We start from the raw sequence: 63,776 nt of genomic DNA on the forward strand, positions 1-63,776 counted from the left end.
TATCTACAATATATTGCAATAATAATAATAATAAAACTCATGGAACTTTAAGGTAGTGATCCATAGTTGGCCATGTATTTATTTATTAATTTATTTATTTGTAATAATAATAATGCTAGCCGTTGGTTGTAAAGAAACCACACAGAAAAAATATATTTTGTAGTTTTATTCTGACGGCTGTGTTTAAAAATGACAAAAACAGCAGTCGATGGGGCCATATATATGAAAAAAAAATTATAATTATAATAATAAAAGAACGTAAATGAAATACAAAAACTATAAAAATTAAATATGGTACAATGAAATACGGTAGAGGCTAATGTCAACAGAAAACACAAGCAGGGCATTAGCCTGCCCCTATGCTTCAGCATACATCACCTTAATTTATGCTTATATCATTCACAGCATTTTATGCATTTCTAACCAGGCTTTAAGGCCATGTATAAAAGTTTAAAACAGTATAATTGTCATTAAGTTTTTTTTTTTTTACATATATAATACGTTTTACACTTATTCACTACACACTCTGGGCTATAAATCATTAAATAAGATATGATTAATTCTGAATTTACATACCCAGTTCCTGCACATGTGCACCAGATTTGGTCAAACTCCACGCATGCAATCCATATGACTCCTTCAAAAATCATTCATAAACACTCAGTTTGAACGTATAAACTCTTGTGAACATTTAATGCAATTTAACAACATTTTGTGTTTACCCAAATTCTCAACCGATGAACAAAACCGGGAGCTCTCTTGCCCAACGCATGTTCTCACTATCTAATATGCTGGGTTTCCATCCAAAATTGTTCAAATGTTTTTTCTAAAAGTTCGACTAAAGAAAATATGAATTGATACATGTTTCCATCCACTATGTAATGGGCATTATCATGAGGGAGCTGCCTCATCATGACTGAGCACCTGAATGACCTCTCCCTACTTTGGGGACAATTTTATTTGCAAATATAAATGCTATTAGAAAACCCCATTTTATTGACTTGACTACTGAATTGAATTTGAATAAACTATAATATATTTTTCCCTCATGATGCATCCTCTTGTTGTATTATTTATGTTGTTATTGTTAACTGTAGACCTAAATCAAGTATGCCTTAAAGAATTGTCCTTTGAATTTACTGATTATCGAAGACCATTTTACTTAAATTTTACACTTGGCAGAAAATATATTGTTAACACTTCCTGCATTAAATACATGAAAATAATTAATTACGCAGATTCTTACGATTTTAAAATCTATTTTATTGTCACGCTATATGTATTTATCATGATAGAAACAACTGCAACACAATGAACAGTAAGCTTTAAAGAGAAAAATTAACATAGCTTGTCTTCTATGCAAAGCCTAGTAGCAGTCACGTGACAAATGAATGAAAGACTCATAAGATCTGAAGACTGAGTCAGGAGGTGAACTAATCAAATCTGATTCCTGTAGAGTCTATGCGGCTGTCACATGAATAATGAATGAAAGACTCATCAGATCTGAATACTGAGTGGGGAGGTGAACTAATCAATTCTGTTTCCTGTACAGATCCTTTGTACTACTTCAGCCTGCTATGCCTCTCCAGACCACTAATTGGCACTAGCATTCTGAGTCCCATTGGTGGTAGAACAGTGTACATCACATGAGGTTCTATCCCCGTCACAGGTGACACATCACAGCAAGACTGAACCATGGAAGTGGACCCAGCAGAGGATTCGGCGCCTACCTCTAACATGGACTGGATATTTGCCACCCTCTCAGGTCAAGACACCACCATCCATATCAGAGGACCAAACTGCAATTCCATCGCCTCCATTGGGACCTCCTCTTGAGCGGAGACTATCTGCACCTGAGAGGTATGAAAGGAGTCCGGGGAGGTGTAGAGGCTTTTACAACCCAACAATTTCCCCACAGAAGGCAGCAGGGTGGACTACATTATTACCCTCCTCACTGGTAAGGCTCTAGACTGGACTACAGCCTTGTGGGAGCAGCAGTCCCTACTTATGGCAAATAGTGGCCTGTATATCACTGAGATGAAGAGGGTCATGCATCACCCTTGCTACAAAGAGTGGTTGGGACCAACAAGCCCTGAGAGCTACTTTACTTCATGCCCTGTCTCCAGAGCTTAAGGATGAATTAATCTTCTAAAACGCAGCTTCCGATCTCGAGTCCTTAATTGATATGGCCATAAAAGTGGACAACTGCATCCAAGAGCATCAACAGAAACGTTGTAGGGAAGTCAGGTCGTTTTATGTTCCTACCAATGTTCTTGTGTCAACCTCTCCTTTAATCCTGAAGAACCCAAGCAGTTGAGAAGGATCAGACTCTCACAGGCTGAAGGAGACCAGCGCATGAGAGAGAGGTGCTGCTTATATTGTGGCAAGCCAGGTCACTTCAGGTCCGACTGATCCGAGCTGACGGGAAAAGTCAACTCTCATCCAACAAGAGGGGGGTTGGCACGAGAGTAATCACCCTCCCCTGTCCGGTGGCTTATGAGGTACTAATTGATACTATTGGTTTGGGGAGATCAACACCATACACTCCTGGCCTTAATTTACTCTGGGGCTGCTGGGAACTTCATGGACCTTGAGTTGGCCGAGCCTGAGAATTTCACATTCTCCAGAATCCACTAACCATCACTGCTCTGGATTGGAGACCCCTAGGATCTGGCCAGGTAAGCAAATGCAACACACCCATCCTCTTCCAAGTTGGTTGTCATAAAGAAAGAATACAGTTATTTTTTATCCATTCCCCAGAGCTCCTTTAGTCCTAGGCTTTCCTTGGCATACTCTTCACAACCCACACATAGACTGGTCAGCTCTAGTTGTTACTGGTTGGGGTTCTAACTGTTGTTTTATGATCTTTCTCTCTCTGTCATTTTCACAAGCTACTGTCAACAACACCTGAACATTGGCCAACAGAGTCTCAAGCCCTGACCACAGAGATACTGGCCATCCCCAAGCTCCAGCCCACAGCTTTCAAGACCCCAACAGTTCCTCCTGAGTTATCTCAATTTCCCCCAGAGTATGCAGATCTTTGTGAAGTATTCAGCAAGACTCGAGCAGCCTCTTTGCCACCCCATAGAACTTACAATTGTACGATAGATATGCTTCCTGGAACCTGTCCTCCCTGGGGAAGACTTTACTCCCTCTCTGCCTCAGAAAGAAATGCCATGGAGGAGCACATCAAGGAAGCTCTTAAAGGTGGGCTCATTCATCCATCAACTTAACCAGTGGGGTCTGGTTTCTTCTTTGTGGGGAAGATAGACAGTTGCCTGCGACCGTGCATTGACTACCAGGGTTTGAACAGCATCACTATCAAGATCCACTGCCCACTGCGCATAATGAACACTGCCTTGGAAATCCTTCAGGTAGAAAAACTTTTCACCAAGTTAGATCACAAGAATCGGTGGTGAGGAGGGCCCAATGATAACAACCCGACCCAGGTAACGGCCCTCCAGGTCACCTCTTCATACCTAACTTTGCCTGTTAATGTGAGTTACAGTTGGTCCACACATCTCTTCCCTCAGGACACCCCAGGACCACTAGGACTCTGAAACTCATCTAGAGAAGATTTTGATGGCCCAATATGCAAAAGGACGTCCAGGATTTAGTTGTTGCATGTACGCTGTGTGCCCAAAACAAGGAACCCAGAACCCATCCTCAAGGTCTGCTACACATACTACCCATCCCAACCTGCCCCTGGTCTCACATGTCATTGGACTTCGTCACTGGATTATCAAGATCGCAAGGTAACACAGTTATTCTGGTGGTGGTAAAAACATTTTCTAAAGCATGTCATCTCATTCCACTACCCAAGCTCATGTGAATAATGAACGAAAGCCTCGTCAGATCTGAAGACGGTGTGGGGAGGTGAACTAATCAAATTTGTTTCCTGTAGAGTCTATGTGGCTGTCACGTGACTAATGGCTTGAAAAAAAGATTAGTTTGTTTTGCTGAACATGATTCAAAGACTCACGTCAGTAAAATGATCTGATCTTCCCATCACTACGTTCTAACCTACACACATGTGTAACATAGCGGGTATCGCAAAACTCTTAAAGGGGCCACATCCAATTTATGACCAGAGTTAAAATACATTAAATTTATCCACTTGGCTTCATAATAATAATAGTAATAATAATAATAATTGATATTAATAATACAACTCTCATGGAACTTTAAGGTGTTTGTTTTTGTAGAGAGTGAAGTGTAAAAGTATCAATCATGTATATGAATAAAAAATTATTACTTATGTTTTTGAACCTATAATTTGATATTTAGTATTAGTAGTATTTTCATTATTACTTAATATCAATTATACAACTCTCTTGGAACTTCAATGTATTTGTTAAAAATGTAAAAAAAAAAAAAATTATAATAATAATAATAATAAAAAAAAGCAATAATCATGTTCTATTAATGTTACAATTATTATTTTATTAAGAATGTTTTTTATCTATAATTTGATATATAAATATTAATAATAAAAACTCTCATGGAACGTTTTTGTAAGGTAATTGTTTTTAATTTGTTATTGAGAGGGAAATGTAAAAGTAAACATTTAAACTTTTTACTAGAGCCACATTAATGATTTAAATGATCATATTTAATTATGAATCCATAAAGTGGATTACAATAGCATTAAGCATTTACACCTGAAATCAGGTTACAGTCACATGTTTGATTTACAAATAGTCATGGAATCATATTCAAATTACAGGTACTTGATTACAACCAAAATCTTTATATTGTTATTGACATTATTCAAATAGGACAGAAAAACAAAACAGTTAATAAAAATACTAAAAATATATGTGAAATTTCCTTTTATTACAGTTAACTCCAATAGTCCAATAGTGTGGAGTGGTGGAAGCGTAGTGGCTAAAGCACAGGGCTATTAATCAGAAGGTCATTGGTTCGAACCCCACAGCCACCACCATTGTGCCCTTGAGCAAGGCACTTAACTCCAGGTTGCTCCAGGGGGATTGTCCCTGTAATAATTGCACTGTAATTCGCTTTGGATAAAAGCGTCTGCCAAATGCATTAATTATTAATTAATTAATTAATTATTAGTCCTGTGGCGTTATAAGAGTATAAATATTCAATGTAGTCCCTTAATTAATATGAGGTCATTCAAACTGCATTTCATTTCAGCCACCCAGCTGCAGTTAGTTTGGAAAACTGTTAAAATGGCAGAATAGACTTGCTATCATTCAGACAAGAAAAAGCACTCATTTTGGCATACGTTGTCAGACAGACACTAAACATTCAATTGTGGCTCTTTAAGCATACACTTTCACTAACAGCACAGAATGAAAAGTAGAAATGAAGATAACTTAATTAGTTCACTGATCAAATCAACAGTGTTAGACCGATTGTGTCTGTAGGCTGCGATTTTGTGTTACGTAGTGGATAACAGATGACAAAAATGGAAAGTTGGCTTGGCCATGCCAGCTAAGCCCATACATCACATCAGTAGCTAAATATTAATCACACATAAACATGAAAACACACACACATTAATCACACCACTACATTAACCAGTATTCTCATACATCATAACATGCTGACACATGAAGCTCAAGTCTTGCATTCACAGCCTGTGATGTGTCTGTATTTGAAGTGTGTGGGGTTGTTTTTTCTGCAAGTCAGTGTGATTTCTCTCATCTCATAACTTCTCTCCTTACAGCTCTTGTAATCTTGTTCTAGCTGAAGTGTCCCATGAAACTGAACCAACCTGCAACACAACACAACCTGAAAGCTCTCAGCACTGGGGCTACACAAACAGACAATAAGTGTTTGTGCACTTACACAAAATATATGGCATCATATAGACTTTAAAATGATGATTAGAGCTATTATTGTAATATTGGATACATAATAATAATAATAATAATAATAATAATAGTTGTTATTATTATCAGCAGTATTAATAGTAGTCATATATTTTTAGTATTCTTTATTTTTATACTGTTTAATATTATGCATTTTATCTTTCCTTTTAAACTGTTACTTAAAACTAAAGGTTTGTAACATCAGAGATAAGCCACAAAACCAGTATTCCAATATTCTGATATTATTCTTCTTATTATTGCACATTTGGATATACTACTACTAGTACTACTACTACTACTAATAATAATAATAATAATTACTATTATTAATATTATTATTATTATTATATAAATATAGCTACAAGCAGCGATACCGGGGTCAAGCCAACTATCGGCACCATGAGAGCAAAAAATTAACTATAAATAGCTTGTTTTTAGAATTTTTGTCCAGTATGTGGCGCTGTTCTGAAACTGCTCAGCTAGTATCTGGGCATGATGGTTAACAAGCAGGAAAGCGTTCAAGAGTTATAAGTCAAAAAATCAGTTTTTGCCATCTCCTGACCAGTAAGGGCAGTGCGCCAAAATGATGCAGTAACGTCAGGGTCTAATGGCGATGACACGTACCAAGATTCATCCCCCAAGCCTCAAGTTCAATTTTGCATATTCTTCGTCAAATTCTTTGAAGTGCAATTCAAAAATGGTATGGTTTATCAAAATTCTGAGAATGTATTTTTGTCGTGAGGGCCTCCTAGATGATGCATGCCAATTTTCATGCAAATCGGACAAACCGTCTAGGAGGAGATCGAAAAAGTAGATTTAGCATTTTTAGAAATAGCATTGTAACTTTTTACCACATGGTGGCGCTGTTTTTGAGTCCCCTCAGAGCATGGTGCCAAAGACACATAGCGAGTTTCGTAACGATATGCCAAGTCATTCATAAAATACAGCATTTTATGACTAAATTCAAAATGGTCGATGTCCAAAATTGCAGACATAGGAAAATGTGGTATCGTTTGACTCAGTATGTAGCACTTGATCTACAGAGACAATATTCGGTATTTTCGGCAAAAGTTTTCAAGAGTTATAAGCCAAAAACAAATCTCCTGGCCAGTAGGGGGCAGTGCAACAAAATGCTGCGTGTAACCTCAAGGTCTAATGGTGATGACAGGTACCAACTTTTGTCCCAATCCCTCAAAGCGTAACGGAGATACAACCTCAAGTTCAATTTTGCGCGTTCTTAGTCAAATTAGTTGAAGCGCCATTCAAAAACGGTATGGTTTCTCAAAATTCTGTGAATTACTTTTTGTCGTGTGTGCCTCTAGATGATATAAGCCAATTTTTGTGCACATCGGACAAATGGCCTAGGACGAGGGTGCAATCTGACCGACATCATAGGGTACAGTCTTGAGCCAAGGAATCTGAGAAAAAAAATATTTTGTTTCTAGGACTCACGTTCCAAAAGTTATTAACATAAATGTGTGAGCAAATTTTGGCAGTTGGTGGCGCTAGAGGGTTTGAGGTAGAGGTGCCAAATTTGCTGTGGTAACCTATCAGACTGTCTGACTGACTGTGCCAAATTTCATAACTTTTCCACAAGCAGTTTTATGGGCTGCCATAGACTCAACAACGAAAGAAGAACAATAATAAGAAAAATATTTATGAAAACAATAGGGGGCTTTCGTCACTTCGGGGCTTGACCTCTAATAATAATAATAATTATTATTATTCTGTTTAATATTGTCCATTTTATCTTTCCTTTTAAAATGTTAGTTAGAGCTAAAGGCTTGAAGCATCAGAGAAAATAAACCCAAATTTTATCCAATATTACTATATTAGTATTAGTGGTAGTAGTCACAGTAGTAGCAGGGCTCGAAGAGGACGGATGGAAGGGGATGCCACTCCCTTGTTGCAAGAAATACCAAAAAGCATCTCCCTTATAAAACCACCATCCCCCTTTGCCATCCCCTTTAGATAAATTGTGTCATGTATTACTTAGAAATAATCATGCAAGTAAAATATTTAATATTTCATTTTAATGCGTTTGATAAATAACAGACTTTAATTCAGGGCGATTAGACGGTCAGAATTTGATTTCGGCATGTGCCAGATTTCTATAGGTGAACTCCCCCAATCAGATCTGGAGTTGTACAGTTTGGATATATGCTGCCAGGGTGACGCTGTTAGTTACACAATGTGGCAACCTTGAGCGCGTGAGCTCTCTCTCCACTGTGAAAAATGACAGCAGTTTTCTGAAAACACTGGCTGGTGTGTCGGAGTATGCGATGGGTTGACTTGTCCTTCGTAGTGTTCACATGAAACTTACGCCACAAGTTTTCAAATGTTTCAAAAGTAGTAGATTGGAGTAGAACAAATGTGTGTCTACAGTGGGTGAACGATCTAGAAAAAAAAACCTTTTCATGATCATAATGTGGATTCTTTTTACAAGATTCATCATGAAATACAATTACAGAGCGTAACAGGTGCATATTATGTTCTTTTGTCCTACGGGTCAATGAAGTGACGCTCATATTTGTCCAGATCTATTAAATTAATAATACATAAACAATGCAATTCTTACAAACCATTTACTTGAATACACCTCATCTATCATGAACATTTTTCAATTGCTGAGTTTGTTATTTCTTTAAAAAATAAGCAGTGAAACAATTGTGTTTTAAAATATAATTAAAAACGCTTTTGTCCACCAAATCAAAGTCATTGAGTGTAACCAACATGTAGGTAGTTATTTTGTTGTTTATGTTGACCATAAAACACAGCGGACACCTTTAGACCCTCAAGACTGAGCGTGAAGTTTTAAGAAACATCTGATATTTATTTTGACATTTTTATGAAAAGGTACATTTTGTAAAGGTACATAATATTTATATATTTTAAAAACAATCATAATAAAAAAAACATTATAGAAAAATGTGTTTGAAAACTTTGGAATTGAATGATTAAGTTGTTTATACTCTCATATATTTAAGGTGCAAAGAAAGTATTATAAAACATGTTACTTAATGGTTACCCACATGACAATTTTAAAGTTAGATTATTTTTTATATATTATTTTTGTAGAAAATTCTAGTTTTGTACAAAAAATGTGTTCATAATATATGGACACAAAGATACGTAAAGTGTTTTAAGCAACATTTTTAAAAGATTTCTCATTATAACACCTTGTACAACCTTATTTGTGAATGATCTCCACGCACACACACACACACACACACACACAAATCTTTGACTACACCACACCACTTGAATTGTTTTACAAATCGACCACTGAGTAGTAGTAGTAGTAGTATCCATTTTTTGTTTTACTCTTTATTTTTATTCTATGAAATACTAAAAATGTTTTGGGAATTGAACTGTACACATATTTGTCATGCTGATAAACCACATTAAATGTAACTTACAAAATCAAACAAAAACTGTAAACTGAAAATGTAAGAAAACAATCACAAATAATAAAGAGTGAAACATGTAATACTACTTAACTAGCAGCAATATTGTTCTGATAATACCCTCTAGTGGCCAAACAGTGGTTTTCTAAGGAGCTAATTGATATTTGGCACATGTGGGGCCCTATTTCTGTTTAAGTGCATATCAGCTTTGGCTTTCAGCAGACTGTTAACAGACCCAAAATCAACATCCTGTAACAGTTTACAAGGGTCGAGCAGTGAAATATGTGCAAAAAACAAGATCAAATTAGGCTTGCTAGAGGAACTTTTGTAATTAATGTAAAATAATTAAGAGTTTTAGTATAAATGGGCAGTAAGTCTGATAATATGTACAACTTGCCTGTGTTGTGTCTCACACTGGCCTTCACAGCTGGGCAGCTCAACTTCCTGTGTGCAGTTTTCAACCGTGACATTCATCCTGGTCATTCTGGTAGTACAAGCAACATTACCTATGATACACAGCGGAATAATGACAGTCAGCAACAAAACAACATCAACTTATGGCCCAAGTAAAAGCCTGCCACCTGCAATTTTTCACACAGCAATTTAAAAGCTTACCTTACTCGCATACATTCAAAATAATGGTCTAATTTTACAGGAACACCCCTAAATAATACTAATAAATAAAATACAATTATAATAATAATAATAATAATTCAGAAATAACATTGTATATGTCAAAATGTTTTGATTACATACGTGTTTTATCCCGTCTTTGAAAGTCTGTGATTGAGCCTCTGTTTGCTCTATATTCCTCAACTCATTACAAAGTGTTAGCTGATTCCACTAGATGGCAGCAAGTACTAGGGAAAAGGAATTTTCCTCTTTCACCTTCCTTTACAATACGCAGATCTTAAATGCAGGTGGCGCTCTAACGCAGCTGAGTACTCGCCATGCGATCGTCCATAGACTTTCGGTCTATTTTATGATGTCATGCACCTTTCCCAATGTTTCGTTGAATATCTCGTCCTCTGAGTGGACTAAAAGCTCAATCTAGGTGTCATTGGAAAGGTGATGTATAATATTTAATTATCAACAGTATCTTTTATACAAGTGCATATTTTGTTCTGGAAATCTAAGATACTGGATAATGTAATCAAGTAAGCTAGCAGACAAGTATAGAATGTCTCATTTTGAAGAAAGGTAAGGTTCACACAGTGGTAAAGGTAAGAGCTGATATAGAGTTTGTGGCTACATGAGATATTTGTCTTTGTTGTCTAACAGAGATCATAACGCATATAGTTATTCTTTTGATAATCATTTGAACTGTGGTGTTATAGCAATAAAATGAGCTTTCATTTGAAATGCATTGACTATTTTGTCAATAAACCTACACGTATAGCAGCAATGATTCTTGTCCCATACGCGTGAATCCTGCACACACAAAAGACATGATATGTTGGGTTGATATGTTGAGTTGCATTACAAAACTATGGCTGTACATTGATGTTGTTGATAAGACTTGATGTGTTCTTGTGCATGCCCACCTCAGCGCAGGTCTGCAACGGACATATTCTTCTCTCCAACTCAGTTCCTGTCTCAGTGCAGCTGAAAGACTCACATGGGCGTGAGGGGTCTGTCCACCTGTCACCCACCTGAACCCACCGGAGAGATCATTAAATCACATTCTATTTAGATATTTAATAATGTATTTAAATGTCAGAAATACAGGACGTGACCATAACTTCACCATGATAACCACAGTTCTCACCGCAATACCACACTACGTTTTTGTTACTATAGTTGCTACAGTTTTGTTACAGTATTGTGACTACATTCAAATCATAATAAATGAATTGGGATCACTTCAAATTGGTACATAACTCATATTCACAATTGTTTGTTACCACAACATCCCTTAGATGAGTCCTCTAAAACTACACACAACAAATAAGATTCCCATTGTGAGTATAAATGCTAACTAGATCCTTTACCTTGTAAGTTGTTCCATTGTACTCACAGGTCTTCATGACTGTAACAGAGCAAAAGAGACATTCAAAATCTGTTTTTGCAGCACTATGGCTTCCAAACTTAGATTAAAGCCAGAAGAAATGTAAATAATACTTATACACTTGTTCCTTTCACTATAGCAGTCTTTGTGGGGTTTTAGACAGAGACGGAGAGATTTTACACATTACCGCAGACTTTACTGTTACAGCAGTCAGACATCAGTAAGGAGTAGGGGCTGCACACTGGAGTGGGATTTGGAGGTTTGGGTGTGCACACTTCAGTTTTGGTTTGATTGTTACATGTGCATGTGTGACAGTTTGATTCCCATACTGACCCCACCTGACACACAGAGAGAAACAGTATTTGCAATAAACATCTTTTTACAGTCTTGTCATCCTAATATGTGATTTGAGTATGCTGAAGTAATCTCTTACCAACATGGGCTCGCCCAGTGGCCCTTTACAAACTGAAAAATGGGAAATTCAAGTTAAAATTGACAAATGATATAATATTTATGTAACTGACATAACATTCTCTTGGGAAGTTGATTGCATAATGTGCATTGTTACTACCTGGTAAATAAAAAAAAAATAATAATAATTCTCATACACATATTTCCAAATATTTTGGCTATTAAACGAATAAGCCAATTTAATAGAACAATGAACATTAATCAGAGATATGTAGTGGTTAATGTTCTGTAAAATGATGTATTATTAATAAAGTTTGAAGCTATTTAAGGCATCCAGATATTAATTTTGTTAATATTATTATTAACTACATTGAAACATTTGATTTGGTCATCTGTATCTATTGGTTTACTAATATAGTGACTATTTTGCAGATGCACTGTAAAGTGAATAAAAGTGTGCAGGAATTTTATGAACGTGGAAATTGCGGGAATTATTACAATTGTGCGCAATAGTCACAATCCCGCTCTGCAAACTGCTTAATTAATGCAATGAAAAGCTCCGTCAATGGCATTTTTTTCATATTCTTGTCATATTCTTTAAGGCGGGTCAAATCATATGTCATCGCGGGCCCTAGTTTGGGCATCTCTGGTCTAGAATATGCACTTTTGTTTATACATTTGAACCTAAAGTCTTGAATTAATAATAGTATCATAAAGTAAATAAAAAATATTTTTTTTTACATTTAGTAAATATAAATATTACTAAATGAAAGAGGCCAAAACAATAATTTTATCATAGTATGCTCCAAACTTGGTTTTAAATGGATTTTAAACAATGGTTTTGTATTATTTGCTTGAATTTGACAAGTGTGTAAATGAAATCACTCACAAGGACATTCATGTAGACAGATTTGCTTGTGTTCCTCGGCAAGGACTTGTCCGTCTGGGCAAAAGCAGCCTGATCTCAGATCATCCACAGGTTTTGCAGGCACACGCATGCTGTGGAGACAGTAAAATGATGCCATGAGCTCATAGAGATTTAAGTACAACATAAGGCCTACTGGCAAAACATGCACTTCTAGTCCCTAGTACTTAAAAAAAATCTAAACAAAAACTTTTTAAGAGTTAAATGGAAAAAATCAACACAAAGACAAGCTGAACAAAATAAAAGGTGGCACGGTGAATGCTGAAAAGAAAATAGGCTTGTTTCCTTGAAACTTGAACTTTAATTGATAGGTGAAATATGATGCAAGGCCTGCACTGTGAGAAACGCTTAAATCCCTTAAAGTGAAAACTTTCTCACCCGCCTTGACACACGTCATTTGGAGTCTGTCGACACTCATCGTAGATCATTCCTTTAGGACATTTGACCTCTGTTACAAAAACATAGCAACATTAGAAAAGAGCAACACAAAGTCTGCTAACTGCAGGCAAATACATATGGTCCTTGAAGATTAAGTTACAAAGTCCAATCCAGGTAGATGATAAAAAAGTTTCATAAAGTTATAGAAACACACTGCATCCCAGTTCACACACTAATTGTCCTACATTTAAGCTAATTATGCTAGATGCTAATGCTAACACACAAATAGTATCTGATAAGGGATAGTCTGACTCTCTAGTATCTCTATGTTTAGTGGTTGGTGTAGGGATGGACTTAAGGGTAGGGACCAATGAGGTTAGGGTTAGGGGTGGGCTTCAGGGATAAGGGCAGGTAGCGGGGAGTCAGAATCCGGCATAGATTCACAGTCGGAGTGCTATTCTGGACCGTTCTGCCCCAATTTAATCCCTGAGTGTAGCTACACTGCCAGTTACCGACAAAAAGTAGCTACTATAGTAACTATATTGGGGCTATTTTAGAGGGCTTCATATGACTCTGCATCAAATTTGCTCTGACTGGCTATAACTGTGCCATATTCACACAGCAGTATCACATTTATGGATAATGTGCATATGAAATTGTAAATCTTATTGCAACTCGTCTAGAGTGAGTGAGTGAAACTGGATGCAGCTTCACAACAATAAACATAAATGAACATATATTAGTCCTTGTAAGATTGAGATAACGTTCTCTTACCACAGAGGCCATTGGTGAATGGTCTCCAGTGCACACAGATGCCAATCCTCTTGCACTCGGATGCCGCGTACTCCAGAGAGGAACAGGAACTATTGGTTAAGCATTGGTCAAACCTGCAGTTGTTCTCCACAGATGTGAGGTTGATCGTTTTGCCGCACTCCGCGAACACTCTGACAAAACAGAAAAAAAACTGATTTCACTCACAATTATTACAGACACAATACATGCAACAGACAGCTTGAGATGCATTTTTTGTAATCGATAAGAAGACATGCACATAAACTATTATGGAAACACATTTATCAAATAAACACATCAATAAGTCATGTGACTGTATAATTCGCTCATAACTGGAATAACCAGTGGACCAAGATCATTGCATAGCATCTCAAATGTTGCTCTGGTCAACCTTAATTGCTGGACAAAAAGCCTGTGATCAAAATGATTGGGTAATTTTATCCCCCAGAACAGTCTGACATCTGTGCATAATCTGCTGCCGATTGCATAAAAACATGAGGTTTGTGAAAGTATTTGTCTGCACACTCTAAGATGTATTTATTAGATAGAACAAATCAGCCACAGTGGCTTTATCAGTGGCTACAGCTTCCATTTTTTGGGTGAGGGAGGGAGGATTTCTTCCTCTTGAATACATGGGATGGAAACGCTGCTTCATTAGCAAATAAAGTTTTTGTGATGTTCGGATATTGTGCATAGATTAAATTCCTAACTTGGATGGAAATGTGACTAGTGTGATGGGAAATGTTACTCTAGTAATAGGGGTGGGCAGCATGATCAAAATCTTATATCTCAATGTATATCACAATGTATAATCATTCATTATCGGATCATTTCTGTTTTTTTATAGAGCCTGATTGATGCAAACCACAGATAGGATTACTCATAACAAATTAATGATTGTCACACATGAGTTAAAAACAAAAGACTCAAAACAGTCAAATTTATATGATTAAATGGAGAGTTCAGACTCTAAATTCTGGGATCTTTAAGTTTTAAGCCATTGTAAAATCGCCGACATTTGCACATTTTGAACGGTATTGTTGAATTCTATATAAATGAGCCAACTTGCGAAATTGCTTTGCAACCATAAACACTTGGTATATTTACATGCATTTTAAAAGTTCCATTTCAGTCGGACTAAAACAATAATTTGCTTTAAAATGTCATGTAAACGCTCTAACAGACTGGGTAATGCGATTGTAGCTAGACTTCGTCCAGCGAATATATACACTTCAATCTTGGACCATAACTGGCCTTGTAATTGTACGCATGGTACGCATTATTGTGGTTTAGTTATCGTGGAAGGGCTATACTGCAATTTTAGTCTTAATCAGTAGATACCATGCTGATGTCTTTTTTCCCCCCGATCTAAACTGGTAATGAGTACTTTCTATGAGAAGTTACATTTCATGTTTAGACTAAAAAATGTCACCTCCAAAATGGTGGAATTACTCAGCTGACACTGGACCTCAAATATTCGACTATGCATTGTGTCATGTATATTGGACAGACAGATTAAGACTGTCTCTTGACTACGTAAAACCCAGCTATAGCTCAATTATAGCTGCATAGGTAAACGTACTGATTGTAAACTCTGCTTCACATGGCATCTAACAAACATCCCATAATAGCCACGTGGATATGTCTGCCATCGTTTAAGTGGTCTTAGTAGCCTTGAAACAAACCAACATCTACTACATGAATCACAAAGTTACAATTGTTGATTAAAAATAAAATTATATAACTGTGTACTTAGTAGGCTGTCACTACTGAGCTCTTTTTTCAATTTCCGTTTCCATGGTAAGAGCGACTTCTCTGATTGGTGAATCTCTTTTCAGGACTATGGGTTGTGCAATTCTCTAAACAGATTTCTACAAATAAGGTTGATTTAATTATAAATAAAGTTGAATTCAAACTGAATTGTGGCTTCAGAAGCATATATGTATTATCGCTCATTGTAGATCTGTCTTTGAAGGTTTATACATCATTGCTATATAAGAAAATGAATAGAATTTTTACTTCCAGAACCCAACTGTTGCGCTCTATGTACATACGTGGATTGAAAAACATTCATCAGTTGCTTACTCGTGCTGAAGGAGATCGCATATTGGTGCATAGCAGGGAGGTGGAGTTGTAGGTGTTGGGTTGACACAACTAACTTCTTTAGGAGGAGATTTACAGTAGGGCTTCAAAGGATCATCTACGACCCAGCCATACGCAGTCTTATCACAGCAGTTATCCATTTCAACGACACCATTTTTGCGTATGCACGACTGCCCACCGCAAACACCTGTGAAGCAAGTCAAGTCAAGCAAGAGAGACTAAGTTGACATTATCTCTTAATTCAATACGTAAAATTTGTAGTACTAGATTACCATTATCAGTTACATTATGAAAATCTGATGATTTCTTCAAGCAATAAATGAGAAATAATTATAAATGGCATACCACACTGTCCTTGGGTGTTGTTGAGAAAGTGTTCTCTTGCCAAGTTGACTACCAGTGTGTTGAACGGTGTAAGAGAAACATAGGAACGGATAGGTTTTATGTAGACATACACCTGGCCACCATTGCTTTCAAACCTGAAGACCTGATCATCATAAGGTGGCTTGATAATTTCCTGGTTCAAAGTAGACTGGAAATGAAGATAGAGGCAGCTTAGAATGCGGACATCACTGTTTCAGAAATTTCCAGATAAAAGATTATTCATTAGAATTGATTATTAATCTCCCAATTACTAGCCACTAGCTACTAGCCTATAATCTGCAGACTTAGCGTGTGGTATATCTTGTACAAAAATGATGACATTGGATTGGATTGAATTACTTCTATGACTACATCCACATTAATCCAGATACATTTAAAAGTACAGCATTTTTGCTCCCAAGTGGATACGTTTGAAAACACATCTCTTTCTCTAGGTTTTGGCATTCCGTCAACACTGAGATGGCGTTTTCTGTACAGTGAATACAAAAACGCTACACTTGTATGCTCTCCCATATATTATTGTAGTCTATTATTTTGATTTGGTTAATTTTACCAAAAATGTAAAGATTTACCAAAAACATAGCAACTCATACAAACAAAATCAACCATGGTTGGTCGCTTCACATGCCAGTCTGATGGTCTCTTTGGTCAAAGTGGGTGGTTCTTGGCCGGAATAAGATGCAATTTGGCTAGTAGATTACAGGGACAATATATGACTCAATTTCAGCTGTGTGACACTATGGAGAACACCATGACCATTTCTGTCTTCCTGTAATAGCCTATCGTTTGTGTTCATTTTAAGGTCTTTTATAATGAGCCTACCTCCACCATGGATTCCTCTGTATCCTCTTCAACAACTGTCATAAGTGTGACAGTGTCATTGCTGAACTGTAATGTGATGCCTTTAGTGCAGGAAGCATCAAAATCAGGCTCACAGTAGTAGTTGTCTACAGTAATGCTAAAATGGTGAATCAGTACTCTCTCCTCCACTAGAGTGTAGGTGCAGTTGTCCAGAAAGTCAAAAGCAACACCCTGGAAGGAGATGTAGTGAGGGTCACCATAAAGCTGACACTGGCCTGAGGGAAACAGGAAAAAATATTTGTGATTTCTGAAAACATAAAAACGAAAAGCCAACCAGTAGTGAACAATTATAGGAACTGTCCAGGTTCAATATAAGTTAAGCTAAATCGTTTTTTTTAATGTGCAGCTTGCAGCTTGGAAAGTGACAGTATCAAAGTGGCTTCCTCAAAACTTAACAACACTTAAAATCTTAATCACACATTAAAATCATAAAAAACTTTTAACTTACAGTCACACTGCCAACTTTTACAGCAAGTCGTCTCATTTTTAACCAGACTCTTCTTGTCTCCAGGGCAGTCAGTCCTGTCCTTGAGTTCTGGGCAGGTAAAAGATTTGACCTCAATGACTCCAGCCCTACAGGCTTTATCAGCACAATCTTCTGTCCAAGTAGCTCCACACGGCCAGCTTTTGTTTCTCATCACATCTCTGCACTCACACACTGATTAAAACAGATGTGAAAATTAATCAAAACATGTAGTACATGGAAACCAATATTGTTTGAGTTCAACGTAGTCCACTTGGAACTTAATGTCTAAGTCAATTAGCTTCTCATAGTACCTTTGGACAGGGTTGGTAAGTAACAGAATACATGTAACAGAAATGCATATTTAAAATACAAAATAAATTGTATTCCACTACATTCACAATTTAAATAACTGGTAATTAGAATACAGTTACATTCAAAATGTATTTTTAGTACTGAAGAGATTGCTTTGCATTTTATTGTCATTTGTTTCATTTAATATTTAGTCCTTTCGGATGGAAAACATTTATACATATAAATGATGTGATCCAAAGTGCATTTGAACAGCGGTGAAACACTTTCTTATGATGTGTTACATTCATACGAGCAGACAGAGAAGTACGTTTGGAGTAAGTTTGGAGCAGAAGAAATAGAAATAAACCTTGTGTAAATTTTTTGCTTTACGCTAAGCTAAAATGCTATTTCTAGCCATTTTACATGCACATGTTACCAGACACGATCATATTATTTAATCAGGAAAATTCACGTTAGATCATAATTTGTTTTTTTCTAGTAAGATCTTTGATATTAGGGCAAAAATGTTATTCTTAATAATATTTTTTGTATTGTTTTCCAGTACAAATATCTACAAATCCTTAAAACAAGATCAATTTGATTAATCTTGTTTTAGAAACAACACTGCATAAGATATTTAGGATTTTTAGAGAATGTATTTTTAACATGTATTTTGTCTTACTGTACTGACAGATCATCAGTACAAACAATGGTGCACAAGTATAAACACCATGGGACCACTCAGCCATCATACCGCTCACGAAGGAGACACATTCTGTCTCCTAGAGATGAAAGTAGTTTTGTGGGAAAAGTGAAAATCAATCCCAGAACAACAGCAAAGGACCTTGTGAAGATGCTGGAGGATACAGGTAGACAAGTATCTATATCCACAGTAAAATGAGTCCTATATAGACATAATCTGAAAGGCTGCTCAGCAAGGAAGAGCTGCCATTGCCACTGCTTCAAAACCGCCATAGAAAAGCCAGACTACAATTTGCAAGTGTACATGAGGACAAATATATTATTTAGAGATAATTTAGATACTTTTTAGAGAAATATCCTGTGGTCTAATGAAACAAAAATTGAACTGTTTGGCCATAATGACCATTGTTATGTTTGGAGGAAAAAGGGTGTGGCTTGCAAGCCGAAGAACACCATCCAAACCATGAAGCATGGGGGTGGCAGCATCATTTTGTGGGGGTGCTTTGCTGCAGGAGGGGCCGGTGCACTTCACTAAATAGTAATAGGAAGGACAATTATGTGGAAATATTGAAAGTTAAAACTTGGTCGTAAATGGGTCTTCCAAATGGACAATGACCCCAAGCATACCTCCAAAGTTGTGGCAAAATGGCTTAAGGACAACAAAGTCAAGGTATTGGAGTGACCATCACAAAGCCCTGACCTCAATCTGACCTCTGGGCAGAACTGAAAAAGTGTGTGCGAGTAAGGAGGCCGACAAACCTGACTGAGTTACACCAGTTCTGTCTGGAGGAATGGGCCAAAATTCCAACAACTTATTGTGAGAAGCTCGTGGAAGACTACCTAAAACATTTGACTCAAGTTAAACAATTTAAGGCAATGTACCAAATACTAACAAAGTGTATGTAAACTTCTGACCCTCTGGGAATGTGATGAAAGAAAATAAAACCTCAAATAAATCTCTACTATTATTTTGACATTTCACTTTCTTAAAATAAAGTAGTGATCTTAACTGAACAATGACCCAATTTTCTCTACGATTAAATGTCAGGAATTGTGAAAAACTGAGTTAAACGTATTTGGCTAAGGTGTATGTAAACGTCTGACTTCAACTGTATGTGCTGCTCATGCATGCTGTGTGAAACAGGCTTAAGTCTGCATTCACATCCTGTCAGAATTACTGTAATTACAAGATGACAATTCAGAGATTTTACACAATGCTGTTCATGTACTTGGACTGAGTAATTATTTGTTACTACTACCTTGAGTAATTATTTGTACAGCATGTTTAACTTAATGTGCATTTCTCTCTATAAATGAACAAAATATTCAGTCTCCTTGCTGGCTTTTCCGACACATTCAGAATCATTACCTCTTTTGCCAGTGTCACTGTGGCTCGCTTTGTGTGTGCGCTTGTAAATTTTTATTTTAAAGACTTATTATTATGGTTTAGTATTTCTCTGTAATGTAGAACAGTGTTAGCAATGTTACTTATAACATTCTTTCTCAGACCTGGAACTCAAACCATTTTCTGATGCCACCCAAAATATATATATATTTAAGTAATTAAATTAATATCATAAATGAGTGACTAGTCGACTAATGGCTTAATCTAACGACTACTAGTCAACTAGGAAAATCTTTTGGTTGGGGGCAGTCCTAATAAAATGGCATATGAAACAGAAATATGTACTACCTTTAACTAGATAGGCCACTGCTATATTGATTGTATTAAGGTGTCACAATGGTAAAGTCAAATTTTTCACTTGTGAGTTTACACTGATCGGATGGCACCAATCCGAAACTGATGTTTTTACCCAAATCAGGTATCGGTCCAATGAGCCCGATCCAAATCCGATATCTGTGTTGGTCATTGACATTACCGTAAAGCTCAAAGAATGACTGTATACTGTAAATAACCTTCAAATCACCATTAAAGACCATATAACTAGAGCATTTTATTCAGGCTCTTACAGTCATCCAAAAACTTTGTGAATTGCAAAAGGCTGTGTTTAATATTAAATATACAGTCAGCATGGACAGCTAAGTAGTCTCTGGCACCACGCTTTACTGAACGAGTGCCACTCTGCCAGGACACACACATAAACACACGCAGAAGTTTGTGATGATATCTCAGATATCAATTAGATGATCAATAGTTCAGTCCACCTATAACATGCATTGAGAATGGCACCGGTACAAGCATTTTTTCAGATGTTGAATGAGAAGCGTATTACACTTCTGTGAATTAATCTACAAACAAACACTCAAGCACAGACTTCCTGGAGCGCTCAGCACCAGACTTTCAAAATAAAAACCTTAAAAAACTACAACTGAAATGTATTACCAATGTAAAGTAAAATTATTAATAATAATAATAATTTCTTATTAATATTTCTATTAATATTATTATTATTATTATTAGAAATTACTATAAAAACAAATTGGGTTCCAAAAATGACTGTGTGATTGAAAAGTGGATTGATATACTAATAAAACTAAAATTAAATAAATAAATAACAGAGAGATAAATCTGAAACTATTTACAAGTCCAAATACAAGTTAAAATGTGTAAAGAGAACTGACTTCTTTTTTACTGAAGACTTTCACTTGTTAGTTTGCTGCTGCATCCTTCAGACTAGTTAACAATAAAGTTTTGCGCATGCTCTTACGTAATCGTTTTTTGTTTTCCTATTTTAAAAGAAATAATGTATTGTTAGAGGTTTTTGTTTATTTACACAAAGAATACTTCCAGTCAGTTCCACACAGTGAATTATAGATGTTAATAAAAACAACAACACTGGTATCAGATCGGGATTGATATTGGACGATCCTGATAGTTCAGGTATAAAACAATTTTATCGTTCCATCCCTACTTATAATTGTAAGTTCTGCGAATACTGGAACGCTTTTTACATGTCGGAGACTCATAATTATGATAATTATGATATGAAATTAACACCATTATTATCTGAACGTAGTTCACTTGGAACTTAGAACTTGGAACTTGGTTCAAATGTGAATTTAGTAGTAGATTTCTATGGTGGTGTTTGTTTAGTACTATTATTATTTTAGAAGTGTATTTTTGACTAAGTAGTACTAGAGTTGTGTGTTCAGTGGGAGGCATTGTGGAAATCATCACAGATGTCACTGAAGGGGGTCGTATTGGTTTGGGGTATTGGTTTTGTTGTGGCATTGGTGATGAAAATAAATCAATTAATAACATGTTATAGATTAACTCCCATGTGCATGTAAATGTGATCCCCTTTCTCATGTAAAGTGGATTTTATCACTACCAATAGCTCACGCCTAATTTGATATAAAACAATCGAGCTAATAAAAGGAAATACTCAATGTAGTAGACAATAAACCATGTTATTTTATATAGAGAGCCGTAGCTCTGTTATGCAGCAGAAATTCTGTTAGTGTGAAAGCCCAACACTGTTAGTAATACTGAATAGTACTGGTACCTGGAGTTGTGTGTTCAGAATTTGTGGAACTGACCACTGATGTCACTGAAGGGCTCATTGTTGTGTGATTTACAGTCGTAGTGTTCACAATTTGGTGTCCTGTAGTAGCACTGGAGATAGTTGGGCCAGTTATTATAATGAATCCTATTGGGGAAAAAACAACAAGTTTTTGACATTCCTTTTTTATGAGAAAAAAATAAATAATAATAATAATTATAATAATAATAATAATAATAATAAAATCTTATGTAGAGAAGCTCTAATCTTAAGATTTTTAAATATATTAAATAGTTTAAATTCTATTTCAATGTTATTTGGAAATCAGTACACAACATATTTAGGTTAATACCTGTAATATGTTACATACCTGTTGTGGATACTGTGGTTGTAGGTATGTTAGTTTTTGGCAGTGTTGTGGTTGTGCGTTCCATTGTAGTTGTATCTGATTGTGTTGTGCTCCCAGAAGTGGGTGATTGTGTTGTGGTTGTGCGTTTCGTTGTAGTTGTATATGATTGTGTTGTGCTCTGGGAAGTTGGTGATTGTGGTGTGGTTGTGGGTTCCAGTGTAGTTGGTTGTGTTGTGGTTGTAGGTTCCATTGTAGTTTTTTTTGTTGTGGTTGCGCGTTCTGTTATAGTTGTATATGACTGTGTTGTGCTCTGGGAAGTTGGTGGTTCTGTTATGGTTGTGGGTTCCAGTGTAGTTGGTTGTGTTGTGGTTGTAGGCTCCATTGTAGTTGTTTTTGTTGTGGGTTCTGCTGTAGTTGTATCTGTGTGTGTTGTGCTCTCGAAAGTTGACAGATGTGTTGTAGTTGTGGATTTTGTTGTTGTTGTTGTATCTGTGTATGTGGTGCTCCCAGAAGTTGATGATTGTGCTGTGGTTGAGGGTTCTTTTGTAGATGCATCTGATTGTGTTGTGCTCTGGGAAGTTGGTGATTGTGTTGTGGTTGTGCTTTCCATTGTAGATGCATCTGATTGTGTTGTGCTCAGGGAAGTTGGTGGTTCTGTTGTGGTTGTGGGTTCCAATGTGGTTAGTTGGGTTGTGGATGTAGGCTCCATTGTAGTTGTTTTTGTTGTGGGTTCTGCTGTAGTTGTATCAGTGTGTGTTGTGCTCTCGGAAGTTAGCAGATGTGTTGTAATTGTGGATTTTGTCATTGTTGTATCCGTGTGTGTTGTGCTCCCAGAAGTTGGTGATTGTGTTGTGGTTGTGCTTTCCATTGTAGATGCATCTGATTGTGTTGTGCTCGGGGAAGTTGGTGGTTCTGTTGTGGCTGTGGGTTCCAATGTAGTTAGTTGGGTTGTGGTTGTAGGCTCCATTGTAGTTGTTGTAGTTGTGGATTTTGTTGTTGTTTTTGTATCTGTGTGTGTTGTGCTCCCAGAAGTTGATGATTGTGTTGTGGTTGAGGGTTCTTTTGTAGTTGTGTATGATTGTCTTGTGCTCCCAGAAGTTGGTGATTGTGTTGTGGTTGTGCTTTCCATTGTAGATGCATCTGATTGTGTTGTGCTCGGGGAAGTTGGTGGTTCTGTTGTGGTTGTGGGTTCCAATGTGGTTAGTTGGGTTGTGGTTGTAGGCTCCATTGTAGTTGTTTTTGTTGTGGGTTCTGCTGTAGTTGTATCTGTGTGTGTTGTGCTCTCGGAAGTTGGCAGATGTGTTGTAGTTGTGGATTTTGTTGTTGTTGTATCCATGTGTGTTGTGCTCCCAGAAGTTGGTGATTGTGTTGTGGTTGTGCTTTCCATTGTAGATGCATCTGATTGTGTTGTGCTCGGGGAAGTTGGTGGTTCAGTTGTGGTTGTGGGTTCCAATGTGGTTAGTTGGGTTGTGGTTGTAGGCTCCATTGTAGTTGTTTTTGTTGTGGGTTCTGCTGTAGTTGTATCTGTGTGTGTTGTGCTCTCAGAAGTTGGCAGATGTGTTGTAGTTGTGGATTTTGTTGTTGTTGTATCCATGTGTGTTGTGCTCGGGGAAGTTGGTGGTTCTGTTGTGGTTGTGGGTTCCAATGTGGTTAGTTGGGTTGTGGTTTTAGGCTCCATTGTAGTTGTTTTTGTTGTGGGTTCTGCTGTAGTTTTATCTGTGTGTGTTGTGCTCTGGGAAGTTGGTGGTTCTGTTGTGGTTGTGGGTTCCAATGTGGTTAGTTGGGTTGTGGTTTTAGGCTCCATTGTAGTTGTTTTTGTTGTGGGTTCTGCTGTAGTTTTATCTGTGTGTGTTGTGCTCTGGGAAGTTGGTGGTTCTGTTGTGGTTGTGGGTTCCAATGTGGTTAGTTGGGTTGTGGTTGTAGGCTCCATTGTAGTTGTTTTTGTTGTGGGTTCTGCTGTAGTTGTATCTGTGTGTGTTGTGCTCTGGGAAGTTGGTGGTTCTGTTGTGGTTGTGGGTTTCAGTGTAGTTGGTGGTGTTGGGGTAGTAGGCTCCACTGAAGTTGTTTTTGTTGTACTTCCAGAAGTTGTTGTTTGTGCTGTAGATGTGGGTTTCATTGTAGTTGGTTGGGTTGTGTTTGTAGGCTCCGTTATAGTTGTAAATGTGGAGGTAGATGTAGTTGTAGTTGATGAAATACAGACAATGTTTCCATTAAGGCATTTACTAAGGGAAAATAACATAAATTATAATCAATGGTTTGTGTATATTTAAATTATTTACACATGTTATTTAGAATGTTTTTTTCAGCATTACATAAAGTCCATACAATGACTTACCAGCACCGATGTGGAGTACAAAATTCATCAAGAGGTGTCAATATTCTGTTCATGAAGTGACAAGTGCAGTTGTCCAAGGTGGAGCATTTAGCTGTGTTCTCATCATAGTATGGTACCTCTGCAGGGCATCTTGGATAACAGCCTGAACAAAAAGTTAATGTACTGCTTAACACCACAATACTCAAATTAAATATCAAAGGCCCTGTACCAAATGCACCCTCAGCCCTCTGTTTGTTGGGTAATAGTCTGCTGTGAAGTCCATTTCGGTTTTAGCTAAAGGGTAGGTTGATGTCGCAGAGCGGCCACAAAAATTTAAAATGGGGCATCCTGGAGTTTTGTAGACTGAAGGCCACAAGATCACAAGTTCACATCAAGTGTGCTATTTGAGACAGGGCCTAAGTCTTAAAAAAACTAATTTAAGGAATCTAATAACCATTGTGACACAGAGATCAAGAAAAGGGAACAAAAGAGAGGTTGATTACCTTCAAGCTTTGCTGTAAAGAGGTTATTAGTGCCGCAGGTCTTAACCTGGCCACAGGGATCGTAATGCCAGCTGCACTGGCCCTTTTCATTGTAATAGTCACAATATACCGCTGTGGACATGAACAAACACTATTAATGCAGCAATGGCTCAAGTATGCCTGTACCAGGAATGGCTCATTTTGAGAAGATTTTCCAGTATACAATACAAACATTACAATAGAATACAATACATACGACACAAATCTGGGGTTCTCCAGTTGATGCAGGTATCCTTTGCATTGCAAGCCTCTGCATAAGCTGCGACAGCAGTACAGAAGCCGAGAAACTTTCCCTCAAACTCACAAGAACAAGACTCCAAAACACAGGCCTGGTAATAAGGCTCTGGATCCACCTATGAATCATAAAAATTACACAGTATGTTGCTTAAAGAAGCTTGTCATTAACACAATTGCTCCATAAAAATGCAAACGGCACAAGGATTTTCCAAAATGCTTTCACTTGTTTGCAAGATATAGTAAAGTGTATTTGCTTTTAAATGCTTAAAAAACTAATCTTTCAAAGATTCCAAGCCATGAAAATAATAAATTCCTTGCAATCTTTGGCAAATCCCAGTAAGTAGTCCTTCTTGTTGCATGCTTATTGCAGCAGCCTGGTAACTTACAACACAACTATTTATTACATGAGGAATTAGAAACTAAAGATGTTCAACTAATCAAAAAGGCTGCAAATCTTCTAAACAGTAAGTTAATTATTTATCACTCTGGTCACCATGCCAATGTTTCATTCAGTTCCTTTCTGGGGCTTCCTCTTATTTAAACAATACCAATGTTATTCCAAAGTCATTTTTTAACTAGTTGTGCCCTCCCATTTAATTAAAACATCCCCTCAGTTATATCCTTCTGGCTCCAGCCCTGTGATTAATGCAAATACTTATATATTTTCTCACTCAAAAAATCAGTTACGAGCATGTGTCATACATCAACAAACCTTAAACTTCAAAACCTGGAAACAGTCCAGTGAACTAGAGCACAGAGGTTAGAAATGGTTGATATAGAAACTGCATTGTGTGGAAGTCAATGAACCAAGAACAACTGCAAGCAACCAAACGTCAGAAGCTACAGTGCACCATTAAGTTTGTTAAACGGAAGAACTGGAAGGTACCTTCAGGTGGCAATCTTGGAAGGTGTCCGATCTCAGGATCATGCAGCGTCGCTGGGCCCAGGCTGCACAGTAGGAGTGGCGTTCACAGGGAAATATTTCTTCCGTCACATCCGAGCATGGCGGAGCTGCTGTCTTCCAACTGTTCCCAAAGTCCCGCACACTGAAAACTTCTGAGGAGCTGCTAGTCAGAAGGTCGTTTGTCACCTTTCCATCAAAGTTCCCACAAAGACCCAACACTCTACCCTGAGGTCCAACAGTTGAGAGAAAATATCAGCATGTTATTTCCACTCACATTATCATATACTGTAAAGCATAATGAGATTTACCCAAATTGGATATGTTTACATTTACATTTATGCATTTGGCAGACGCTTTTATCCAAAGCGACTTACAGTGTACCTATTACAGGGACAATCCCCCCGGAACAACCTGGAGTTAAGTGCCTTGCTCAAGGACACAATGGTGGTGGCTGTGGGGTTCGAACCAGCGACCTTCTGATTAACAGATATGTGCTTTAGCCCACTATGCCACCACCACATATGTTTCTGAATCAAAAACTTGTTTTGGTCTTGTAACAAGATTCCTCTCCAAAATGATAGCCCTAACCCAGCCCAACCATAACCCACACCCTGACCCTGATCTTAACCATCCTACCCCAAATATCTGAGGGAAATTATGTCTTAATAAGAATTCTAACCCTAAACCTAACTTTAAGCATTTTAAAGAGCATTTCTACCACAACAACTAATTCAAAGACACTTTTTTTTTGGCCAGATATATTTTTGAAATTACGTCACACACCTTTTTTCAATTTAGCTAGAAGAACAGTATATTTGCTCCTTTAGTCAGACTTCTACACGATTCCAAAATATTTACTGAAAATTTTTGACATGCCAAGTATACCATCACACTTAAGATTGTAAATGAAAGCAAGAAATGATATGTTACTCCTTACTCTCCATTGAGAATCCAGCTGGATGGTGACTCTTGTGTGTTTGTCCCAGATTACAGTGAAGCCCAGTCCTGGTACTGAGATGATGATGTAGAGGCCCACAGTGTTGATGAAGTACAGAGGCTCTGCCTGTAACACCTTGGTAATCCCTGCCAGAGGTCTCTCACTCACCTTCATATCGCTTAAGATCAGAATCACCTCATCCTATTAAACATTGAGCAGCCATTTGGGTTATTCCATAACAAATCAACCACATTTCTGAAACTTCCCTGGCTGAACATTTTGACATTGTTAAAACTTTTTTTCATAAGAATGATGATGAAACTCAAAACATTAAATACATGGATCACTATTCGAGAATGGGGTCAAAATGACCATATTCATCAATGATTTTGAGCAAAACAAGAGGTGAAAATAAACTAAAGGCAGCATAATTTTTTTAAAGTCCATCTTTTTACAACATCCAAAAACAGCAATTATAAAGAGGTGATCAGGTACCAGTAGCTCCACTGATATGGCGCGAGAACATGTCAAAGTCTCGTCACAGCAAGGAACACTCTCAGTTTTGATTGCAAATTGGCCATGTCCACCAGAAGCTGCATCCTTATACAAAGAGAAAAGGTAGAGGTTGATAAAAAAATTAAGTATGGCTTATTGTTTGCAACTGAAGGATCATTCTGTTAAGTTTTTAAGATGATTTCTCATGTAGCAACCACTCACCTTCACTAGGGTGTACTGGCAGTGCCCATCAAATCGGTACCATTTGGAATCAAAAGTGCGGTACTGCCCATTTCCAAACACCTCACAGGCTCCAGAACATGCTTCATCGATACAAGACCACTCACCGCCTCTACATGTGCTGTGAGACACGAAATCAGACGGACATTAAATCAGACAGTCGTGATTGCATGGTCTTCTATATAGGTGTGATAGCCTTTGAACAGATGTGAAAACACTGAAATGACTTTAGCCTTCCTGTCAATTTAATTGGTCAGGATATCTCAAGGGATAAAATTGTCTCTTTATAATCCAAAAATCTTAACGCTCAAATTTTACAGTATATACGCTTGTGACCATTTATGCAATATCACACAAGCAGAAGGGACATCCTTGATATCAAATCAGGTGCGTTGCATCTTCAGTTGCCAAGTTTGAATGTGCACAGAGCTACGACGTAGAGGAAGATTACATTTGGGCCTTTACTCATACAAAGCAAAATATCTCCTTTTGGGTTCAACAGAAGCAAGAAAATCACACAGATCTGGAACACCATGAGGGCAGAGTGAATTACAACTTTAAATATGCAGTATTGGATAAGTTACTCAAAAAAGTAATTCATTGCAGATTACTAATTACATCTCTATATTTGAATCAGATTTCTTAACTGATTACTTAACTGAAAAAATTAATCACATTATTAATTCATTTGCTTTTAAGACAATTTTCACAGACAAGCGTTCTTCTGCTCAACAAATTAAAAAACCCAATGAATGTACCAATTAATGTCTGAGAATTTCAGTTACAAGAATTACAAGAATTTAAAAGAATGCATTAAACTGTTTTGACTAAAAAGTAACTATATTACAGTAACTAATTACTTTGTAATCAGATTACACCCAACTCTGAAAATATGTGAGCTAAAGTGAGGATTCTAGAGGACAGGACTCTTACCATATTTGACAGTTTGTCTCCACACTCTGTCCAGTTAAATACACCGTCCCACTGAATTGACAAGTGCAGTTATCGTGAGTCACACAACCACCATTATGATCCTCAAAAAGGCCTTCTGGACAATAACAGCCACTGATACAGTTGTTGTCTTCCCTCTGTGGATAAATAGCAGCATTTTCACTCAAAGACTCTTGGCAAGGTCCTATAATGCTTATTTCCACATATTAGAAAAATGCTTACGAGTGGCTTGGTCAAGCTGTCGCATGTCCTATAAGCTGTGTTTACAGGTATTTGTGAGCAATCCATACAAATCTTTCCCACTGGACAATCTAAAAGAAGCAGAGTAGAATGCACTGTAAATGTTGGATATTGAATCTTGGAATTGGCAAATATCAAATTGTAAAATTACTACTTGATCAGATGATAACACAAGCCCAAAAATGAGTACTGAACGTAATTTGCATGGAGCAATTCCTTAGCTTGCAGGATGGTTCTGAGTGCTAGTATAGATGGATATTTAATATATTATATTTAGGGCTGTCAATCGATAAAAATTTTGATGCATAATCAAGTAAATTCAGGGCCCGCCGCTGGCCAAATTGATGCCCTACGCAGAGTTCCAGGTGGACAGGGGGGTGGGGGGATGGGGGGGTATGTGTTCAAGTTATATGAGCGTGAAGGGATCGTCTGTTTTCTGCAACTGCTTTCAGGTTCTTGAATAATCTATAACGTGTGAGTAAGGGCAGCCGGTGGACTTTCTGGTGCCCCCCTAGGGAGTTGGTGCACTACGCAGACTGCGTAGCATAAGAGCGGCAGTACTGAGTAAATTACATGATAAACCGAATAATTAATCAAATAATTGTAATTAATCACAGGTATCAATATTTGTCGAGAAAGGCCCCCCACATAAATATTATTCTCTACATAATGATTAAATAATTATAAATCATTTGATTTAAATAACTATAAATATAGTTTATAATGAATATAATAAATCAGATCATTAAAATGCATTGCATTATTGTGGCACATGAGTAAAGCTTGACTCAATATAAAAAGTGGCTTTTGAAGACTTGGCCTTTCTTGTTTATTTTCATTTCATTAAACATATGACCTTATGTTTGTAGTTGAATTTGTCAATCTGTCTGAGGTAGACTTTTTATAAGGGCTTTTCTAAGAATGCGTCAATGTACACGTGTCAGACGGACGCTTTTGGGGTTTTGAGACCCCTGGAATCAGAGTTGTGCTCCATCCAGCTGTGAACACGTCCTCATCTTGTGCTGTCTGCTGTTAGTAAGTGTGGTTTGTTGCCAGTACAGCTGGATTTATGCTTACTGCCCCCTGCTGACTGGGACTCGTAAAACATGAAGGTGATACTGCACAGTACAAGCTTGAATTGTTTCATAGTATGTGATTTAATTTACCACAAACATCGACACATCGAAGTTGTCCATTTTCACACATGCTGGAAGAAAAGGAAATGTATATTTATGCATTGCTTATTGACAGTATTCACATTAACTTAAGGCTCTTATTTCTACATTCAGTATATATACAGTACTTACAATGCATTCAAGGGAAACCCATAACCTTGATATTACTAGCACCATACTAGCACCATACCAGCTGAGAAACCCTTTATGAATGATGCTCATGAAGGACATTCATGGAACATAGGCTCAGCTGTACACAACTGAACACTTTCTCTCACATTTATGATCCTTACCATTGGCGTCTACCGATGACCACTGGACCTGGAGGTACGACAGCTGTCACCTGGGTGGTGACAGCTGCAAAGTATATATACAGTACTTACAATGCATTCAAGGGAAACCCATAACCTTGATATTACTAGCACCATACTAGCACCATACCAGCTGAGAAACCCTTTATGAATGATGCTCATGAAGGACATTCATGGAACATAGGCTCAGCTGTACACAACTGAACACTTTCTCTCACATTTATGATCCTTACCATTGGCGTCTACCGATGACCACTGGACCTGGAGGTACGACACCACCTGGGTGGTGACAGCTGCAAAGTGCATGAGGGCTACAGATGTCTTGGTTGTTCAGGTAAGTGCCTGATATACAGCTACACCCCTCCACGGGGTCATCCACCACCTCACAGGTGGGATCAGGGCCCGAGATGGAACGGCAGGTGTGGTTGCACGCCAAATTAGTGTAGCCAAACTGCAGGTTTCCTTGGCATGAAGGAACTGAAAATCAAAATGATAGCGTGTTAGATGTTTGTGTCCTGAAATGTTTGGGCGGTCTTAGAAGTATTACCAAAAACATTAAAACAATCGTTTTAAACTATGTTTCGTTTCAGTTACAAGTTATTTAGTGAGCGCACAATGGACAGCAACTACCAAGTGCTGTCGCTCCCACACTATTACTGATTTACATTTAGCAAAAACCTTAAGTCTTAAGATCCTATGTAATCTAAGTGTGGGTTTTGTGGCTTTTAGTACATTTCTATTTGCTTTGAATACATCTTTATGCTATTGTACTCTTAAATGTTAGCTCTTTTAACATTAAGCCCATATACACAAGTCTTTCTTATTCGAGAAAGTGGACCAAAATAATTGATGACTCATCTTACACAGATTTGTGTCCAATCAAATGCTCTCTAGAATGAGAATGAAACCAACTAGCATGTAGCTACCATCGTTTCCTTAGCTGGTCTCTCAGGCTGGTTATTAATATTTACATTGTCGCCCGAAAATTACCTACAGAAATCTATAAAAGCATCTAAGTGGACCAAATATCACTGTATAATTTGAACAATGTATAAATGTTTGTCAACAGCACAACTTCTGTCACTTACGGCAGTTTGTCGTCCTTCTCCAGTCATCAATAGTGATCCCCTGAGCTAAACACGCTTTGGCGTAGTTGCCAAAAGAGATGCACAAGCACTCATTTAATGCAGTCGAGCACCGACATGTTCTTTGTACACAAGCCTGAGAAGAATCAAACATGGGTTAATAATCAGAACACAACATATGAATTTCAAAAGCATCAAATGTGTGTAGACAAATGTGTATATCCATGCCTCGACAAACGGCGAAACAGGTACGAAGTCGTGACACACAGCAAACACTCCATTCTGATCTCTCAGTTTGTCACAGTTGTCCTCAGCAAATATCTCTACAAACACAGTTGTTATCGTCATTAGACAAAAATCGGACCTCTTAAAGGAATGGTCCTACAAAAGTGTGATATCTTTTCAAACATATATGACTTTCTGTCTACATAATGAACACAAAATGATACGTTTTGTGAGAAGTTTACCAGCATAGACTTTTTACTACATATTATTTTGTGTTCCACAGAAGAAAAAGAGTAAAATGGGTTTGGAATGAAATAAGGGTAAATGATGACCACATTTTCAGTTTTGGACAATATACCTTTAAATTAATGTATCATTGGAAGAATCACATTTATGCAAATACAAGTGAATAGTAACCCATGGCAAAACTGTTCGGCTACATGATAGTTACCATTGTCAGTGCTGATGCATGTTGGTGTTGTGGAACAGCTGTCCATTGACCAGGACTGGGCAAAAAGCTGAACTGAACTCTCTACGATACCACTGAAGGTGGTGAAGTCATCACTGGTATCATTATTAAAGGTTCCGCAAAGTCCTATAATTAAGACAATTGCATTAATAACAACTTTCAAAATGAACCTCTTACACATTTAGATTGTGTAAGTGTCTTTAAGATTGCTTGTGTTGGGTATGTATGGAGGTGAATCGCAAGAAGCCTTTTAAGATTTTAACAACATGTCTAAATCATATTTTATCGGGGGGAAAAAGTCCTAAAAATAGGCATCATTTTTTATTTTGCATGTTTTCATGATATTCACTCATATTGTGTTTGTTTGTACCTTTGGTTGTTTGGTCTGGTGGCAAAGTCAAATAAATTTGAATTTCTGGAGAAACCTGAACTTGCATTTTAAGTCCAAATGAAGTCTGAACTTGAATGAACATCGAAGACTGCCAAAAGACTGTGGTGGACTCTGTAACAAAATACCAATAATACGTATAAAGGTAAAAAAAAAAAAACATTGTAACACTATTATGAATATTAGTTTATCAAGAACCTACCAGTCTGTGACAGATCACTGATATCTATATTGTTCAGCTGTACACTGTTTGCAGAGAAGGTATATCTTTCCTGGAATAAAGATGGTATTAGTAATGCTATAGAAAACATTCAAGGGGTGCACAAATATACCACAAGTGAATAATAGCAACGATTAACCTGGTTTATATTAAGATATGCCTTTTCGATTGCAACAGCTTGCCTGGAAAACTGAATGTTCAATGTCCAGCTAAGCCCCTGTGTGACATGACAGAATATTAGATATTTTCATATATATATATACTGTAAATAAAAAGCGCATTATGTCACATTTGAAATAAAATCATTGCATCAAATCCATTAAATTTACCCTTGAAGCCACATAGGTGCATCTTTCAGGTAGAGAATACTGCTTGCCATCAAATGTAGTGATGAACTGGCCCTCTATAATACACTTGGGTGGACATGTGTTTGCAGAGCATGACCACTTGCCTCTGATGCAAGTACTAGAGAGAAAAGACAACAAAAAGTTCTCAAGCACTTTTCAAATCTTTTTATTTTTATTTTTATGTAAAACTCAATTACAGTCTAAAACCAAAATCATTTTTCTAACCAATAATTTTTGTCTTCAAACCGGGGCAGTGAGGCAGGGCATTCATTTATAAATTTGCAATTAGATATTTAGAATAAATACACCTTCACTAGTCATTTAAAATGATAAAGTTATCTAACTAGAACTAGAACAATTAGAACAATTCTAGAACTAGAACAATTAGAACAATTCTAGAACTAGAACAATTAGGGCTGACAAAGATTTTGGTTCTCACCAGGTCTGGCACTTTGTTCTGCGTTCCTGCCCTGGTAAATATGTTATCCTTGCATGCACACATGGACAGTCCTCCACATGTATGGAACGGTAACCATCAATATGATCATTCAGGACCTTCCCTGAGAATATTAAAGATAATATTAGAAATTAAATGATATTCACAATGCCATAAGAGATACTACATAGCATAAAATACCTGCATAGCATAATGCTCTTTGCTTTTGAGAAAGACAAAAAACTCTAAATAAGTGTTTAAATGTTGAAGTATCATGAATAATATTGTACTACTACTAATTCCATAGTTACGCTTCTAGTTCAAAGCAAATCACATTTTTCAAAGAGTCATTTCAAATCTTGTTAATTTTTAGAGCCAACATTAAATATTTTTTTTTTTCATGAAAATGTGAAAGACTTTATGTAAAAATAAAACTTATGATTTTTATAATTTTCTCAAGGGTAGGGTGTACTGGTTGTTTGTTTATTAGCGCAAGTGAAAAGAGCTCACCCCCAAGTCTCTATGATATTGTGATCTTTAGGTATGTCTTGGGAAGCTTCTTTAAATACCTTTTTTTTTTTTTCACATTTTACTGTCCAACAAACGAAAAGTCTAATCCTTTAGAAAATAAATATCACACTTCTCCTCAACAAATCTCAAAATCTGATTATTAATTATGTCTGACACGAATGATTATGGACAAGCTACACGCCAAAATGTAATACTTAGGTTAAGGGATCAATCCCTAATCAAAAGTATTAACAAAACAAGGCAAAACAAAAACACAAAACAAAAGGCAAGGCAAATAAAAATGCACAAAAACAAACACAAAATAAAGCTAAACAAATAAAGCCAAATCCAAACACAAAACAAAGCAAAACAAAAAAGGCAAAACATGAAACAAAACAAAATACAAAACAAAAAAGGCAAAACATGAAACAAAACAAAATACAAAACAAAAAAGGCAAAACCAAACACAAAACAAAGAAAAACAAAAACACAAAATACTAAACACAAAACAAACAAAACACAAACAAATCAAGGCAAAATAAAATAAAATGAAACAAAAACACAAACAAGGCAAAACCAATCAAGGCTAAACAAAAACAAAACAAAGCAAAACAAACAAACAGACAATCAAAACATCTGGAAAAACACATTTCCCTTTAAATCTTTGTTTTCAGTTTAATGAATGACCAACCCTGAGCAGGCAGGCAGGTGCTGGTTATTTCTGGGATAGGCTGTGGGTTGGTGCAGGTCGGGGGGAATGCATGTCCCAACTCTGTGTATTGCAGGTCTCCAGGACATTTAGGTTCGGCTGCAAACAACAAATAATAACGTTGTTTATTGGTTAAAAAACAATAATAACGTTTTTCATTATTAATTTGAAATAATGGCACTTACAGCAGCTGCTTGTTGAACGCCACACTGTCCACAGTGGACTGGAGCTGCCGCATCTCATTGAGAGCTCTTTAAAAAAGGAGCAGTTTGCTTCTTGATGCCTGATGCCATGCATGTTTTTATAACACAATTTCTTGTACTTTGTATGTTTACTACCGAGACATTCTTTGGCATGGGACATGACATTGCTGCAAATCTAAAAAAAACAAAAAAAACATCCGCAGACATCCTCAAACATTAGCAGATACATATACAACAGTTGAATGTCTGTTCATAAATATGTCTTTATTTGAATCGTGGTGTTGAGCAGTTTTAATGCAGTTACCCATTTCAGGTACCCATGAAAAGGTTTCTAATTATTTTTATGTTTAAATGTGCTCACAATTATTTACTTGAGTACAAAACTGGTTATAAGGCATATGCCTATGGAAAGTAACGAATAATATACAATCCACCGGTCATTTGTGCAAAACCCTAACAGGCTGTAAAGGGTAAAAATGAGAGTAGAATCTCAGTTGCCATCTCGAAATTACAGTAATCCCAACACGATATGAACGCAGCATTAAAATGCATCATGATGAGTTATGGATGTCAGTATTTAATGCTTTATATATGCAGGATGAAATGTTACTCCAGAGAAAATTATATTTGTTCAGGTGTGCGAAAACTGACTTTGTTTGAATCTTCTACAGAGTCTTGAGTCAGACAATGCCCATCAGCGGGAACGTTGTCGAATATCAACTGCTGCATGGTTTCTAAAAACAAAAGATGAATAACAACACTTTTGAACAAAATGACACAACTATGCCAGATAAGTATGTCATAAAGCTCAATGTTAAAATATCACAATGGTTTGTTTGTTGAATTCTGTCATCGATTACATCATTTACTTTTTGAGTAAACTATACCTTTAATACTAACCTGAGCTATTTTGGTGCCCACAAAGTCCACTCATACCTTCCACTAAATCCTGATCCAGTTGCACCTATGAGAGGCATGCAAGGATTACATAAAAATTATAGTGCAGCCAATGTTGGCTTTGGCAATAAACTAACAACCACATACTAAAGTTGGTTAAATCAACAAATCAAAAGTGTAACACAGGCGACATCTGGTGTATGGTGACACAAAAGTGCTTTCTAAAGGTCTCTTTAGGATTGTTCCGTTTGTTCAATGGCAACTCACCCGGAGCAAACTGACACCATCAGAAACACTGTACCAGGTGACAGACAATGGCAATAATTTGCTTCTGAGCTTGGTATAGATTCCATAATGAAACACATGTTGATAGGTGTGGTCGTAAGGAAGTGAAATTCTGTAAAAAAAAAAAAGATTTTTCCAATCAGTTAATCATAACAGCTTTATCAGAAATATTTCTTAAGCCACACTTGAAGTTTAGTTAATATTTTCTTAAATGTCTTTACTGAGAAAGGTTTCTTGCAGGAAATAGGTGGTTTGCTAACACAGTTTTTTTTATATATATATAGTCTGGTAAAATCCCAATTGTGAAACAATGATTTTTTTGTCAAACGTGCCCACAGGGCAGGTCATGGAGAGATTTGCTAAGTGAAACCTGGAAAAGTATAGCTAACATTTCCTCCTTAGAATGCATAAGAAGCGTTCCTTCAAACATTTTTGTATTCCCTCACTATAAGTTGAGTACAGTGGCGAATCTAGGGGGTGGCCAGGGGTGGACCGAAGCCTAGCCACCCCATTGGCCACCCCACTCGCAATTGCTATTTTAGTCATTTTTTTGGTAATTTTTTGGCACAATTTAGTTCTTTCGAGGTGAAATCATCTCTGTACAAATGTACAAACTTAACATGTGCTCACACCAAGGTCGCTAAACCCCTTCTGTTCCCCGAGAATGCGGCGGGGTGTTCCGTCCGCCAGGGGCTGGAGGACTGCCTCGGATCCACCCTCTATCGGCTGTCGTCCGATAGAGGGTGGAGGAGTGGCTGAGGAACAAGCTGCGGCGTATCGGAGAACTGGCGAGTAAGAGGTTAATTTCTCTCTCTCTCCTCTCTCTCTCTCACTGTCGCTCTGCGTTGGCCTTTTCCCTCTCTTTTAAATTTTACAGTTTTTTGGGGGGTACTACACTGTTACAGGAAGTACCCCCCATTTTAATTATTTCTGTTTCCCTCACCTTGTCCCCTCCCTCATCCAGGTAGATGGGGATGACCTGCCGGCAGACTAGGCTTAAAGCACGCCCTCCCCCAGGGAAAGGGGGGGGGGGGGGGATGTACGTCAGGCCGGGGGCTCCGCAGCCTAAGAGAACGAGGGAGGCTGACTGCAGGGGATCGTGCGGGAGAGAGAGATCGTTTACGGACATGTCCGTCATGTGTGTGTGTTTGTGTCTTTTAAGTTTACTATTAAAATATGATTTACATCGTCAAGCCGGTTCTCGCCTCCTCCTTTCCTTTGAATACCTTCACACATGATAATAATCCAAGAAAAATAAAACTATGATCATTAAAAACCAATTTTTTTACTATAGTAATAACATAGTTAATTTCCAGAAGGCATACTGTAGATAAAGTTATTGCGAGGGAACCCAAAATAATTGTGAGGATTGCAAAACGTATGAATGTGAATGTGAATGTGAACTATGCACAGAAACACAAACGTTTTGTGAGTGAACGCAAAACTATTTTAGAAAAATATATTCCCTCCCTGCCTTACTTCAGTGATACTTATGATTAGAAATGTATTCTTTATGACACTACTTTTTTTTGTCAATGGAAACACATTTGACTGATTGTATGCGTGTGGGTCAGGTTTTGTCAAAATTTGGGTACCAAAGGTATTCACAAGGATATTAAAACTTGTAGTCAGTCTTGATGAAATAATTAAGCTGTAGAAAGGTTCCCGTTTGGGTTAGGTTTAGGGGACAGACAATATCATGAGCTCAGTAGATGTAGAAGAAACAACAGAAGTGCTCAGCACGGAAACTCATACCTATTGCCTTCCACAGTCAGTGTGTTGTTGTGAATGAAGGTGATGACTTTATTCACAATGATCTCCACTCTATCCATTAGGCCATTCGGTGCACGCTGAATGATGATGTGACAGTCCACTCCCGCATGTGTGAAGTGTGTGAGCGTTACAGGACAAGTGGACTTCAGATGGAACGCAGTGTTGTTGAACGTCTCAAAGATGCCACTGCCATACGTCTTACAAACATCTGAACAAAACAAAGTGACAGACTATTGTAGAGTTTTGGTCAATGGTTCGTCACAAGACCAAACAACAACAGCAACAACAACAACCAACAAGACAAAATCTCATTGCTCAACAATATACAAATACTGTATTTAATTGGAAAGTAGATCAAATACAAGACTTTCTTACTTTGAGCGGTAAACACAGAGTGGATAAAGCCTGCAAATAAAAGTGAGAAACAATTTCAAATTCATTCAAACTTTTGCACTAACATACTGTACACCTGCAAAATAACTCTTTTCAAAATCTATTTCAAAAATAATTTTCTACTCTGTATATTTTTCTCTGTATATTCTTTAAAACAAGTTAAAATAACTTGAGATGCAAAGTTGTGTAAGATAATAACTCATGTTTATAGAGAATACATCTTAATGAGATGCTATGATAATAAGATAAGTTTATTTTTTCTTACTCCATTGGTAATATTTAAGCAAAATTATTATTATTATTTTTTTTTGTTTTTTAGATTTCTGCTTAGAACAATAAAAAACAATTTGTCTATGCTGTAAGGAAAATAAATGTGATTCAGGATTTATTTTCTGAAAACAAGACAATTTCCATATAAAGTACATTTATCTTGTTTTAGGAATGTTTATATATATAATTATTGTACAAAAATACTTGCTTATGATTTTATTTTTATTTTTTTTTTAAATGTTAAAGATCTGTAACATGTGTGTGTATATATATATATATAATGTTACATTTATATAAAAACACAATAATGGCAATGATAAAAATCATTGCATAAATACCACATTAATGTGTTAAATGTGCTTAAAAAAAAAAAAAAAACATTGCCAATGCAGAAAAAAAATGCAATTCAATATATATTATCTAAAACCGGGACAATCTTGCTTATTAAATAAATGTATCTTTCACTGGACAAAAATATTAAATAATTTGTTACATTTTTTATGTTGAGGGTAATCAAACCCTCAGGATCTGTAACATTTATATATTATATATTATATATTATCATTTATAATAACACCTTTCACATAAATACATTTGAAATAAAAACAATCAGTTCAATTGATCAATAATTAGTCTTTAAAATAAATAATTAAATAAATAAAATGTTTAAAAGAAATCAAATGGACTAACCTGAGAATACAATCATTATTCCTAAAAGTGTTGTCTCTTTTAGAACCATGTTGTCTCGTAAATCGTCTGCTCATGGGTGACCAAATGCATCAAGATACCAGAAAACTCTCATGCAGCACTTTTATACTGAAACAAGCTTCACTGATTTGAATAACATGAGGAAATTCTGTACAGATTAAACATTGACTATATTCACATGAACGAATCAGGGGTTATGGAACACTAAAACTAACAAAGGGGATTTTATTGCTCTCATTAGACAACTGAGGAGAAACGCTAGCTATTAATGTGGGACTTCTGGTATTTGGCAGTGCTTTGTTATTTGAAGGTAAATGGGCAGATCTCTTTGACATTGTTCATGGTTTGGCTCTGTGAACAGTAGGATTTGATTTCAGGAACATGGCAAATTGATCTGTCAAATCTAACTCACACATAATAGCAAATACCTTTAAATGGACTTTCAAAGAACTCAAGTCCAAAAAAAGAATTGGTGAAAGGATTTAAATATATGCACATTTCCTTCTCGACATCTTTTCACTCCTATTTGAAAATATACTCCCACTTTTTGCATCTACTTCCAGTGAACTTGAAGGAATAAATAAAGAACATGCGTCGTAATTATCTTGAGTACAGTTTCGTGGAGGAAATGTTTACTAAAGGAGGTCGAGATTAAAAGCATTGATTTTGCTATAATGGGTGTTTCTGCAGTAAGTTAAATATTGCATCCTTCTTCTCCTGAAAAAAGCATGAGAAAGATCCTCACAGCAGCATGACTACTGGACTCAGATAGAGAGTTCATATTAGAGAAATATTCATGAAATCACACAGAGCTTGTTGAGGAAACCCCTTGATGTGAAAAACAGCATTTACAGTGAATGATAATGTTATACAAAGCTAAAATATTCAAATAAATATAGGCCTATTATCATGAACACTTCTTTTCAAAAATGAAAATCGGTACATGTCCTGCAGTCTGTGTTTTATGTTATTTTCTCTGAAAACATTATATATATATATATATATATATATATATATATATATATATATATATATATATATATATTAATTTTTTTAAGCATAAACCTCTATATTTTGTTAGATGTTTGCTTAGAACAATAAAAAAAAATGGCAATAATATAATTAAATGTAATTCAAATATATTTTCTGAAAACAAGACAATTTTGCTAATCGTGCTAATTTTTGTTTCTGTATCTTGTTTCTACTTTTTTATTTTTTTATACTGGACAAAAAAATATAATTAAAGCATAAAGGTTTATCAATGTTTGTTAGATTTTTCTAGTTGTATTTATTTATTGACAAATAAACACTCAAGATCTGTCATTTATATCTAAAAACAAATAAATGTAAATAATGGTAATACAGTAATTCAACTTTTCACATAAATAACATTATTTATTTAAAAATCAATCATATGTATTACTAATTTGTCAATATAATACATTTTTTAAATTAAACAAATTTGTTTATTTAAAAAAAAAAAACTAACCTCAGAATACAATTATTATTCCTAATATTAATCTCTTCTTATTTATCTTATTAATAACGTATGTTAATCAAGCAAACTTTTTCAAATTATTATATAATTTTTAGTCTATACCTGCAGTTTTTAAGTCCTCACAGGAATTGAATTGAGAGACTACATGTGATATGTGTATTATATATATATATAAACTCATCAAAAAAGAACTGTCCCTTTTTCAGGACGCTGTATTTGAAAAATTATTTTGTTAAAATCCAAATAACTTTACAGATCTTTATTGTAAAGGGTTTAAACAATGTTTTAAATGCTTGTTCAATGAACTATAACCAATTAATGAACATGCACCTGTGGAACGGTCATTAAGACACTAACAGCTTACAGATGGTAGACAATTAAAGTCACAGTTATAAAAACTTAGAACACTAAAGAGACCTTTCTACTGACTCTGAAAACACCAAAAGAAAGATGCCCAGGGTCCCTGCTCATCTGTGTGAACGTGCCTTAGGCATGCTGCATGGAGGCATGAGGACTGAAGATGTGGCCAGGGCAACAAATTGCAATGTCTGAACTGTGAGACGCCTAAGAGCGCTACAGAGAGACAGGAAGGACAGCTGATCTTCCTCACAGTGGCAGACCACATGTAACAACACCTGCACAAGATCAGTACATCTGAGTATCACATCTGTGGGACAGGTACAGGATGGCAAAAACAACTGCCTGATTAACACCAGGAACATACAATCCCTCCATCAGTGCTCAGACTGTCTGCAATAGGTTGAGAGAGGCTGGGCTGAGGGCTTGTAGGCCTCTTGTAAGGCAGGTCTTTGCCAGACATCACCAGCAACAAAGTCGCCTTTGAACACACACCTACCTTCGCTGGACAAAACAGGACTGGCAAAAAGTGCTCTTCACTGACGAGTCGTGATTTTGTCTCACCAGTGATGACGGTCGGACTCATGTTTATCGTCAAAGGAATGAGCGTTACACCGAGGCCGGTACTCTGGAGCGGGATCGCTTTGGAGTTGGAGGGTCCGTCATGGTCTGGGGTGGTGTCACAGCATCATCTGACTGAGCTTGTTGTCATTGCAGGCAATCTCAATGTTGTACGTTACAGGGAAGTCATCCTCCTCCCTCATGTGGTACTATTCCTGCAGGCTCATCCTGACATGACCCTCCAGAATGACAATGCCACCCGCCATACTGCTCGTTCTGTGTGTGATTTCCTGCAAGACAGGAATGTCAGTGTTCTTCTATTACAGTGAAGAGCCCAGATCTCAATCCCATCAATCACATCTGGGACCTGTTGGATCGGAGGGTGAGGGCTAGGGCCATTCCCTCCAGAAATGTCCAGGTACTTGCAAGTGTCTTGGTGGAAGAGTGGGTTAACATCTCACAGCAAGAACTGGCACATCTGGTGCAGTTCACGAGGAGGAGATGCACTGCAATACTTAACACACCAGATACTGACTGTTACTTTTGTTCAGGGACACATTATTCCATTTCTGTTAGTCACATGTCTGTGAAACTTGTTCAGTTTATGTCTCAGTTGTTGAATCTTTTTATGTTCATACAAATATTTACACATGTTAGGTTTGTTATGTTAGGTTTGCTGAAAATAAAAGCAGTTGAAAGTGAGAGGACGTTTCTTTTTTGCTGAGTATATATATATATATATGTACAGTATATACACATTTTATTTATTTTTGGGGAATTTTATACATCAACTACTCTTAAACACCAAAACCTCTAAAGTCTGGTCACTTATGATTGTTAGTCTCACAATTATCAGTGTTCAACAGAAGGCTTGTGAGAAGCTTGAAGGTGCCACTTACAAATTCTTGTCTGTCCAGCAGGTGGCAGTATGTCTGTTTGACTGGTTTAATTCCTGCTGCCAGCTCATCCTCAATCTACCACAATAATGAAGGCGAGCATGCCCGACTTATGACAGCTTTGCTATGGGTGGGCTGAGGGATCTCATGGGTGGGCATCTGGGATGGGGGAGGGGTTACTCAGACTACTAATTTAATGTCTTTAATTGGCGTAACATGGCGTAATTGTCAAGATCATAAGACCCAATATAAGTATGTTTTACACTTTTTCCACATATTAAAAAATATATTGAAATAAATAAACTGATAAACATTCATATGCACTTATTTTACTCATTTTAATCCTTAATACTTCTAAACATAACTAATATTGGCATTATATTCATATATTTTCTGTTATAGCATAATTTACAGCTGCTTTGTAACAATGGTTGTTGTGAAATGTGCTATACCAATACATTTGACTTGACTAATAAGATTGAGGTAATGGAGGTATAGTATACTTACTACCTTCATTGCTAAGAAACAAAATAAATACAGTTTAAGATCAATTAGAATTACAGCCTTAAAGCAAGACTGTCACCACTAATGCAATGATGGAGTGGAGAGAAAAAAATATAAAGGAGGAAAATAAGGATGGAGTGAAAGGAAATATATTAGATGAGAGATCGATAATAATTCAGTTTAACAGATGGGAACTGCTTAAAGATGTAATTTTTAAATATGAAATCATGACAATTCTTTTCTGTTTGACAGAATCAGATCTGCAGCGAGTATAAGCAGGTATAAAATAGATAGTCACCTATAACACCCTATAGGTCTATATTCTCTTCACAATAGTTTATTATAAAGCATTTTCAAATCACAATCACTGTGATATTCACTTCTACATTTATTTAAACGCTTTATGAAATATTGTCTAATATGCTATTGAGGAAAAGTGAAACGTGAACAAAAAATACAAACACAACCATTAGGGAACGTTCTGTTTACATTCAGATTTGAGGTTTTCCTGCTAGCTTCAGCATTCTTGGATGCTTATATGTTTATACAAATAAAACCTAAAAACAAGAACGTTTTATAAGTTATTTTAATGGTTGTCACTCAAAAACCTCCCTGCAACGTTTGGGGCACGTTAGTTTATGGTTATCAAAAATAGAATCTAAAGAGAACGTTCATACAGTAGTTATAAAAAGTAGTTATAAAAAATAAATAACCAAACAGGAATCATATTTGAACGTTCTGTGTATTCTGGGTTATTTAAATTGTATCCCTTGCATACTTGTAAACAGCGTCCTCTCGTGCCAATAAATAACAATCAAACAAGAAAGACCGAGTGCAACTCAAACATAATACCCAGTTTATTTTCAAAATATTGCAGATGATATAAAATAGAGACATTTTTGCATTAGCTGATACATTATTAGCAGCTTACTTGACTGCATCCATTTAAAAATATGCATAAATTCCAACAATTGTTTTTATCATGAATATAATTGTAAAAATATACTCTTTATTTACAAAAAGCGTAATAAAAATAAACATTATCCTCAACCAGATCTGATAAAATTTAAGAGCAAAAATCTGCAGAGGAAGCTGTAGCACATTTAAATACTTAACAGTACTGATTATTTCTTTGTAAAGACAATTAACACACTCAAAAATATGTTTAACCTATTTTTTGCATTTATGCCTTTCACATTTCATAACAAAATTCCATTAAAATGAATAGCATAATCTTTAACACATATTTAATTAATAAAATTGAAAATGCATTCATTTACATTTATTAAAGATTACACAATTCCATTTGTTTGATATGAAATTGAAATGCGTAAATCTTAAAAATATTCTAATTTATATATATATATATATATATTTACAGAAATTAATCATTTAAAGGGTTGCTTAAAAGCCCTTTACACTTCATGCGTGGAACAGTGAATTGTTGGCGAACACACTGAGATAGTTATATCTTTCATTTCTTCCACCGTGACTGCTCGAGGTGAAGGAGCTATAGTCAGATAGTCATATTCTCTGTGCAGTACTTTCTCATAGACACTCTGCAAACCCACTGTTTTTGGAATTTGGGCTTGGTTGTTCTCCCTCCTGAGATTGTCTCGAGGAAGCGAACCTGTCTTTGTAAAGGAAGGCAGTTGTTGTACATGTGCAGCATTGTCATTCGCCCTGGCAGCAGATGGACTCCAGCAGCGGTCAGAATGGCCCAGAATCTTGCACTCACTTGTGCATGCCCACAGACCTTGAGTAAGAGAGAGAGAGAGAGAGAGAGAGAGAGAGAGAGAGAGATTACAATCAAGCGTAAGCTTTTTGGCCTACATATGAAAACAGAAATCTTATCTAGTGAATGCTTACCATTCTGAGTGTTGTTTTGAGGTTCGCCTGTTTTTAAGCCTTTGCCACTTAAATCTGAATCGCTGTCACTGAAGTCGCTGTCACCTTTTCCACTGTCCTTCCCACTGAAATGAGGGTCTCGTGTTGAGATTGCTGTGTGTGAACTGCCTTTCCAACTCGTAATTGGTTTCACTGCTTCTTTCCCCAAATCGGGCAAAGTGGAATACCCCTATGAAAACAAAGAACACAATCAGAATCAGATGACAAATGCTTACAAATGTGTATTCTATGATATCAAATACAGATTGCATGAAACATTATAATGTACCTCTAATTTCACACCACGGCTATTATCCTCTGGTTTAAAAGCACACGTCGTAGGAGTGCCATTTTCGGAGCTGCAGCATATGTCACTGCCCATCTGGATCGAGCCCGTGAAAATGGGCTTGTTTGAGTGAGGAAGAACTTCAAACAATCTGTCATTCAGGATCGGAATAAGTGGGTCGCTATTGTTTCCCGCCCCTTCCAAATGCATGCTGTCCTCCTTTCCAGAATGAAATTCCCCTAGCTTATGTACCTTACGTTTATTGCAAGTGGTTGCTATAAGAATTATGGCTAAAAGTAGAAGTGTGCAGCTCCCCGCCAGTATGACAATTATTACAATTGAAAAGTCCCATTTCTGCATCTTTTCGTCGCTTCTGTGTCGGATAATGTTGCGGTCACTGGGGAGAGGACTTACGATGATGCTGAATTTGATGGTGGCTGTTGCAGTTAGGGAGGGTCTGCCATTGTCACTGATAGTGAGTGTTACTCTCAATTTATCAATAACTTCGTAGTTGAGTTCTTGATTCAGAGAGATTTCTCCAGTTGCTCTATTGATGGAGAACACAGAGGCGTCCCCCTCTGAGATTTTGAATGACAGTTCTGCGTTGACACCTTCGTCAGCATCCCTAGCATGTATCTGGGTTATAACGTAGCCAGCAGGAGAGTCTTTGGGCAGTAGAACCTCTGCAGAACCATTATTTAGCACTGGCTGAGTGATAAAAGGAGAATTGTCATTCTGATCGACAAATTTTAGATTGATGGTTGCACTGCCGTGGAGTTGTGGCGAGCCCCCATCACTCGCTTGAATCCGTAGCTCTAACTGTTTGTGGACCTCATAGTTGAAACTTCTGAGAGCATAGATTGAGCCAGAAGCGGGATCTAGAGAGACAAAAGTTGACACCGGTGAGCCCATGATGTAGGTGTCCACAAGCTTATAGCTGACTTTGCTGTTTTGTCCTAGGTCGAGATCTCTGGCCACCACCGTTGTGATGTATGCACCGGGAGCATTGTTTTCCACCAAAGAAACTTCATAGAGATTTTTACTAAACACAGGGGCATTGTCATTCTCATCACTCAACCTGATGGTATACTGTGCAACTGTTCTAAACGAGGGTGATCCCATGTCTTCAGCCACAATCGTTAGGTTATACTCAGCAATCTTTTCTCTGTCAAGTAGAGCTGCTGTTACAATCATATAGCTGTCCTCATAGGCTTGTTGAAGCTTGAAATGATCATGCCCATGTAGTGAACAGTGAACCTGTCCGTTTGCACTCGAGTCCCTGTCAGAGGTGCTTATCAGAGCCACAAAACTGTCCTTAGCAGCTGCCTCTGTGACGTAAGCTACACCTGCTGTGATGGATGTCATTGGGGTGATGGTGATTTCTGGTGGGTTGTCATTCACATCCTGCACTTGAACGACAACTTTACAGATAGATGGGCTCGGATTAGGACCCAAGTCAGATGCTTGTACATCGAACTCATAAGTTGCTTTGCTCTCAAAGTCAATTGGTCTCTCGAGCGTCACCTGCCCAGATTTTCTGTCCACTTTGAAAAGTTGCTGGATCTCCGTGGGTACCTGACTCCCGAAAGCATACACAACTTCCCCATTTAAACCATCGTCTGGATCAACCGCATTCAAGTCCAAAAGCAGGAATCCCACCGGGACATCCTCTGGCACATCAATTGAAAAACTGTTGCGGTCGAAAACAGGGCTATTGTCGTTAAAGTCTTTCACTTTGACATTTATCTTTGTTGTGCCAGACCTTGATGGTTGTCCTCCGTCTGCTGCCACAAGCTCCAAAACATATAATGCCTGTGTCTCCCTGTCCAAATCTTTCATTAGCATCAATTCTGCATATTTAACCCCATCAGCTCTGCTCAGCACATCAATGGTAAAGTGACTGTTGACTGATATTTGGTAGCTTTGAATGTAGTTCGAGCCCACGTCATCATCCACGGCAACATCTAAGGGAATTCTAGTGCCCAGTGCTGTGTTTTCTGAAATTTCCAAAGTGGATTCCTTTCTGGGGAATTCTGGAGCATGGTCATTTATGTCCTTTACTTCCACTTCCACATGAATTAATTTGAAACGCTCCATAGAGACACTCACGACATCAAATGCAATGAGACACTGGATCATATGCTTGCAGATTTTCTCTCTGTCTATTCGCTCTCCAATCGTTAGCTGTCCGTCACTTTCTCTAAGCCTAATAAAAGATCCATTGAACTGCTTCATCATTCTGAAACTGGTCTTGGAGCCAGCTGAAGGAATTAAGGACAAGTCTTTGGCCAGGTTTCCGATGACAGTGGATGGAGGGTCCTCTTCAAATGTCTGATATTTGATTGCCCTTCCTGCTGCTAGTGCTGACAGAAAAGGCAGTGACACAAAGGTGAAAACCCCCATCCACCAGTGCCACAAAACTCGACTGCAAGGTGTCCTTCCCATGATAGATTGTTTTAAAAAAAAAAAGAAAAAGAAAAGAAAGAAAAAAAGATGCAGCACTTCAAATGAGAAAAATATTTTAAAGCAAATGCGTTTTCAAGTTAAAACTGATTTTGTTTTGTTATTATACCTAAGCCAGGTTACTCTACTTTGAGATATAGAAAAGTTGTCTCTCTGCACGCACACCGTCGTACATGCGTCTTTAACCCCTACACGTATCCCAGAAAATTGCAGAGGAGGGGTGGTTTATAGAGAGCCTCATGCAAATGAGGTAAAGTCAGGGGCCGTTCTAAGACATGAGTGAATCTGTGAGAGGGGGAGAAGAGGGTTTCCTCTGCACTGAGAATTCAGTGACCCAACATCATGGGAAATAGACTAATCAAATTATATTTAGAAAAAAAAAACACAAATGCATAATGAATGCATAATATTTTAGTGGGGTAAAAGTTAGTTTTAACTTTTATATTCTTTGTAAATTCGCCTAGTAAGACGGTAAGGCACCGTCTAAAAAGATCATACACTGCGTAAAAACTTTGATGGGCCCAAGCATTCATTTAGTTGACTTGCAAGTTCTTTCTTAATCTTAACAAATACTGTAATTGACATTTTTACAAATGTATTTTTTTTTTATGTATATCTAACACTATGATTTAACGCTTGGACATGGTCCATGTTTAAGCACTGGGAATGGAGTTTTTAGAGGGTCTCTTACATCCGCCAGGAAATGAAAATGCATTGGAGAATTAAAGAGGCAAAATGCTGCAGCTATGATATATAGTTATATTTTCTGTAGCCTCGTTTTGATAATGATAGGCCTATTTTTATTTATTTATTCGCCTCCAGAGAGTGAGGGAATATGTCAAACTGACAACAAACTTCAAAAGATAATGGTAGACATTTGTGTTCAGCATATTTGGACCTATCCTCTTTCGGTTCTACCTAATGTGTGTTCTGCGTGAGGTTTGGGCTTTCCTCAAAATAATATATAGGCCTATATATATATATATATACAAAATAAGACAAAATAGTGCATTAAAATTACTTAAATAATGCGATTTCCTCAACTTGTCTACGATCGAACTTCTCTCTCTCTGAACTGTTATATTGTATTTTGAGGTAATTGTACCCACATTCATTTCATATTTTGTCCTGTGTAATTCGGCGTGATCAATAGGCACGTTGTAGGCTAGTTGATAGGAGTTGTAGTTGATAGGGGTTGTAGTTGATAGGGGACACGTTGTAGTTGATAGGAGTTGTAGTTGATAGGGGTTGTAGTTGATAATTGGCACGAAATACTCATTGGGAAGTTGGCAAGTCCTTGTGTCGTCGTCACTTTTTAAACACCATTTTCTAATTTTGTATAGTTATTATGCATGCATTTTTATATAACCTCACAGTAACTGAGATATTAGGCTATGGAAAACTATTTAAACATTTAAAAATGCATTTGTTACACTGCTGCGCCATTTAAAATGAAATATAAGTAAAATGTGCATAAAAACATTTACAATCTTAATAGAAATGGTGAACAGGTCTTAAAAATACCAGTGCATGTTGCTTATGGCTAGCCTCATTTTACTCAATCATAGCCTTGCAGGTGACTGCAATCATTACTTTAATAGCTTATTAAAACAGCAAATGTTGTGTTACACTTGTACAGAGGACATTTAAGGAATAATGGAGTTGGACATGTGATGACAGACATATTTAGGCTATGTCCTTTTATTTTATACTACGTCTTGGATTTCTTAGTTTTGGCATTCATCAAATAATAGCAAGACCGACTGAGGAGGAAGAAACTATAAACTCACGAGATGTCGTGTGAGCGAATTTGCGATCTCTGTTCTTTAAGTGGTTTAACATGCACGTCACTGCTTCCCGCCTAACCTCGCCTGTTGTAGCAGCTGAAGAAACCCCGTTTCAAATAAGATTTATCTCAAGCGCCTGGAGATTTTGGTGGATTTCTATGGTCAGATTATATCAAAGGCTTAGAGTCAGATTATATCAGAGGGATAATAGCATAATGGGGTATCCCATTGGCGACATCAACGTATGTATTATTCTGCAGTGGCACCCAGAGGGAGCAGAACTTCCAGCAGGTCTCACTGGGCTGCGCCTTAAATTGAACATAATGAGGCAGCGCAGCATGCATCCTTTGTGCCATCTCCTCAATACACAATCACGGCCGTAACTCTTTTGACTAAATGAAGCTAGCCAATGAATAATCCCACAGCTCAAACCCTCATTAAAATACATTTAACGCTCGTAACGATCTCAGGGTGCGACTGAGTTCGTCATGGCTATTCAAGAGATTTTCTCTCTTTTTTGCTTTCCCCTCCGCTGGGCAACACTTGCTGTTCAACAGAGGTACAAAGCATTAGTGGGGACAAAGCGAAAGAAAGTCCATCTGTCACCAGTAACCTATGCTGGAGAGATGGGCGTAGAGCATGCCGGGGATGCGGGGGACATGTTTCCCTCACATTCAATAATACCAAAGTTCATCCCCACACTTTTTCACAGGGCAAACGTGTTTATGCTGTGTATTTCATACATCAAATGTCTAAATGTGTAAAAGCAAAAGTTCAAATTCACTGGTGATTCATGTAATTAATTCAATAAAAAAAAATATATCGATTGAGAGACTTTTTTTTCTCCCCGATTTGGAATGCCCAATTCCCAATGCGCTCTAAGTCCTCATGCTTGCCTCAATCCGTGTGGCAGAGGACGAATCTCGGCTGCCTCCGCGTCTGAGACGTCAATCAGCACATCTTACCACATGGCTTGATGAGCACGTTACCGCGGAGAATACCGTGAAGCCTCCACACGCACTTTATCTCCACGGTAACGTGCTCATCAAGCCACGTGATAAGACGCGCTGATTGACGTCTCAGACGCTGAGGTAACTGAGATTCGTCCTCCAACGTGTACAAATCGCCACGCACCCCACCAAGAGCGAACCACATTGTAGCGACCACAAGGAGGTTAACCCAACGCAACTCTACCTACCCTAGCAACCGGGCCAATTGGTTGCTTATGAAGCCTGACTGGAGTCACTCAGCACAGCCTGGATTCCAGGTGTGGTAGTCAGCATCTTTACTTGCTGAGCTACCCATGCACACCATTCGACTGAGAGCCTTAAATCATTTCTTATATTTATGTTCCTCTTGCATTAATCGGTCTGTCCCCCTCACTTTTGAAACGATTGCTACACCCCAGATGTGAGACTATTGCGGCCTGCAGCACTTAACACATTTGCATATTGCCTATTTCACAGATATGATTGACTAAAAATAAAAATAAATTCAAAATAAAATAAATAACTTGTACTAATTTTCTTAGAAACGTGTGACATACGCCTATCACTGTCTGCATGCAAATTTCTCACAAGTGGAATTAGACAGACCTTAGAGAATCTTCACGCGCTGTATTTACATTTTCTAAAGAAACAAGAATTACATAGAGACCATGCCATTGTCAGAGCAATTGTTCTCACGCGAGCATGAGCGTTTTTGTCTAAAGCTGGTCATATTTGTGAGAGGGCTTAAGGCTATTGGTATGATAATAGGAGATTGGGATTCTTTGTCACTCACAAAAGCATTAGAGTAGAATTAAGAGGGTAGAGGTACGTGTGTGTGTTGACTAATCGCTCTGCCTGAACGTTTCTCACACACGCGTGCGCGCGCGCGCACACACACAGACAAACACACTATAATCAAAGGTAGGTATTATTATAACGTCCCTTAAGAATTTCTTTCTTTCTTATAATTAGGCTATTATTGTTGTTGTTGTTATTATAGTATTTTCTATATTGCTACAATGATTTAGAGACCAAAAGGGCTAAAATAATAAAAGGAGTATTTGGTTTTTTTGGGTCACAAAATGTATAAAGATCGAAATAAAATATATATATATATATATATATATATATATATATATATATATATATATATATATATATTTATTTATTTATTTATTTATTTTTTAAATATGATGGAGCAACATAATTGTGAAAATAAATAATAAAGGTTTTTCAATTAAAATTCAGATTCTTTTTTAAAAGATGGCGAGGGTGCCTTTAACCCCATGATCGGGGTAAAAGGCCCCCAGGGGGGTTATAGTGATATCGTGTAGTCGTAGCCTAGTAATATAGGTATAGGACTTTTGAGACAGCAAGAGTAACAAATTAAGTTAATGCTTATTCAAAATAACCACTTCAGAAAGATTATTGTGTTGATTTCAATCACATTTGGCATTTCATCACATCTCAAGTATTCTATAAATGACTGAATCTCCCCTGTAATTGCATCAGTCACTGTGAGCCCACTTTAAACATTCTTCAATGCAAGTCTATTTGCCCCACTTAAGAAAAACAATGTGTTTAATAGGGGCCTTATAAGCCCCTGCAGCAGGGGGCATTTTTACCCAAAATACATCCTTTCACGTAAAGGACAGTTACTGAATAGAAAAATATATATATTTAATCACACTGGAACGAGTGTGTGTGTGGGGTGGGGGGGGTCTCATACTAAATGTGATCATTTCAGTGATTTTCATTAGATAGGCCCTATTTAAAAATGATTATATATTTGATCAAACTGCCTCAAAATCTTATTGCACACAAAGATCTCATGGATCAGGTTGTTTTGCAGTGTATAGTCACAATCAGGTGTTTAGAAAAGTGCTGTGGTGGATTTTGTTGCTATTCATGTTTTAGGAGAAAATAAAATCAAAAGTGCCTTTAACCTCACTGTACCCTAATCCTGAGGTCTGGAACATGTTGTTGGCACAGAATCACTCTCTGATATTAATATGGTACACTGAAACTATGATGACGTATGTAACAGCATGCATCTGTTTTCAAGTTCTTCCAAAAAGACATTGAATAAATTCCCCATTTAGAAACAAACTGGTTAACTCATGAATGCAACATATTCGAAAGGGGTAAACACTTTATAGGTCTGCTATAAAGAATTCTGTCGGAAAACCACTCCCCCTTTCCAGTCCATTTAGCATGATGTAAAGGCACTGTATTTACGAGCTGCGCGCAATCTGTGCGGCCCACCCCGACAGATTTCTAATGATTTTCCAATGATGATTAAGAAGGACTTGTCGTCTCGCCTCCTTTTCAGTCCGAGCAAGCCCTTTGAATTTTTAACACCTCGGTCTACTTCTCGCTCCATCGCCCTTACTGCGGTTTCATTCTTCTTTTTCTTATCCTTCTGTCTTTTTTCTTTCTTTCTTTGAGATGCAGTTATTCTAAAGAAAGGCTTGCAAATTCCGCTCCCCCTCCACTTAGATGGAAATCCACAGCTCTAAGTAAATTCAAATTCAAAAGGAAATGTAAAATATATCTCATAATTGTAAGTGTTGATACGAGAAGCAATGTCATTGAAAGAGAAGCCTAAAAGGGCACAAAGAAGGACAGTAATTAGGCTACTGAAAAGTAGGCCTATGTTCGATTACTATTTCATGCACAACCTGCAAACCCTCTTTGCTCAGTAAAAACGCTGCTGAAAGTAGATGCACTCCTTTGAATTCCACAGCATTCCACATTTAGATGTAGTTAATTTCAGGCTTTAACTCACTATTACTTAATTTATATATTATAGGACAAAGATTTTAAAATAGAATATTTTGGTACATTTTAATGCAAATGAAAGGTGGCTAGAACTTTGAAGCCCCAAAAAGGATATAAAGGCAGCATAAAAGTAATCCAGACAACTCCATTGGATTAATCTGTGTCTTCAGAAGTGATATGATGGGTGTGGGTTTATTTAAGTCCTTTATTACTATAAATCAGTAGCGTCAATTCACCAAAAGCCAAGGTATGTCAAGTTCCGATGACGTCATCCAGTCATCCTTCATCACGTGCCAGCATCAAATCAAGTCCCAAATATTTTAATGAATTCCTGACAACATCAAACGTGTCAAATATCATATTGAAGGGCCTATTTACATGCCAAATGCTCTATGAAAAGCAGCTTCACGACTCGTTCAAATACATAATCTACTTGTACTGATCATACTGAAGTTATTCGACAGATTGAAATACAAGCACATGTAAAATGACAGTAGAGAGAAAAACAACAAAAATGCAACAGCACCAGCTTTAAAATACGACACACACGCGTCTAAAGATAAATCACACAGCTTTGTCCATAACCCAGCGAATTAGGAAGTTGCTGTTATAAGAATGAACAAAAGTTTTACAATAAAGCCAAGTCTCACCTTCTGATGATCTTAATATTTTTTTTTATTTCAAAAGCAATCAATTAATCCATTAATTTAAATGTATTTTATTTTTATTATTGGCTCCTTTATTTAAAATAGTTTAATATTAATGTAAATATTATCAATGATGCCTTCAAGTGCTTCTCCTAAACATTGCTTCATGTATACAAGAGCCAGTAATATATGGAATGATTTTCCGGACATTATTCAAAAGGAATTGCAAATTGTATTTGCAATTGCGTTTTCAATTTGTGGACGCATAAAATGTGACATAATCCAAACGCAATTGCAAATCACGCATTACCGTTTGCATTTTCGTTTAAGCGAACGCACAGTGACTGCCAAATTTCAAATGGAAAAGCAAAGTCCGTTTGCAACTGTGTTTCCCATATCATATTCCCACTTTCTCAGCGTCACGTATGTAGCCAGCCAAAACTCAAATGGAATACTAATTCCCTTAGTATTTCCATTGATGCCTTACACGGAAACCTGTCAATCAGGGTCAAGGGTGGGATTATGCTATGGGGCGTGTTTGTCTTGGGAAGAGACGTCACTCACAGTCCACGGTCAAGATCAAATAAACCGGCGTCTGTTCAGGGCATCACCTCTTTATTTATTTTGTATTTATTTTAATGTTTATTTGACAGGGACAAATGCATAGAACATTGCTTTATAAAGAATAGGCCTACAAAGTAGATGCCACGCATACATGTTTCTAGCCATGACTAATTTGCAACCCCTGTCCCTGGTTAGGCTTATAAATTTAAAACAAAAATTACAGAGTATTGAGTTTAAGATTTATAATTAATAAAATACATACAACAAATACATCCCATATATGAAATAAGATATGGGCTTAAGTAGATGTGGAAGTCACTATAAAACAAAGTCTAGACACATTTAACAATACAAGAACACAAAAGTGTGCATATGTCTGTGCGTGCTCACATATGCAACATTATGTTTGTATGAAACAACTTTGTGAACACTGACTGTACAGGACATAACTTTCAGCCATTGCTTTAAATGTGTATTAAAAACCTTGAAGTCTGTCAATGTTTTAATTTCAGATGCATTCCACAAATGTATGCCTCTTACTGAAAATGATGTCTGACCAAATGTTGTTCTACGTTTTGCGGCTATAGTTTCCACTTATTGTGCCTCTAGTTCTTATTCCGCTCTTTTGTTTATGTACTAGTTGACAGAATATTTCTGGTGCAACGTTGTTCACACACTTAAAAATTAGTTTTAAAAAGAAAAATTTACAAAACTGTCAAAACTCAAGATATTATGCTTCCTTAGAATGATGCAGTGATGCCAACTTACAGATTTCTGGTCCATTACTTTTAATGCTTGTTTATATAATGACTCTTGACCGTCGACTGTGAGTGACGTCACTTCCCAAGACAAACACGCCCCATAGCATAATCCCACCCTTGACCCTGATAGACAGGTTTCCGTGTAAGGCATCAATGGAAATACTAAGGGAATTAGTATTCCATTTGAGTTTTGGCTGGCTACATACGTGACGCTGAGAAAGTGAAAAAGCAGACGTGGTAATTGAAATTGCTATTTAAATATGACAGGGCCAAAACTCGTAAGATATGGGAAACACAGTTGTAAACGGACTTTGCTTTTCCATTTGAAATCTGGCAGTCACTGTGCGTTCGCTTAAACGAAAATGCAAACGGTAATGCGCGATTTGCAATTGCGTTTGGATTATGTCACATTTTATGCGTCCACAAATTGAAAACGCAATTGCAAATACAATTTGCAATTCCTTTTGAATAATGTCCGGAAAATCATTCCATAGTAATAGGCCTAAAGCAGAGTAATCAAATAAAGACCAGTGTAAACAGTGCTTTAGTTTTTGCAGTAACAGTAGCAATTCAATATTAAAATGTAATCTAATGAAAAATAGAACTACTTAAAATATTGACATAATCTTTACTTTGTGACAATTAGATTTACATTCATATAGAACTAATGCATTCACAGTTTGACTGATAAGCAGACCTGTCATTGAAATATATTAATGCAACTAAAGTTTGAGAGTGATTAAAGAGAGTGATAAAGAGGGATTTTCCTGTCAATAGCCTATATTAACATTAACAATAGGCTTATAACCTATAAGGCACAGATCAGATATTTTAAGATTTTTGGATTTTTATCATGTCTGCTTCACGTAATACATAACGGCTGTATTTACATTAATATCGTCTTACGTCAAGACGGTGAATATTTTTGTCCCATCGGTTTACACACTCGTAATACATTAACGGCTGTGTCTGTGTCTTTATATCATTTCATATAAAGAGACGCATTTTAAATCGCATATAAATGTTCATGAGCGCAGCTCACCATGAGATAGGAGCACTCTCTAGAGCATGCGCCGACTTTCACATGTAACCACGGATGTAGTCAAACAAACAGCCTGAATGATTTGTGAACCAATATAATTTAAACTCTGTTAATCCTGTAATTAAAATGTATTCCTTTGCATTGACAGGCAGATTTGGTATGGCATCTGCAATACGCAATTTACACCCCTGCTATAAGTTCTCTTCCCTGTCCAGTACGTGGTGATGTGCATGAAGAATTTGAATTGCCAAAAACAATAGAAGAAGAATGTGAAAGTGAAAGTGGAGATTTATTGCAAAAAAGGACTTAAATATTGATCTGTTTCTCAACCACACCTATCAAATCACTTCTGAAGACATGGATTTAACCACTGGAGTCTTATGGATTACTTTTTTGGGGCTTTAGAATTTTGGTAACCATTCACTTGCACTGTATGGACCTACAGAATTGAGATATTCTTCCAAGAAGCTTTGTTTGTGTTCTGCAGAAGAAAGAAAGTCTTACTGGGATGGCATGAGGGTAAATGATGAGAGAACTTTCATTTTTGGGTGAACTATCCAAAGTGGTATAGTTCGCTTCTTGTGAGACGCAATAGCCTCACATCCAAATAAAAAAAAAAAAGCAACTTAAAATCTTTAATTTAATTAAAGACTGAAACAAATACAACTTAAAATGAAACCCTGGTCATATAGCATTGTACTTAGCACCCAGTGAAACTATGTTGTAAGAAATAGATATATTTCAGATATATTTTTAATTACATTAATTTGATCCAGATTATATCAATGTGAAACCTTTAGTGGAATTATGTAAAGAATCCCCAGTCCTTGCAAATAATTATTATGAGAGCTTTTTGGCGGCAGATTGACTTCTTGATGATCTTGGGGCTACTTGGCCTCACCCAAATGTTCCAGAAGAGAATATCCCTCAAGATGGAGCGTAAAATTGTTAATATGCCGTGACAAAGCTGTCAGTAGCCAGAACAATCAAAGGCGATTCATTGCCACTGCTCACTGTTGGTCATTACGGCATGAATTATGTCATTGTGGGGGAGATGAAAAGCCTCACACAGATGCCTTCCAATAGAATAAGAACATCTCATGATCATTAGCATCATGAATGAGAAAATGATGTGGGGCTTGTGGGAGAAAATCTTTTATTGATTATGTTTCTAACTACCTTGCATTGATAATGTTAATGTTTAGATGTTAAATTGAATATTAATCCCTAAAATATTAGAATGACATTTTAGAATGAGAGTTGTTGACTATGATATTGCTGATGTGTGTTTGTGTGTGTCTAGGCCTTGACAAAGGAACTCGGAGCTTTCTCTGAGGCGCCAAGAGGCTAAACATAACAAAGACTTGTGGTACATTAACACACGTTATCATAAGAGTCTATATGCCTTGTTTCCATCTAGTTTATTTAAAGAAATGTATCGAATCAGTGTTAATCCTTAGAATTGCTAGATTTGCAAGAATCTTTTACTCAAATATATAAATTGTGTTTGGTTGATTTTGCTTCTGTGACTTCTCCGCTCAAGTGTCTCTCACTTGTGTTTGAGAACTTTACTCGGAACCGAAATAAACTTCCTTCTCTGAGGAAAGATACAAAGACTTCTCTTAAGTCTTTCTTTATTGGAGAATTTCCCCTACAGTTTGGTGACAAGAATGGGATAGGACTGGTCGGCTGATTCGAGATCCTCAAAAGGAAAAGAGGAAGTCCATTAAACTTGCAACAGAGACTACAAAAAGAGTCCCGTTTGTCCCGATCAGCGGCGCCCCTTCCTAGGCATACAGGATCAGAAACCTACGGGTTGAGTTAATTTATGCAGTTAATTAACTGCATAAATTAACTCAACCTATAGGTATATATATATATATATATATATTTAACTCCCTTCCAAAATTTGAGAAAGAGGAAAAAAGAGAATTCTGTGAGAGGTGAGCTGAGTTTTGTGCCATTCTCAGGGCTGTGAAATGTGATGAATAACAACAAATACTGTTATCGGGGGCCTGGGTAGCTCAGCAAACAAGGACGCTGACTACAACACCTGAAGTCGCGAGTTTGAATCCAGGGTGTGCTGAGTGACTCCAGTCAGGCTTCTTAAGCATCCAATTGGCCCGGTTGCTAGGGTGGGTATAATTGCGTTGGGTTAACCTCCTCGTGGTCGCTAAAATATGGTTCTCGCTCTCAGTGGGGCATGTGGTGAGTTGTATGTGGATGCCACGGAGAATAGCGTGAAGCCTCCACATGCCCTAGGTCTCCACGGTAACGTGCTAAACAAGCCGCATGATAAGATGCGCGGATGGATGGTCTCAGGCGTGGAGGTAATTCGATTCGTCCTCCGCCACCCAGATTGAGGCGAGTCACTACGCCACCATGAGGACTTCAAGCACATTGGGGCATTCCAAATTGGGGAGAAAAAGGGAGAAAATAAAAAAAATAGATATACTGTTATCAGGGTGTGTGCAGTGTATCAGTGCAGTGTGCTTTTCTGGTATAAACCGGACTTAATAATTAGATTGCATACAAGAAGACAGCTTTGAATAAAAAAAAGGACATCATTTATAGAATGGGAAACAGATTTGGCTTTCTGTTATTGGCCTAGCTAATGTTTTGTTTTCGTTAGCATACCTGTATTTAAAGATTCACAATTTGGGTTGCTTTTACATTTAAAAGGAAAAAATATGGACATGGACTTTTAAGCCACAGGGCTGCACAGAATCTCCAACTGTGAAGAGCTGTTATTTGAAGATCTTAAAAGGGTTTATGCCAGAACAGGGAAGCGCTTCAATTTTCTATGAATTACTGCTCTGTTCTAATTTCAGAGACGTGTGTGAAGAGGACACGTAGGCATTGCGTTTCTTCCTGGATGAGAATGGCACAAGGTCAGCACAAAGAAATAAAAATTTGTGAAACAGGAAGTATATTTTTTTAAGCCTTCACGTTACTCTGCAGGGCCAGTCACTATAGGACTAAGTTGGGTTAAGGCTATTGTGAGCATTTCAAAACCAATCACAAACAACAAGTCATGACATTTATGAGTATGGCTGTTTATTGCCACCCCTGGATCCAGGATTATAGTGAAATTACACAACCACTGCTTGAACTGGCTCACGGTACCACAAAACGTATGAATTAACACATGCATTGGTCAAAAAGAGGCAAAACTGGCATTTGTGCAGCTCAAAACTGCTTTAATAACCACACATTGTTTGGGCTTATCAAATTATGATGTACCTTTTGATTTCAAGTGTCTGAAAACTTGTATATCATGGGTACAAACAACGATCGAATGGGTACTATTCTAAACGTTTGGACCCAGTCGCTAGAGGTTTTGTGCCTTGACTGTGCTTTCATGCTCTGACTTGGTTGCCATGCATCCTATTCGAGTGTATGTTCCCCATTCTGTCTATTCCTTACTTACGCAGGTGCGGACTGCTCATTTAACCACTGTACGCACGCTTATCAGAATGTTCTGCTTACACTTTCACATATCACTTTACATTGTTATGTGACTATGAACCCCTCTACTACTTTGTAGATTGAGGACCTGTGTGAACGTGTGATTACTGCATTGAGACTACTGACATTAATAGTGACTTACTGGTGTACTTTTACACAACACTGATTGTGTTTTTGTTGACGGTTTTTCTTTAAGACTGCCTGATGGATTCTTTAGTATAGTGTTCACTGTGTGCACAGACTATTTCACTGTAGTAACAAGCCACTTTCCATCTAACTGTTCCACCCACACAGCTGAGCCATTTGTGCTTTGAGAGCATGTGAGATAGCAAATGTTGTTACTGTGATAATGAATAATGCTTTATGCTATGTTTTGTAATGAAATGGCCTCTTATATTACAGCTAACTTTGGAAAAACTAAGACTTCTTCATAGGTGTTTGGATGATTAACCCTTTTTTTCAAGCAAAGTTAGCACATAGCGCTGACCATATGGCTAAAAGGAGGGATGGTAGATATTGTAAATAAATGTTGGTTTTGCAAGTAAATTTTGGTTTGTTCCAGATTTTATGATAAATGTAACATAACAGAGCTCAACATCAGCCAATTGAACCATTTGATCATCTAATGATACATTTAATTTCAAATACTAAATGGGAGTTCAAGTGATAATTGGTCATCTTTTTTGTAAAAAAATAAAATGGTAATTCAGTGTATCTCTGAATGTCTGAGTGTTAATCTAAAAACAGACTGTGCTTATCGCCCACACAGTGGTGGTGCAGTGGAGAGAGCTAATCAGACAATTAAACAACATGGAAGAAAGTGATGGCAGAAACAGAACTGACATGGATGCAAACTTTACCTCTGGTATTGATGTACTGTATATAAGGTGAAAGGCTCACAGACTGACACATCTGAGTCTACATGAGATGTTGACAAGGAGACCAATGAATATATTTGCAGGTACAGGGAATAGACAATTGTTGTCCGAATGTGGAGCCCTGGATCAGGGGCATCAGGCACCTATTTTTCTTTTTTTTTGAGGGGGCACCAAGCTTAATTGGATTTCTACTGACAAAATGTCACATAAAGCACATAACTGGAAATCAGAAGGTCACTGTTTCGATCCCCACAGCCACCACCATTGTGTGCACTTAACTTTTTGGTTTAATCCATATCTTCTGAAGTGATCCAATTGATTTTGGGTGAGAATGGACCAAAATGTAACTCCTTTTGCACTATACATTTTGCCATTGCAGTCTCTAGGCAAGAACATGATTTCTCACTTGATTACACTTCCTAGTGCTTGACGCATGCACAGAGCACTAGATGCCATTACAGGAAGTATAATCGACCTTGAAATCATGATCACCAAGGAGACTGCTGTCAAGATTTAAGTGAAAAGGAAGTTATATTTTGGGCTGTCTTTGGATTTTTGTGGGAACTATTCTTTTAAGCACTCTACGATTACTCTGCTTAAATGTGGGCATCTTCCACATTTGAAAGTCATAACAAGAAAATAGGATGTGATCAGTGCAGACTAACAAACTTTTGAAGAAATCTCAAATCTTCCTTAGGTAAGATCATTGAAAAGGCTGTTTTCAATCAGCTGAACAAATTCTTAAACTTAAATGGCTTCTTGGACAATTTCCAGTCTGGCTTCCCACCGCATCAAAGCACTCATAAAGATACTTAATGATATTCGCTTAAATACTGATTCAGGCAAAATATCAGTGCTGGTATTACTAGATCTCAAGTGATGCCTTTGACACTGTTGACAACAATATTCTCCTAGACAGATTGGAAAACTGGGTAGTGCTCTCTAGGATGGTCCTCTGCTGGTTCAGGTCATCTATGAACCAGCAGAGGACCATCCCAGAGAGCACTACCGAGTTTTACAATGTACCAATGTACCAATGGATTACTATGTAAACATAGGCAACTATAAATCTTAGTGGACATCCATTTATGTGTGGAGTCCCACAAGGATAAATTCTTGCACCGCTCCTGTTCAACCTATATATTCTCCCATTAGGTCAACTAATGAAAATGAACCAAATTGTGTACCATAGCTATTCAGATGACACCCAGATATACCTAGAGCTACCTTCGTGCATTTGTCACTATTAGGGTGGACTGCTGCAATGGATTTCTCACCGGCATTCCCAAAAACAGCCATTAGACACCTGCAGCTCATTCAGAATGCTGCTGCCATGATTCTCACCCCAACCAAAAAGTTCTCAGGTCTTTACATTGGCATCCAGTTATATTTAGAATTTATTTTAAAGCACTATTACTCTTTTATAAATCACTCAATGGGACCTAAATACATTTCAGAAAAAATAAACTGTGTTTTCCAACAGTAACTATAGTTTAACCATGATATTTTTAATACATTTAAAGCAACCACTAAATTAACCATGGTTACTATATTAACAACATATTACTGTTCTATCACCATGGTTAATTGCATGAAAACTATGGTTTTTGCCCCCCAAAAAAAACATGGTTACTACAATATTATTATAGTAATACAGTGATGCAATCTACACACAAGCGATGTCGAGCCACAGGAACGATTGTGATCGACAGACCCCACCTCCGGATCAAACCCTTCCCTGCACTCCCCGACATTCACCGTGACCAAATCACTGCGATGAAATAATTTTTATCTAATATTTTAAGTAGTATTAAAGGAAAAATTAAGAGTGGAAACAGGAAATCAGAAAACGAGTGGGACAAAAGGCGGAATTGAACAGGGGTCGCTAAGGCAACAGGCCACATTCACACGATCTTTACGCCCCATACCACTGCAGCTATTGCCTAGATTTTCATATATTCCTGTGGTTTCACTAGACTATAGGGGTGCAAATAGTTACTCTGTTTCTTTAATCAGACATGGATATAGTTAGCAGAAAACCAAATCAGAAGCCATAGGGTTCCCGTGTTAACAATACAGATTTATCATCTATATTATAATAGTTAAATATAATTTTTTTTTAAAGATGCACAGTGTGTTTCCTTCCTATATTCCTTCCTGTTTCATGGCTGGGTTGTGTGATGGGAAAGGGTTGTTCGTGTGCTGCGCCATCTTGTTCACGGGCACTCCGGCGCAAATTGATTATTGTTTTCCGGGTTTCCGCTGCTATGGAGAGTTTGTGGTTTTCACTGTCTGAATTTCAGAGTTTGCTGTTCTTTCATATACAGAGCTGTCAATTCATGCAGATACAGGTCAGGAGCTTCAGATAATGTTCACGTCAACCATCAGAATGGGGGAAACATTTTGGAGCGTGGCATGTTTGTTGGTGACAGATGGGCTGGTTAGAGTATTTCTGGGATTTTCACACACAACAATCTCTAGAATTTAATCTGAATGGTGCCAAAAATCATCCAGTGAGCGGCAGTTCTGCGGATGGAAACAATTGTTGATGAGAGAGGTCAACAGAGAATGATTTGTGACCTTTGCTTTGTATCAAAAACTTAACTATAATCATCATAAACTAGGTAACATATGAAAGCTCAAACACTCAACATTCATCCTTTGAAGTCTGTTTTGCAATCTGAACATTACAGTGAAAATGTGACTTTAAAACGCTGAAAGAGTGGGTATTTTGAACATGTGACGTGAGCGACAGTATGGCC

At 37.2% G+C, this 63,776-nt stretch overlaps 2 protein-coding genes across 2 annotated transcripts; both read right to left on the minus strand.

Annotated features, from left to right (window-relative positions):
• Positions 1–4,509: 4,509 nt before the first annotated feature.
• Positions 4,510–38,686, minus strand: LOC127638880 (mucin-2-like; the record flags this gene model as incomplete). The annotated part of the gene is made up of 42 exons (XM_052120603.1): positions 4,510–5,743; positions 9,645–9,753; positions 10,639–10,678; positions 10,792–10,899; positions 11,239–11,276; positions 11,443–11,593; positions 11,689–11,720; positions 12,556–12,665; positions 12,970–13,039; positions 13,744–13,913; positions 15,847–16,051; positions 16,210–16,396; positions 17,071–17,324; positions 17,558–17,767; positions 22,036–22,179; positions 22,403–24,603; positions 24,717–24,858; positions 25,199–25,309; positions 25,434–25,590; positions 26,361–26,603; positions 27,316–27,516; positions 27,811–27,915; positions 28,033–28,171; positions 28,984–29,138; positions 29,224–29,312; positions 30,408–30,448; positions 30,961–31,204; positions 31,816–31,948; positions 32,065–32,135; positions 32,489–32,632; positions 32,877–33,008; positions 33,097–33,166; positions 33,254–33,331; positions 33,444–33,579; positions 33,901–34,021; positions 35,099–35,215; positions 35,302–35,494; positions 35,971–36,053; positions 36,220–36,283; positions 36,484–36,613; positions 38,257–38,482; positions 38,650–38,686. Coding segments are annotated over 42 exons (7,548 nt in total), but the record flags the coding sequence as incomplete, so codon positions are not given.
• A 6,190-nt stretch (positions 38,687–44,876) lies between these two features.
• On the minus strand, positions 44,877–53,629 carry LOC127638881 (protocadherin-8-like). The gene is given in 5 exon segments (XM_052120605.1): positions 44,877–45,217; positions 45,331–45,538; positions 45,638–47,997; positions 51,764–51,815; positions 53,555–53,629. Coding segments are annotated over 5 exon segments (3,036 nt in total).
• Between the last annotated feature and the right edge of the window lie 10,147 nt (positions 53,630–63,776).

This window comes from Xyrauchen texanus, chromosome 47 (assembly GCF_025860055.1).
Source record: "Xyrauchen texanus isolate HMW12.3.18 chromosome 47, RBS_HiC_50CHRs, whole genome shotgun sequence".
NCBI classification, from domain to species: Eukaryota; Metazoa; Chordata; class Actinopteri; order Cypriniformes; family Catostomidae; genus Xyrauchen; species Xyrauchen texanus.